Source organism: Bos javanicus, chromosome 10, assembly GCF_032452875.1.
Source record: "Bos javanicus breed banteng chromosome 10, ARS-OSU_banteng_1.0, whole genome shotgun sequence".
NCBI classification, from domain to species: Eukaryota; Metazoa; Chordata; class Mammalia; order Artiodactyla; family Bovidae; genus Bos; species Bos javanicus.
The window spans coordinates 46,437,915-46,510,003 of NC_083877.1; the positions used below are offsets into that span (position 1 = coordinate 46,437,915).

The 72,089-nt window shown below is 40.5% G+C and overlaps 2 protein-coding genes across 4 annotated transcripts; one reads left to right on the plus strand and one right to left on the minus strand.

The window, feature by feature from the left end:
- The first annotated feature begins 245 nt into the window (after positions 1-245).
- On the plus strand, positions 246-3,751 carry RPS27L (ribosomal protein S27 like). 2 transcript variants are annotated; one of them, XM_061431101.1, is made up of 4 exons: positions 246-377; positions 1,292-1,396; positions 2,321-2,431; positions 3,530-3,751. In XM_061431101.1, the coding sequence occupies exons 2-4, from the start codon at positions 1,378-1,380 to the stop codon at positions 3,556-3,558; spliced, it is 159 nt and encodes a 52-aa protein (XP_061287085.1). In that variant the 5' UTR covers positions 246-377; positions 1,292-1,377; the 3' UTR covers positions 3,559-3,751. The 2 variants fall into 2 exon arrangements, with proteins under 2 accessions (XP_061287085.1, XP_061287086.1); XM_061431102.1 differs by having other exon boundaries at positions 294-377; positions 1,288-1,396.
- Positions 3,752-13,488: 9,737 nt separating this feature from the next.
- Positions 13,489-34,302, minus strand: LACTB (lactamase beta). Of its 2 annotated transcripts, XM_061431058.1 has the most exons (6): positions 33,848-34,300; positions 33,337-33,403; positions 29,922-30,112; positions 29,292-29,643; positions 28,237-28,402; positions 13,489-17,218 (listed from the first exon to the last, which is right to left on the minus strand). In XM_061431058.1, the coding sequence occupies exons 1-6, from the start codon at positions 34,208-34,210 to the stop codon at positions 16,687-16,689; spliced, it is 1,671 nt and encodes a 556-aa protein (XP_061287042.1). In that variant the 5' UTR covers positions 34,211-34,300; the 3' UTR covers positions 13,489-16,686. The 2 variants fall into 2 exon arrangements, with proteins under 2 accessions (XP_061287042.1, XP_061287043.1); XM_061431059.1 differs by lacking the exon at positions 13,489-17,218 and having other exon boundaries at positions 28,251-28,398; positions 33,848-34,302.
- Positions 34,303-72,089: the final 37,787 nt, after the last annotated feature.

The following is a 72,089-nucleotide window of genomic DNA, read 5'->3' on the forward strand; positions in this document are numbered from 1 at the left end:
CCCTGGTCCGCTCCCGAAGCCTGAGGCGGCTTCCCAGACGAGAGTGAGCCGTCTGAGCTCGACCCTAAGCACCACTGGGCCCAGAGCAGAGACCTGAGGCCGGGGGCCCTAGCCCGGGAGCGCGTTAGAATCCTGGGCTTTGCGGTGTCGGATGGGCGCGCGCCTCAGCACCTCCCCCCTCCCGGCACTCGCGGATCCCGGCCGGAGCCAGCCCCTACCACCGAGAGGTGCGCCTAGAGGGACGAGCCCGCCGCTTCGCTCCTCCCAGCCTCCTGTATCCCGGAAGTTGACGCCGCGCGCTTCGTCGCGTGCTGCTCGCTGGGGTTGTCGCCTTAGAGATCTGCACGGGCTGGGCTTGCGAAAGGATCAACATGCCTGTGAGTTGTTTACTTTCGGGCTTCGCGTTTGTGTCGGCCTTCTCTGTCGCCCGAGGGGCCCGAGGACAGGCTAGATTCATGGCTCCGTTGGGCCCCGGGGCTCCCTGCAGAACGCCGCTCGGCGCCTCGGATGGCGCGGCTCTTTCGCGCGTGGCGGACTTGTTGGGACTTGCCCGAGCGGCGCGGCGAGCCGGGCCCTGCCAGGGCGTGGAACTGGAAGCCCGGCGCCGCCCTGGGCTGCGGTCTGGAGTTGCTGGTTGGCAGGGAACTGCTCCCTGCGTACCTTACTCAGCCCTCCTGGGTTTCGGTGGGCATCCGCGAGGCTATGATCGTTTACGTCTTCTTGCTTTCCTTTCTTTTTGTGGTTCTTGCCCCCCTCTGCTTCCTCTCGGAAGCGATTTTCTGCTTGTTTCCTTTTTAAAAACTGTCTTCGAAGTTGCCATACAAATTAACTCTATCAGAGACAGTCAAGCGTCAGCCACTTAAGAGTTCTTGTCAGATCAGATGTTGAACCCAGGGGGCAGAAATCACCTCGCTGTTGACATTCTCCGGGTCTACCTCAGCAATTTCTTGTCTCAGCGGGTCCACCAGGGTCAGGATCATTAGCATCACAGTTTTATTTTCTCTGGCGACTGTTATTAGTTACGAACAACCGAGTTAACCTTACCATCTGTTTCCGGATCGTTGTAAAGCCCCTTAACTGGGACTTAGAGAACTCAAGCATTATAAACAGTGTTGATGAAAGTTAACAGGCTTAGAAAACAAAAACTAAAGTGTTGTCTGTGCTGAGTATGACTGTTATTCCTATTTTTGCATGTATATTTTACATATGTTAAATCTGTCAGAGTTGTGGTATCGTTCTAGTACTCATACTGTTGTTTGTTTTGTTTGTTTGTTTGTTTTAATTCAGTTAGCTAGAGATTTACTGCATCCTTCCTTGGACGAGGAAAAGAAAAAACATAAAAAGAAACGGCTGGTTCAAAGTCCAAATTCTTACTTCATGGATGTAAAATGTCCAGGTGAAATTTCAAACTTTAATTCCTTTCCTAAGGAAAATTTCTCTAAAGGACTACTTACAGAATTTCTGTAAGGACTGCTAATAATCTGTTGTGTACATTTAGATATTAGGACCCTCTGTTGGAGTAGAAGTGGGATTAAAGAATTGGAATGTCCTAGGGTTATTTGCATAATACACCACTTCAGAAACATTTGGGTAGGGGGTTGTGAAGATGGGATTTCCACAAGGGACATGGCATTGAACTTATTAAGTCTTTAAGATGCTCAGATGGTAAGTTTTCTTTTTCATGGTTCAATGAAAAGTATATTGATTCTTCATTGTAAAGCTGTGGGATCCAGTATGGTGGCCATTAGGCACATGTAGCTAGTGAGCACTTGACATGTGGCTAGTCAGAATGGAAAAATTCTTTTTCATTCTTTTTTTTCTTGAGGTATAACTGACATAAAAGTAGTTTATGATGTCATGATTCCATATTTGTATATACTGGGAAATGATCACAGTAAGTCTAATTAATACCCATCACCATACATAGTTACAGTTTTTTTTCTTGTGATAACTTTTCAGATATATTCTCTTAGTAGTAACTTTCAAATATTCAGTATGGTATTATTAACTGTAGTCACTACAGTAATTTGCTGTATCTTTAAAGTGTGAAATACACACCAGAAGATATAGGGGAAAAAAGGCTTTGATTACACGTTGCAATGATATAATTTTGGAAATACAGACTTCCATAGATTATATTATTAATTTCATCTTAAAAAAAAAAAACACTTATTTTTAATGTGGCTACTAGAAAAGTTTGTTACGGATGTGGTTGAACAGCACTGAAGTTCCTAATCTTTTACAAAGTCTCTACTAGAAGTACACTGAACAGGTGCTGTGTTTTCTTCTGCTTTTCACTTCTAACACTGCCCTTTTTTAGGTTGCTACAAGATTACCACGGTCTTCAGCCATGCTCAGACAGTAGTGCTTTGCGTAGGCTGTTCAACAGTGCTGTGCCAGCCAACAGGAGGAAAGGCCAGACTCACAGAAGGTAAATCATTTGGCATTTTCTAACCCAGGGATGAGATTTTATGATTTTAGAGTCTTTTTACAAAAATCAGTTTAAAAGAAATCATAGATTCGTAATTACCAAAATAATTTTTATCTTTCATTGTGTGCTCTTTTTAGTAAAGAGTAGTACCCTTTTAAATTAGATAAGTTTGTACTCTTGACCTTGCAAAGAATTCCATAATCTGTTATTGGTCTTAGTTTAGAACATCTAATTTTGTTGTATTATATTTAGTCAATTTGCTTAACTTGGAATATTAGACATAATCAGAATGCAGTAAACGAATAAATACATGTAAATATTTTGTTTCCTATGTATTTGGTACATATAATTTAAGATAGTTTTTATCAATGCTAGCTAAGCAACAGATAACTATATTTAATATGTTAGAGGTTTGATTTCTATGAGCAACTCATGATAAGACAGTCTCATTTTTAATTCTTTCACTTTTGTGCAGTGAGAAGAAATAATACATATGTATATAATTTTCCATAGTAGTACTTAGGGATTTACAATTCAATAATGATATTTAAAATTGGCTTGTGATATTTTTGGTAACATGGTAAATTCCATGTTATTCTCACTGGAAGAGTTATAAGTGAATTGGTAACAAATCCAAGATCTAGTTAGTATGACCTGGTGAGATCTAACTTTGAAGTCAGCACAATATTTAAGTGCAGTATTCTGCTTAAAAATGTACTTGCAAGATTGCCAAAACCTGCATATCATGCCATGATCTTAGAATTTGTGTCCACATGCTGACAGATGATTAAAAGGGTGCATATGTACTAGAGTTTTCCTAAAAGATCTGAGATGAACTCTAACGAAAATTATTTTATGGAGAAAAAAATTTAGAATAGTTCTTAAAAATTAAGTTTGCATCTTCTGACAGCTTGCATTAAAGTTTTAACTCATGGTCTTAAATGAATTTCATTATAACATTTGAGAGGACTTAATGATTATTTAATCTAAAATTTCTAAAAGCTAAGTTTTTATGTAAAAAGTACTTTTTATCCTTACAACTCTATACCAGAGATAGAACAGACTTGTGTTTAATATGCTCTTGTGATTCTTTTGCAGGCTGTTCATTTAGAAGGAAGCAACACTAATGATCCACACAACTTCTTGAATTTGTGTTCTATCGCAGAAAGCCTTATCAGTTCAGTAATTCCAGTTAATCTACCAAGATAATGTAATTACATTTAATTTTGTAAGGTATACAGCAACACTCTCCTATTTTGGTGTCAGTTTTTCAATAAAGTTTTGATTATGGGCAAATTACTTCTTTGCTTTTTTTAAAAATATGTGTGAATATGCTCTACATTTATATATACTGTGTATGTGAGTTTGGTTTAAACATTTTTAAAAGCATATTCTGATTAGTTTGTGTCTCACTTCAGGAATAGAAACTCTATTTATTTTATGTCATTTTTCAAATTACTCTGAAGGGGTTGTGCTGTGCTGTGCTTAGTTGCTCAGTCTTGTCCAACTCTTTTTCACCCCATGGACTGTAGCCCACCAGGCTCCTCTGTCCATGGCAATTTTCCAGGCAAGAATACTAGAGTGGTTTGCCATGCCCTCCTCCAGGGGATTTTCCCAATCCAGGGATGAAACCCAGGTCTCTGGCATTGCAGGCAGATTCTTTACTATCTGAGCCACCAGGGAAGCTTACAAATGGAAAGTTCATTATTTATTAATTCTAAATGTAGTTTGGTTTTGTAACTATGGAAACGTATAGAAGTACATATTTAATGTAGTAACAATCACAGTGTAATGCCTTGGATTTATGTGCCCATAACATACTGCATAATTTAGTACAGTAACTGTACCTGGCATCTGAGTTATACTTAATAGAAAGCTCTTCAGGGGCAGAAAATTTGAGAGGAGGAATCAAGAGTATTGTGATTTTTCCAGGATGTCCTGGCAGGGAGCAGTAGATGGTACTATGTTCTCTGGTCCAGACAAGTGAGCACTGGTGAGTGCAAAACATGTTAAGTGGCTCTGTAATCTCATTGTCATTCTTATGGTTTATAAAGTGACCCTTGGGACTTAGGAAGTAGAGTATATCTCTCCCTTTGTAGCCCTTATATGACTGCCCGTTAGACTGGGAAGATAACTGTTTCTGTTTACCCGTTATCTTTAAGCCAGGCACTTAAGACAGGCATTTTCTACCAAGAGGTGTTCCTATATATACACCCCTAATCCGAGAGACTGATCCATTAACAATACTGATTGTTATATCAGAGGAATGTTGCATGAGAACTGAAGAACTGTGGAAAGTTTGGGGTGTATTGTATGAGAAACAGATAACTCAGGGCTTCTCAAACTTTCTTGGTATATAGCCTTTTTAGTTTCAGTAATTTTTTTCATGGAGTTCCCTGGCCAAAAGAAATAGCTAATGGTTAAATTTATTAAGTAGTTAAATTATAGCAGCTTTAGTACTAAAGTAAAAAAAAACTACATGTAAATTAGAACCAAAGTGATACTTTTTGCTTCATTCTTAAATGACCTGCTAATGAAATGAGTGTGCCTTCTGGGTACTGAATATCTTTCAAAATTTGGATCACATTGGACACTGCCATTTTCATTTTTTCCACATTGATTTTTGCATAGTATTAGATTCTTATCACAGCAATGACCCAAAACCCAGCTTCACAAAGATGTATCACCAAAGGAAATGTGCTATCTAAATGTAACATAATTACCTGGAACTCGAAGTTTGTGTGGTCTCCAAAAGATGTCAGGTGTCAGTGTTTGCTCCAAGGCACCTCAGCGTGCACAGTTTAGGAACTTTGGCAAAACCTGTGATAAACAGGGAGCAAATTCTTGCAAATTTTCTTGGAAATAGCATCAAAAGAAAGTATGGTACTTTAAAGAACCTAAGAGTTAATTTAAAGAGATATTTGGCTCTGGGATTTGAATGGTATATTAAGTTTTATTCCATTATTAAACAGTATGACTTGATTTGAAAAATGCTCAGAAGAGAACATTCAGACTTTTCCAAACTTAAATAATATGTTTTCCAAACATTATTATTTACTGAGTGTTTTTCTTTAATATTATCATTTATATTGTCCTCATTTTTTTTTGGGCCTTGCCACAGGGCATGTGGAACCTTAGTTTCCCTGACCAGGGATGGAATGCCATGCCACCTGCAGTGGAAGTGCAGAGTCTTAACCACTGTCTTCATTTTTTAATGTAAGGAAAGTCTAACCTATCCATAAATTAGAAAAAAAATTAAATAAAAATAACTAAAAATTAAATTCTTGGCTTCTGATCTGATCAGATAACAAATGGTTTCTTATCTGGTTGCCTCTGTAAATCATCTGATACAGTTTAATTTTTCAGATATAATGTATACCATAAAACTCAACACTTTACAATATAAATTTCAGTGGTTTTTATTATATTCACAATGTTGTTCAACCACTGCCAATATCTAATAATTTCAGGCAATTTTCATTATGAGAAAAAGAAACTCCATACTCACTAGCATTCACTCCCCATTGCTTCCTCCTCCCAGATCCTGGCAACCACTAATACATTTTCTATCTCCTTGGATTTGCCTGTCTGGACATTTTATATAAATGGAATTATATAAAACATGGCCTATTATGTCAGGCTTTCATTAACGTAAATACATATCATGGCCATTCATGCATGTACTTCATTCCCTTTTTAACTGAATAATAATATGTAGAATATACATTTTGTTTACCCATTAATCAGTAATGGACATTTATGTTTTTTTCACTTTTTGGCTATGAATAATGCTGCTATGAATTTATGTGTACAAATTTTTGTGTAGCGATATTTTAAATTCTCTCAGACGTATATACCTAGAAGTAGAATTGCTAGATCGGATGGTAATTGTTTAGCTTTTTGAGGAATTGCCTGTTTTCCAAAGTGCCTGCACCATTTTATTCCTACTAGCAACAAAGCACAAAGGTTCCAGTTTCTCTACATCCTTGTCTGTTTTTGTTTGTTTTTTAATTATAGCCATCTCAGTGTTTGTGAAGAGTTACCTCATTAGGGTTTTAATGTGCATTTCCTTTATGACTAATGATGTTGACTATATTTAAATGTCCTTATTGGCTATTTGTATATCTTCTTTGGAAAAATGTCTATTCAGATCCTTTGTCCATTGTTAACTGGGCTGCCTTTTTATTTTTGAGTTGTAAGAGTTCTTACATATTTTAGATACAAATCCCTTATATATGTGGTTTGCAAATATTTTCTCCCATTCTGTAGCTTGTCTCTTCATCTTTTGTCCTTAGAAACACAAACATTTTTAATTTATATGAAGTCTAATTTATCTAAATTTTTTTGTTCTTGTGCTTTTGGTGCTATATCTAAGAAATTATTCCCTATTCCTAGGTCACAGAGATTCATGCCTGTTTTCTTCTAAGAGATTTATAGTCTTCATTCTTACATTTAGGTTTGATCTGCTTTGAATGAATTCTGCATATGGGAAAGGGAAGCAGGGATCCAACTTCATTCTCTAATTCTTTTTAATGACTGCACAACAGTCCATGGTGTGGAAGTACCATAATTTATTCATCATTATCCTATTGGTGGGCAATTTGTTTCTAGTTTTTTCCCACTATAATCAATGCCATAAATATATTTAAGTATTCCTTAATAATAGAGCTTTTATTTCTGTGGGTTAGATTTACAGGAGTAAGACTGCTGGTTAGAAAGATAAATATATTTTTAATCAAGTGATGCCAGACTTCTTTCTATCAGCGATATATGAGAGTATTTTCCCCCTTCCCCATCTTCCATAAATAAACGGAACCCCTTTTTTTTTTTTTTTTTGCCACTTTGGTGATTGTAAGGTTATTTATCATTGTTACTCTAATTTGTGGGCTTCCCTGGTAGCTCAGAGATGGTAGAGAATATGCTTGCAATGCAGGAGAGCTGGGTTCAATCCCTGGGTTGAGAAGATTGCCTGGAGAAGGGAATGGCAACCCACTCCAGTATTCTTGCTTGGAGAATTCCATGGACAAAGGAGCCTGGAAGTCTACAGTCGATGGGTTGCAAAAAGTCAGACACGACTGAGTGACTAACATACTCTATAATTTGGATATCTAGATTACTGATGAGTTTAGAAGTGGAAAGAAGCCAGAATAAGCTACTATCTTCCTAGGGTTCATTTTCTCTCTCTCTTTTTTTTTTTAACAACAATAACAAATTCTTCATATTAGAATTTTGGTTTAAAATAGTAGGAATATAGTTTCCTACTGATGCTATAACAAACTACAACAAACTTGGTGGCTTAAAAAAAAAAAAAAAAACACATGAATTTATTATCCTACAGTTTTGGAGATGAGAAGTCCACAGTGGATCTCTTGAACCTAAGATCAAGGTGTATGTTTCTTCTGGAGGCTCTAAAGGGAGAATGTTTCCTGGTCTTTTCCAGTTTCTAGAGGCTACCTGTATTTCTTGGTTCCTGGCCCCAGATTACTCCATCCTTTACTTCTATCATCACATCTCTGACTCTAACCTCCCACCTTCTTCTTATAAAGACCTTTGTGATTACACTGCATTCACTTGGATAATCCAGGATAATCTACCTATTTCAAGATCCTTGATGTAATTACACCTGCAAAATTTCTTTTGCTATGTAAGGTAACATTTACATATTCTGGAGATAAGGATGTGGACATTTTAGGGGGCCATTATTCTACCTGTCATAGAATACAAAGTTGAAGAATTCTATCCAGATTTGAAAATTGAGATTCTGTCTATAGTAATAATAATAAAAACTCCCTGCAAAAAAAAAGTCCAGCACCAGATGACTTCACTGAGGAATTCTACCAAACATAAAAAGAACTTAAACCAATCCTTCTCAAACTCTTCCAAAGGATTTAAGAGGAGGGAACATTCCTAAAATCATTCTGTGAAGCCACTACCACGCTGATACCAAAATCAGAATAAAGACAATACCAAAAAAGAAGAACATAGGTCAATAATGTTGATTAATATAGATACAAAAATTCTCAACAAAATATTAGTAAATCAAATCTAACAACACATAAAAAAGACCATAAACCATGACCAAGTTGGATTCATCCTAGGGTCACAAAGATGGTTCAACATACACAACCAATATGATAAACCACATCAACAAAGAAAAGACAAAAACTATATCTCAATAGATGCAGAAAAAGCATCTGATAAGATTCAAAATCCACTTATGATTAAAAACTTACTAAAGTAGGTAAAGAGGGAACATATCGCAACATAATAAAAGCTATTTATGATGAACCCACAGCCAACATAATACTCAATGGTGAAACACTGAAAGTCCTCCCACTAAAGTCTGGAATAAGATAAGGATGCCCACTCTTACCACTTCTATTAACATAATATTGGAAGTCCCAGCCATAGCAATCAGACAAAAAAAGAAATGTATCAAGTTGGAAGAGATATAATATGCAGATGACATAATACTATATATAGAAAACCCTAGAGATGCCACACAAAAACTATTAGAACTGATAAATGAGGCCATCAAGGTATACCAAGATACAAGATTAATATACAGAAGTCTATTGCATTTCTTTACATGAACAGTGAAATATTAGGGAAAGCTTAAAAAAATCACCTTTAAAAATGTAGGAATAATCGTGACCAAGGAGATGAAAGACGTATATGCTGAGAACTATATAACAAATTGATAAATAAAACTGAAAATGATTTAAAGAAATGGAAAGAAACCCTATACTTTTGAATTGGAAGAACTAGTATTGTTAAAATGGCAGATTTAATGCAATCCCTATAAAATAACCAATGACATTTTACACAGAACTAGAAGAAAAAATCCTAAAATTTATATGGAACCATAAAAGAGAATTGCCAAAGCAATCCCTGAGGGAAAAGAACAAAGTTGAAGGTATACTGCTCCCATCCTTTAGATAATACTACAAAACTACAATAATCAAAGCAGCATGGTATTGGGACCAAAATAGACATGCATCAATGTAACAGAATAAGGCACTCAGAAATAAACCCACACCAATGGCCAATTAATCTTTGACAAAAGGGGCAAAAATATATGATGGAGAAACGACAGTTTCTTCAGCAAGTGGTGTTGTGAAAGCTGGACAACTGCATGTGAATCAATGAAGCTGGAACACACAAAAATAAACTCAAAATAGCCTAAAGACTAGGAATTCCCCTGTGGCCCAGTGGTTAAGACTCTCTTTAGAGTCTCTCTCTTGATAAGAGAACAACATAGGAAAAATTCTCGACTTGAATTTTTCTTAGGGAAGCAGGTTGGTTTTGATTATTCTATAGGAACATAATATTGGAGCTGCCACTGCCATCTGCACCCAGAGCTCAGGAGACACCAGTTTCAGCCCTGCTCACTGTTTCGTGGTTGTGTTCTTCAGTCCATGAGTATCTTTCTCATTTTCTCATTTCACATTTTATATATAATGCTATGTATATAAGAGAGGTGGTGTTTAAAAGTATGACTCTACTGTGCCATTTTTGTCTTTAATTTGCATAATAACAGAAGTTGTGAATATTCTTTATTCGAAGCCAGATTTACTATGTAAAATCCCAATATATTTTTATTCAATTTATATGACAATTTTTTTTTTTTACTAAATATTTCACCTATAAAGTTGGATGCTACCGAATGTCCTTTTATTGGGCCTGTAAATTTTTAGAGTTTTCTTTTTTAACAGGAAGACAAGATAATTTTAGAACAGCCTTTTGAGTTAGATAAGCCTGGATTTGATATGAGTTCTAATGGTTAATGGTTATGTGACTTTGGGCAAAATGACTATAATACTTTCTACTTAATGGGGTTGTTTTGAAGATAAAATGAGTTAATAAAGTTCTTAGCACAATGCCTGACACATAGTGAGCGCTCTGCTAATAGTATTCTTTTAAATAAAAAAGGATCCTGTCGATTCAAAATCAAGAACTTTCAAGTTCTATTTTTTTCTTTCAAATTATTTACCCACCTCATTACCACACTTGAGCACAGTTGTGCTAACTACTGCTGCAAACCAAGCCACCCCAAAATTTAGTGGCTTAAAATGATGATGACATTCTTTTTCATGATTCTGTGGGTTGATCTTACCTGGGCTCATCATGTGGCTGCCTTCATCTGGAGGCTCAACCGGACTGGAAGGTCCAAGATGACTTCAGTCACATGTCTGGTGCTGGCTGTCAGCTGAGTATGTAGTAAGCTAGTCTGGTTTTCTTACATGGCAGTCTTGGAGGCGGTGTTCTCAGAGGGTAAAGATGGAAGGTTTGAAGACCTCTTGAAGCCTGAACTCTGGAACTTACGCAACATCATTTCCACAATATTCCACAGGTCAAAGAGAGTCACAAGGCCAGCCCAGGTTCAAGGGAGTGGAGAAACAGACACCACTTTTGGCTGAGAAGAGAGGCAAAATCACATTGCAAAGGAGCATGCAAAATGGAATGGGAGGAATTTGTGGCTATTAAAAATTTTACTACATTTTGGGAGACCTCCAATATTTATCAAGACTATTCATTCTCCAACTCCATGAACATGTACGTCCACAATCAATTTTTAAAGAAATGCTTTATTCATTTCCCCTATTCTGGATGGGCACAAATATAGGTAGGAAATTTAGAGGAAATCCAGGTGGCCAATGAATGTGTGAAAATAGGTTTAACTTCACTAACAATAGGTAAATGCAAGTAAAAATAATCAGATATCATTTTCTATCCATTGTTCAGTCAAAAATTAAAAGTCAGTGGTGGTATACAAACAACAGAATTAGGTTCAGCTACATAAAATTGTCTATGTTCAAGCATCTTTTGATTTGGAAAAATAACAATTTCATATGGTTCAACTCAAAGAAAAGGATGTTCCTTACAGCTCTGTATATACTAGTAAAAAAAAAAAAAAATCAGTTAAAAAATGGAGAGTATAATGTGATTATGTTGCTGTTACTTAGTCGCTAAATTGTGTCCAACTCTGCGACCCTAATGGATTGTAGCCCACCAGGCTCCTCTGTCCATGGGATTTCCCAGGCAAGAATACTAGAGTGGGTTGCCATTTCCTTCTCCAAGGGATCTTCCTGAACCATGGATTAAACCTGTGTCTCTTACATCTCTGGCATTGGCAGGCAGATTCTTTACTGCTGAGCCACCAGAGAAGCCCATATAATGTGATATAGTCATACAATATCATATTTTATTGCAGTAAACTGGATTTATATTTATCAACTTGAGCAGATCACAAAAATCAATGTTAAAAAGGGAATGTAGAACATGTTTTATTTACATTTATACAAATAGCACCATAGTATACATAGTATACACACAGTGTATATGTATATACTTGGCTGTGAAAGCATTAAACAAGGGAGTGGATGAATATACACCAACTCCTGACAGCTGGTCCCTGTAGGGCAAAAGTAGTGGGGCTTTGGGTGATGGTTCTAGGGGTCTTCAGTTTTATCTATTAAGTTTTACTCATTATTATTTTAAAATGAAGAAAATTTGACTAAATATTAGCATTTTAAATTCTGGGTACTGGGATTACATGGGTATTTGCAATGTGAAGCTTTTATGCTTTCTAGTATTTTTTTAAAAATAAAAGATCAAGGGAACTCCCTGGTGGTCCAGTGGTTAGGACTCTGCTCTCACTGCCAAGGGCCCAGGTTCAATCTCTGGTTGGGGAACTGAGATCCAAAAGCCTCATGGCACAGCCAAAGCAAAACAAAATATCAAGTAGCTATTCCAGTATCTCCTAAGAATAGAACTGAGACTATTTGAACCTGAATCAATAGCAAATAACAATATAATTCTTTATGCCTATGGTTGTGATAATGTATCTGTAAAACCCTAAAGGTTACAAGTAACTTCTTTCTTAATAAAATACAATAATAAACTCTAACCCATCTAAATGAAGATTTACATTTTTTCTATAAAAACTACAAAGACATATTTCCAGAACCTCAACTATCAAATCTGCAGCAGAATTTTGAAATTTTTTATTCTACCACAGGAAGGTAAAGCAAATCATTTGTAGCCAATAACCACCGTGACAAGTTGTAAATTTCAGAAAAACAAAAACAAAAATGCAAGCAACTTGTGTCAAATTCTCCTGAGTTCTTTTCCCTAAAGGATCAGCCACACCGCAATTACCATTTTGGGAAATGCGGAAATTTATCAAAGCATTTCTAACACTTCTATTTAGCACTTATCAAAGCATTAAGTAAGAAAATAAGTTGTTATGGTCAATACGAATTCTTAATGTGGGGTCAGTGAACCCCTGACGTTTGTATATTGATTCACTTTGAGAAAATCCCCAGCTTTCTCATGGCTTCAATAAGAATCCTAAAAAGTGAAAAAAACTAGTCTAAAGCAAGTACCCTGTTCATAGTACACATTAACCAACTTCACAGATCTCTTCACACTTTGTGGCTGTAACCCCTTGGACAGTTCAGTCACATCGCACTTCTCCCCAACACTCAGACAATGCGCTTTTCTCCTCTGCTAGTGTAAATGTCACCTCCTGGTAGGTCCAAGCGTTTTGCTCTATGGTATGTGTTAAGGTTCAAAGCTCACATTGGTATCACATGATCAAACTGAAAACATGATTAAAAAAATTTTTGTTTTTGTCTATAGTGCACAGCATGTGTGATCTTAGTTCCCAGACAAGGGATTGAAACCACACCCCCTGCATTGAAAAGTGGATTCTTAACTACTGGACCACCAAGGAAGTCCAAAAACATGATATTTTTATCAGAAATATTTTTTTAATTGCTGTTAATTTTATTTCCCTTTTGTCACAATAATTAATGTTTAAAATTTAAAGAATAACATTAAAGGAAGGCATTTTCTATTTATCAAAGAAGTATGGGTTGAAAAATTTGACAAAATGAATAGAAGACCTAGAAGTCAGAAGCCAGAAAGAAACAAGGAGATAAAATGGATCTGTTGTAGGGAGTTGCTCTCTGTATTCTGACCTCTCAGAAATATCCATCTACTTACCTCTATGGATCAAAGCGGAGTGAAGAAACAGGCTGAGAGCTCAGAACTATAGAACAGGCCTCTTTTATTTGAGAATAAAAAAACTTCCATTGCTTTTTGAATTTCCCCAAATTCAGTGTAGTCTCCAATACTGATCATCTATGACTATTACAACAAAATTTCCCAGTATGTCAACACTATAATAAGCCATCCATGGAGCCAGTCTCCCAAGATGGCTCCCAATGAGCCTTACCTTCTGGTATTTATTCAGCTTTTGTGTAGCTCTCTCCTACACTGAATCAGGGTTGGTCTGTGTGATCGGGAGAAATTGGCATAAGTAGTACTGTTACTGTATGGCCTTCAAGGCTAGATTATAAAAAACACTGTGGCTTTTACCTTCTCTCTTTAATCACTCAATCTGAGGGAAGCCATAGGACAGTCAAGCAGACCTATGGAGAAGTCCACGTAGTGAGACGCTGAGACCTCTTCCCAAAAGCCAGCAAGTGACAGAAGCTTCTTGCTGATAGCCACGTGGCTAAACTATCTTGGAATTAGATCCTCTAGCCTCATTCTCAGAGAAGGCAATGGCACCCCACTCCAGTACTCTTGCCTGTAAAATCCCATGGACAGAGGAGCCTGGTAGGCTGCAGTCCATGGGGTCGGTAAGAGTCGGACACGACTGAGCGACTTCCTTTTCTCTTTTCACTTTCATGCATTGGAGAAGGAAATGGCAACTCACTCCAGTGTTCTTGCCTGGAGAATCCCAGGGACAGAGGAGCCTGGTAGGAGGCCGTCTATGGGGTCGCACAGAGTCAGACACAACTGAAGCGACTTAGCAGCAGCCTCATTTTAGCCTTCAGGTGACTGAAAGTCCTGCTGACATCTTGTCTGCAGCCACAGGAGAGACCCCGAGCCAGAACTGCTCAGCTAAAATGCTCCCAAACTTATAAAACAGAGAATTTTTGAGATATACTAGTTTGTTATGCAGCAATAGATAATTAATGCACATTATAGTTAAAGAAGCCAGACACAGAAGGCCACATATTATAATTCCACTTATATGAAATACCCATAATAGGCAAATCCAAAGAGACCGAGACTAGATCGGTGGTTGTCAGGGCCTGGGAGTAGAGAGGAATGCACCGCAAATGTTAATGGGTTTAAGATTCCTTTTTAGGGTGAAGATATTCTGGAATTGAATGGGCACACAATCTTGTGAATATACTAAAAACACTAAATTGTACACTTTAAAGGTTGATTTTTAAGGTATATGAATTGTGAATTATATCTGAAATACTCATTTTTTACATTGTAGATTTTTTACCTGGAAGCAGAGTGCAGCTATAACAAAAGCCCAAAATGGGGGAGTAAATTTAGAACAGTGAATAGAAGCTGAAAGGATTTTGAAAAGAGTGTCAGTGAATGCCTGAGGAGCCTTGAAGAAACTGTTTAGAAGTATGATGGCCTTTGAGGAGGCTGCAGGTGTGGACTTAAAGGAGAGTAAGAAAATGTTACTGTTAATTGGAAGAAAGAGGACTACTGCTGTGAAGTGGCAGGAAGTTTTGCAATATTATTGCCTGCAAGACCACAGAAAGTAGAAAATGTGCCTAATGAACTAGGTAATCTAGCTGAGATTTCCAGACCCAGTACTGACTCTTGGCTTCTTCTTGTTGCTCACACTACAAAGCTGGAGAGAGACAAGCTAAAGGAAGGGCTACTAAACCAAAAAATGCATCAATAACTGACGGTTTAGAAATTTCCCAGACTCTCCAAGTGACAAAAGATGCTAAAATTAAGAAAGGGCTTCAAGGCAAAGATAAAATTTAGGGCACTTCCAGAAAACAAAACAAAAAACAGTCTAAAGATGAAATTGAGGGTATGATATATAAAATCCTTTATGACCATGGAAAGAAACAAGATGGTATCTTGAGAGCTGTTTTAACAACAGGTCTTAATAAAAGCTGAACAGTGTTTTCTCCAATTGTCTTAGCAGAATCCCAAGTTTGAGAGGGGTCTAGTTTGAAGAGATTTGGGGGCACAGCTTCTGTTTATTAGCATGATCCCCAGTGAGATTTTTAAGGGACTCACAGAGTTTTAAAAAATTACATTAACAGGAAAACTGTTAAGTTAGACTGAAAGGAGAATATAAGAGAGGCCTTTGGACCCTCAAACTTGTACAAGTAGGAAAGCAGGTTGTAGGACTTCCCTGGTGGTCCAGTAGTTAAGAATCTCTGCTTCCTCTGAGGGAGCATGGGTTGGATCCCTGGTCAGGAGCTAAGATTCCACATGTGACTTGGTGTGGCCAAAAATGAAAGCAGGCTGAGAAAGCCACTTGGATGCAAACACATGTTGCCTTTCATGAAAAGAGTAATTCAGAGGGCACAGCCAAGAGTTTAGAGAACACAGCCAAGAGCCAAGAACTATTCTTAGGCCTTGAGCACTAATCAAGCAGCTACCAACCTGTGTCTGGCTGGGGAGCAAATAATATCTTTAGTTCACAAATCTTAAAATCTGTGAGTGAATGAGCATTTGCGAAACATTTCCTCTAGGACCAGAAAAGCCTTTAGATAACTACAACATATTGTCTGCACCCTCATTAGAGACTCTGGTGCCAGATCCATCCAGTCAAGCTACTCCTGAATTCTTGAGCTTCAGAAACCATGGGATAATAAATGTATGTTGTTTTAAGCTGCAATAGAGAACTAATACACCATTTCTCACAATCTTGTTTCTGCCGTCATTTTTTTTTTCTTTTTAAAACATATTTATTTATTTGGTTGTGGCAGGTCTTGGTTGTGGCATGCAGGATCTTAAGTTGCAGCATGTGGGATCTACTTCCCTGACCAGGGAGTGAACCTGGATCTCCTGCATTGGGAGCATGGAATCTTAGCCACTGGACCACAAGGGAAGTACCATCTGCTGTCATATTAAAAGAACAATATTTTGAGTCTGCTGTTGAATGAAATTTCCTCTATATTACACATTCAGAAAGTCCACTTTTATCAGAATATTTTATTTCAAGAGTTAACACTTTTTTCAAAAAGTAAAAATATAGTTACTTCCCTGAGTATAAAGAACTCATCCTCCAATAAAAGACAATTACAAAAGTAAGCAATTAGAGGTACATAATTCTCTGCATTCAGTTATACTCTATTACAAATTTATTCTTTAAAATTGCATGTATTTTGGGACTTCAATGTTTCAAAACAAAACAAAAACCAACAAACAAAAACAAAACCATAACAGCTTGTTTTGCACCTGTGATGTTAAGGTATGTCTGATCTGTCTTTATCAAATTCCAGAGCAATCTTTAAAGCAGTGCTGTTGAGGCCAACAGACTGCATGTTACATATGATAGAAACAACTATTCCTCTTGGGGGGACCTTGTTATTTAGCGCTTCTGCATCCAGTTCTTCAGGAAGGACCAGCAGGACACTACTGGCACCCACTGCACCTCCAGTGTGTGAGGCATAATGCCGCTGCTTCCTGCAAGAACCGTATGTCTGCTTCTTTTCCACCACGCCCCAGGCCATTGCATATTTACCCTCTTTATCCCAAGACATCTCTGTGTTAGGGACTGGTGTCCAAATCATCAGCATTGTTTCCGGTTTAAGATATCCAGGTAAAAGATTTTCATTTGCGTTCTTAAACAGCCCGACTTGGTAACCATACAGCATCGCATTCCCAAATTTCAGAAGGTCACCCACTGTAGACAGAAATCCACCACCAGCCCATTTATAGGAGTTATCCACGTAAGGTGTGTTGACAAGGCGTTTCTTTTTATTGTAAACATAAAATCTAAAATGAAATAAGAATAGTCATTAAAAATGTGATAGTCTAGTATTGACTCCATACATGAAGATGAATAGAAAAATGTATACATGAGACAGACTGTATTTCATTGTAGTGAATATATTTTCTCAGAAAGTAACCACTACTTTTCAGTATGATTCAAATAAAATGAAACACAAGCTACTGAGTAAAGTATAGAAAGCTGATTGTTTTTTCTATTGCAAGCCTTGCCCATGCTGAGTGTATGAAACTTCTAATACTGTTAAAAGATGTACTGATTAGTACACATGATATATATTTGCCCTGTGCATATGCAGAAACACCTAATGTTTGGTAGATATTTTCAGTTCCTGGGTTCAGTGAACCATGTGCTACATGTAAATTTTATAACTAAAAACATATAATTGGGATGTTCAGGAATAAGGTTAATATTTATAAGAAGACTACATCTCCTGATTAAAAATAACATAGAAATACTATGTATAATGATGGGATGGGGTACTTTCTTGGTGTAGTGGAACAGCTGCTGCTAAGTCACTTCAGTAGTATCCGACTCTGTGCGACTCCATAGACGTCTGGCAGCCCACCAGGCTCCCCCGTCCCTGGGATTCTCCAGGCAAGAACACTGGAGTGGGTTGCCATTTCCTTCTCCAGTGCATGAAAGTGAAAAGTGAAAGTGAAGTCGCTCAGTCGTGTTCGACTCTCAGCGACCCCATGGACTGCAGCCTTCCAGGTTCCTCCATCCATGGGATTTTCCAGGCAAGAGTACTGGAGTCGGGTGCCATTGCCTCAGCAGGAGTTAGCAAATCTCAGCCTGAATCCCAACTCTCACCCTTAATAACTATGTTTATTTTATTTGATTAATAAACATGTATATACTTCTTACTATGTTCCAGGTATTGTTCTAAGAACTATATACATATGAACTAATTTATTCCTGTAACAATGTTAGGAGATAGATACTACTACAATTCCTAAGGCACAGAGAACATATATAACTTGTCCAAAGCCACACAGTTTATAAGTGGCAGAATTGGATTAAAATCTAGGCAATCTGTTGCCTCTCTGCTTCCATCTTAATTTGTAAAATGGGGACAAAAACATCTACTTTGCAGAGTTAGAAATAAATGTATAAAGCACTCTGCATATTTCTAATAGGTACTTAATAAAGGTTTACTCGCTTAAGTATTCAACAATTATTGATGGAACATGTACTACATGCCAGGCACTGTTTGGATGCTGGGATAAAGTGTAAAACAAAAGAGACTGACCTCATGAAGTTTCCATTCTAATATGAGGAGACTGTACCATACATTAGGTACATAAAATGAAATCACAAAATAAATAATAAAGGACACAACTCTTGAGGCTTCTGCCTTTCAAGATTCATAATAAAATGGTACTCTTGGGTTTTCAGTTTGCTGACAGTCTCACCTGTAATGACTCTCATCTTCATCTATCCTTGGCTATTCATAAGCACAGTTAGACCTGAATCTTACCATCACTTTTTTATCTGTTTTAACACTAGGGTCTCAAACTCAGAAATTTCTTCCTATGACTATGACTTCCAATCCTTCCAGCTCTCCAAATGAACCTGCTCTCTGTCCTTAATGGAACCTTCATCCATGCCCGTTGAGTCTTCTCAATTTTCCCAGGTCTTTTAGTTTCTAGTGGTTTCCTCTGATTTTCTCTTCTGCTGTTGCTGCTGCTATTCTAGGCTGAACTATATCATCAGTCGTTTCACCTATTTTGGTTGTGGTCTTTAGTGAGACCACATCTTTTGGTTCCTTACTGTTCTGAACTTACACTATACCAATCCATTAATTCTGAATAAACCTAGGTATCCCGTATATACCAAGAAAGGCTGCAGGAATTCATATAACAAAGCTGACTGCTATAAATTCATACTCTTGCTAAGGGTCTTTGCTGTTGTTCTCAAATCCTTTTATTCTTCTCCTGGGTACTCCCTGATATGTTGTTGCTGTTGTAGTCACTAAGTTGTGTCCGACTCTTTGCAACCCCATGGGCTATAGGCTACCAGGCTCCTCTGTCCATGAAATTTCCCAGGCAAGAATATTGGAGTGGGTTGCCATTTCCTTCTCCAGGGCATCTTCCCAACCCAGGGATCGAACTTATGTCTCTTGCATTGGCAGGCAGATTCTTTACCACTGAGCCAGCAGGGACGCCCCACTCCCTGGTGTACTCTTCACAGTTGTGATTCCTGATCTCACCCTCAGCCCCCTATCCTACTTTAGGCTTAGTCAGCAGATAACTATATTCTTTGTTTTACTGAGAAGATTGAGACCATCCAAAGTGAGCTAGAAACTCCCATCTTCATCTTAAAATGCATTTACATCATCATGCAATCTATACAAAAAATTTCCTATTGTTTTCAAGAGTAATTCTACTACCTGCATCTTCGACCACCTCCTATCACCTCTACAACCTTGTTTCACCAGTTATACTTCCTAGACTGTAGTACCTCCTTGCAGTTTGCCCTGCAAGCAGAAGCCACAGATTGTGCCTCCTCCTTTTCCCAGCCATAAAAAACCCTCCAATGGTTATGAATGTAATGAGAATAAAACCCAAATTTCTCACAATGGTCTATGATACCGTCAATGGCCTTCAGTACAGGCAGGACTAACTCCCCAAGGGAAATTGTGAGAGGCATTTTTTTTTAGCTGTCACAATTATTGGAGGGCTATTACTGAGACTTAAGGGGTAGGGGCCTAAGGGTCCTAAATGTCCTGTAGTGTATAGGAAAGCCCCACACCATGGTGCATTCTCCTGTATCTATATCCTGTGAGGTCAACCATCCTACCAGATGTTCATGTAAGCAAAAATAAAATCTGTTTGTAACTAGTTGAGCCTACAACCTCCTCCATTTTATATGTAAATACAAACTACTTTTGGCACATTTTTACTCTAAGATGAATTCTTGAGTGCAGCCTTAGTGAAAATTGAAGACCACACTGTATTTTGCTTAAAACTTTAGCCAGAGTTTTAAGGACATGGGTTGAAGCACCAAATGCAATAAACCTGTACTGGTCTGCATTTACTTGTCACATTTAAAATAATTTTACATATTAAGTTGCAGTTAACTTTGTTATATCTTCACATGTTGTGGTAAGTAAATTTTATCATATTGAGACATCTATTATATACCATATTTTTCTATTATATAATATTCCTTTTATTTCTTTTTTTTTACATTTTAGTTAAGAGTATTGAATATAGGTTATATGATTTCCTATTTTCATTTCACATAATAAGGGAAGTGTTAAAACATATTGTTAAAGTAAGGAGCAGTGCGTCTAATGGCACTGATCCTCACTGTCCAATATAATTTAGCCCTTGCTTACCTCTGGGACCTCATCAATTATAACCTCTGTCTTCCTTCATAGCTTTCCTTATTATTCATATTTCAATTCAACTGACATGGCCTAAAACCAATATATTTTAAATAGACCTTCCCTTAACAACCTCTTCCTGTATATCCCACTGCTCTGTTCTATTTTCTTCATGTCAATATAGGAGATTCTTCGTTTACACTCCCATAGAATGTAAGTTTCATAAGGGCAGAAATCTTATCTACCTGGTTCATTGGTATTTCCCCCATCGAGAACAGTACTGGACACCCACTGAGTACTGTGAAATATGTTGAACATGTGAAAGCATCATTTGTTGGCCAAGCATGTAATGGAGACTCCTTGCAAGGCATGGACAGAAAAGAAAAACCATACACTGTGGCTGCTCTCAAGGGCAAACAGTCTTGTTGGACAGTTCTTAAATTTTAGAGCACCATATGAATTGCCTGGAGATTTTGTTAAAATGCAGATTCTGCTTCAGCAGGTCTGGGGGGGGCCTCAAATCTTGCACTTCTAACAAGCTCCCAAGTGATGCCAACATTGCTTTGAGTGACAGGTTATGGGATGACTAGAAAGATGGATGTGAGGAATCCTGAGCACTAGTGAGAGCAAGACTTGTTGAAATGGTTCCTCACTCTGCTGGGGAACAAAAGAGTTCAGTCTGACTGAAGCAGAGAGTGCTTCACAAGGTGATGCCAGAGGAGTAGACATGGGACAGGGTACATGTCATAAAGGCTTTCCTTGCCATGATAGGAATTTCGACGCCTTCACCTTTAGTTCACAAAATGCTCTAGTTTTCTATATGCTAAGGGAAAACACACACACACACACTTTTTTTTTTTTTCTTATCCTCGTTACAGCTTCCAGTTTCCAGTCTTTTCACTCTCGGTTCAGTTCAGTCACTCAGTCGTGCCCGATTCTTTGCGACCCCATGAATCGCAGCATGCCAGGCCTCCCTGTCCATCACCAACTCCTGGAGTTCACCATGTCCATCGAGTTGGTGATGCCATCCAGCCATCTCATCCTCTGTTGTCCCCTTCTCCTCCTGCCCCAATCCCTCCCAGCATCAGGGTCTTTTCCAATGAGTCAACTCTTCACATGAGGTGGCCTAAGTATTGGAGTTTCAGCTTCAACATCAGTCCTTCCAATGAATACTCAGGACTGATCTTTAGGATGGACTGGTTGGATCTCCTTGCAGTCCAAGGGACTCTCAAGAGTCTTCTCCAACACCACAGTTCAAAAGCATCAATTCTTCAGCGCTCAGCTTTCTTTATAGTCCAACTCTCACATCCATACATGACTACTGGAAAAATCATAGCCTTGACTAGATGGACCTTTGTTGGCAAAGTAATGTCTCTGCTTTTGAATATGCTGTCTAGGTTGGTTATGACTTTCCTTCCAAGGAGTAAGCGTCTTTTAATTTCATGGCTGCAATCAACATCTGCAGTAATTTTGGAGCCCAGAAAAATAAAGTCTGACACTGTTTCCCCATCTATTTCCCATGAAGTGATGGGACCGGAGGCCATGATCTTAGTTTTCTGAATGTTGAGCTTTAAAGCCAATTTTTTCACTCTCCGCTTTCACTTTCATCAAGAGGCTTTTTAGTTCCTCTTCACTTTCTGCCATAAGGGTGGTGTCATCTGCATATCTGAGGTTATTGATATTTCTCCTGGTAATCTTGATTCCAGCTTGTGCTTCTTCCAGCCCAGCATTTCTCATGCATAGAAGTTAAATAAACAGGGTGACAATATACAGCCTTGACATACTCCTTTTCCTATTTGGAACCAGTCTGTTGTTTCCTGTCCAGTTCTAACTGTTGCTTCCTGACCTGCATATAGGTTTCTCAAGAGGCAGGTCAGGTGGTCTGGTATTCCCATCTCTTTCAGAATTTTCCACAGTTTATTGTGATCCACACAGTCAAAGGCTTTGGCATAGTCCATAAAGCAGAAATTGATGTTTTTCTGGAACTCTATTGCTTTTTCGATGATCCAGCAGATCTTGGCAATTTGATCTCTGGCTCCTCTGCCTTTTCAAAACCAGCTTGAATATCTGGAAGTTCATGGTTCATGTATTGCTGAAGCCTGGCTTGGAGAATTTTGAGCATTACTTTCCTAACGTGTGAGATGAGTGCAATTGTGCGGTAGTTTGAGCATTCTTTGGCATTGCCTTTCTTTGGGATTGGAATGAAAACTGACCTTTTCCAGTCCTGTGGCCACTGCTGAGTTTTCCAAATTTACTGGCATATTGAGTGCAGCACTTTCACAGCATCATCTTTCAGTATTTGCAATAGCTCAACTGGAATTCCATCACCTCCACTAGCTTTGTTGGTAGTGATGCTTTCCTAAGGCCCACTTGACTTCACATTCCAGGATGTCTGGCACTCTCATATATTGCCAAACTACACAAAACAGTCCACACCTGCTGTTTTCATGCACTCACCCTCTCCATTCATTCAGTTCCTTAGAAGGCTTCTGTTCCTTCATCTCTACTAAACAGCTCTCTTGCGTGTTATCAAGGATCTTCTAATTCCCCTCATTCTAGCTTCCCCTGTAGATCTGTGACCCAACACATCACTGACACTCCCCACAGGCCACTTTGCTCTGTGCTCTCTCTTCTAGCTCTCAGTCCCGTGATTCCCCAGATCCCTCCCATCACCAGGGGTTCCAGGGTCCCAGGTCTTCTTTTCTATAGGAATTAACTACAAAACTGCAGCTGTACCACAATCCCTGTTCCAAATTTACCACCGGTTTTTCTATTAGCATCAATGAGTCTCAAATTTGTTTCTCAATGTTGTTTACCAGATTGAGTAGTGGGCCTCACCCTTTCCTTCAAAATTCATAACACTGAAGGATAGTGGGCACATAATTTGCAAAATGACTCCTCTTTCTTCTGTCATGATTCTTATATGTCTCCCAAAAGTCCAAGTCATAGTATTGAGTGAAGCAAGAGTGACCACAGGTATATGCTCTGAAGATTAAAAAAGTCTACAGAGGATCTAAATATGCTCCCCTATGAGCCAATGATTTGATACATCGTCTTCTCATTTTGCAAAATGAACGTGTCCAGAAGTGATCTCGTCTGAACTTTCTCATATTTCTCCTCTCCATTAAGATCTTTCTTGCCTCTCTTGCCCTCAACTCTCTCACATTCAGTAATGACAAATCTCATCATCCAACCTTAGCTTTCTGTCTAATCTTTCTCCCTTCCTTTCATTTCTATAGCCACTCTTGTATTTAAGGTCCTCGTTACTTTTTGCCTGAATGCTGATTACACTTGTATTTCCAGTCAATCAAATTTCAAAAAAATCTCACATGATAGAATAATTAAAAATAGGTTTCTCAATGAAAAATATATTTGTTAGAGTGATCGCCAAGTTTGTAAACTAGGAGAGACCTACAAACCTATTTTGGTTAATAATCAGCTTTGCATTATACAACTTTTAATGAAGTGTTTCAAAGCACTTACATCAAGGCTGGAAATTAGGATGACTCCTCTTTTAAAATAAATTCTAAGCTTTAATCTTTTGATTCCTTTTTACAGAGGACAAATTAATGACTTCTCATGCTGAATAACTTCACTATTTCAAATTCTTAAAGGATTTCTGCACTAAAAGAATGGAATTATGGACACAAGTTCTTAAATTACTGGAATATCTTTGTAACTGAATAATTGATGGAATGATGCCAGATGACAAAACAGTCATCCTGAAGAATCTCTATAGTTTCTGCACAACATTATAGTACTATAGAAATCTACATCTAGAAGCTTATAAATGCAAAATAATTTTAAATCCTTTTTAAATGCCTTTACAAATAATTATGCATCACTTTGTATTTTATTGCTTTAAGAAGTTAAAAAACCTATAGAATTTAACATGCATATTATACAAACCAATCTCACTCTAACATTTAGCATTAACATGGGCTGAACCTACTACCAGATAGGCTAAAGGCATAAAAGAAAGCTTCACAAGGAACAATGCTTAATCTTAGAAGATACTTGAAAAAATAAAAATAATTAATAATAAAGACAATAAGAGAAGGAAAAGACCATACTTATACTGTCAAACTACAGCAAACACTTCAGAAAACATTTTATTTGATTTTGGTCTTATCCAATTATGAAAGAGATCTTTGTTGCAAGTATTACGCCAAACACAGAGAAAATATGAATGGTATCTAATAATAAGCTAATGCATTGACTAAGGATTCCCCCATCAACAGTGTCCTTCAGTGGCAAGAACATTCACTCCATTCCCCTATGGGTTTTTGCTTAAAGGGTTATTTAGTTTACTTGCTTATACAGAGTACACTTGAAATACAGAATAAATGTATCTATTTGCATATACAGAATCAATGTTCCTATTCTTCAAGAAACCCCAGTTTTATTCAGGACAACAATGCACCCAGCTAAAAACGGATTTCTCTGCATTCCTTACAGCTGAATGTGGCCTGACACTAAAATTCTGGCCAAAGAAAAGTAGGTAGTATTTCGGGGTGGGATTCTGGGAAAATATCTCAAACAGGTGACAGATACTGTGAGACACTATTTTAAAGACACACACACATTCACACAGAGAAGTGATAGAGATGATAAATATTTACTTCTGGGACACAGTAACTCTAAAAAGCCTAGGTCAAGATAATACAAACATATGTATGATTATACCAAGGGGTCAGTAGACTAGATAACAAAGCTGCAAATTTTTGCTCAAAATTTTATTTCTTGTAAAATTGTACCATAAAACAAATAGAAACATATGCAATTACTAAGTTTTACTTTAAGGTTTTTTGTTGTTTTTTTTTAAACATACATCTTTGAGAAGATTTCTTTTACTCCCTGCACTTCCACTCGAACCTGATGCCTCTAAGCCCTTTTGAAATAACTGTTACAAAAATAAGAATCAGAGTTGAGCTTTTAGAGGCCCCAGTAGAAATTCTATCAAGTAAAATAAAAACAAGAAAATGGACAGAACATTTTCCTCTGTAACAACATTTCCTTCTTCTTTTAGTGTCCTACTTTATTTCTGTAGCCCATTTAATTTACCTAAACAGAATCACTTACTCCTTTAGCACCACTGGGCACAAGCAAAATCTAAAGAAAAACCCAGAGCTGATGGAAACCTTTAATGGTAGAAACAGAAACCCACTGCCTTTTCTCAAAGAATGGGCGATAAGATGAAACTAACTCACTGTCACATGCCATGTTTTGGTATTTGTGCATTACTTACTAAGAAAACAACAAACAACAGCTGACTTGCAGTCTGCACATTCATGGAGACTTAATTTTCAGTTGAGAAAAGAGGCTCAGTGATTCCCCCTTTTATAGAAGAGCAGGTATTTGTTATCAAATGCCTAGATTTAACTCAAAATAAGGTTATGCATCTATTCCAACACTACTAGAGAATCTTTTCTAGATTCAACTGACAACTTCAGGTGTTATTTTTTCCTATGTTTCCAGTAGAATATAATGTGGACCTAGACATAATAAGCACTGTCTGAAAACTAAGGTCATTTCCATCATTAAACTGTCTACAAATAACAAATGCTGGAGAGGGTATGGAGAAAAGGGAACCCTCCTACACTGTTGGTGGGAATGTAAGTTAGTGTAGCCGCTATGGAGAAGAGTAAGGAGGTTCCTCAAAAGATTAAAAATAGAATTGCCATATGATCCAGTAATACCACTCTTTGGCATATACTTGGACTAAACCGTAATTCAAAAAGATACATGCACCTCTATGTTCACAGAAGCACTGTTTGCAATAGCCAAGACATGGAAACAATCTATATGTCCAGTGACGAATAAATAAATATGTGGTGTGTATACACACACACACACATACACACACACATGATGTATACTCAGCCACAAAAAAAGAAATAATGTCATTTGTAGCAACATGGATGTAACTAGAGATTATCATACTAAGTAAGTCAGGAAGAGAAAGACAAATACCATATGATATCACTCATATATGGAATCTAAAATACTGCACACATGAACCTACCTACAAATCAGAAACAGACTCACAGACATAGAGAATGGGCCGTGGTTGCCAAAGGGGAGGTGAGGAGGCAGAGGGATGAACTGGGAGCCTGGGGTTAGCTGATGCAAACTGTTACATTTAGAACGGATAAACAACAAGGTCCTACTAATACAGCACAGAGAAATATATCCAACCTCCTGGGATACACCATAATAGAAAATAATATTAAATAAAGAATGTGTATATGTGTATAACTGAGCCTCTTTGCTATACAGCAGAAATTAGCACAACATTGTAAATCAACTACACTTCAATTAAAAAAAAAAAAAGAACAAAACAACAACAGAAAAAACCCTACAGGTCACTTAAACTTATAATTCACTGCTTGCTGCTAACCTAATTTCTTTTAGGTTCAAAAAATCTCTTTCAGGCTGATTTGCAATGCATATGTGATCCTTTTAAATAAGCTGATAATTTTAAAATGGTAGTTTAACTAAATACAACAGAAAACTGAACAAAGCTAGTATGGGGAGATAAACCTACAAACCTCTACCATTTCATCCAGTCAAGTATCATTAAGTCATTTGTAAAGTGTGTCCTCTAATGGAAACTTAAAAGGTAAAAGTAACAGTTGATTTGTTAAATGTGTTGTTACCTTTCTAACCAACCAAATAATAAGAGTAAAATGGAAAACACTATAACTGTAAAACTCGAATTAGTCTTTAGTCACAAGATTTTCTTTCACTGCCTTTTTTATACATTACTACTAAAAATTATGACAAAATTTTAGCTTGATTATTTCCATAAAATGATTTTCAAAGTTTTACAGGGGAGAAAACTGGTATATACCACTTCAAATTATCATCACCAGTAAAGGAATACAATGAATTCATGTGACTTCTGAGAGACCTGACGATTAAATGTAACGTGCGATCCTAGATTAGATCCTGCACCAGAAAGAAAAATGTTTTTCCTTGTGTTATAAAGGACATTATTGGGGCAACTGATAAAATCTGAATACTGTGTGTAGATTTGATACAAGCATTATGTTGATGTTAATTTCCTGAATGCCCTTAGTTTTAGAAAATACATATTTAACTATTTATGGGTACCACTTAAGTATAAGGGGTAGCATATTACCAACTGATTTCCAAATGGCTGAGAAAAAAATAACAGAGACAGACAGATAAAGCAAATGTAGTAAAATAACTAACGTGGGGAATCTGGTTGAAGAGTATATGAAAATTCTTTGTACCAGTTTGTGTAACTTTTCTATAAGTGTAAGATAATTTCTAAATTTAAAAAATAATTAAAAATAATAAAAGGTAAATAAAAGATTAACTAAAATATAAGGGATGATGGAAGATCAAATTATAGATAGCCATGATGGGTAAAATTTTAGTTTAATTATTCATGTGCTAAAATTATTATTGCTAACTTTTATCTAAGGAACTTGGACTACTTCATATATATATATATATACAAATATATATGAAAAATAAAATACATTTTATTTTACTTACATTTTAGGTGGAAATAGAGACATGAAGAAAAGCTCCCAAAATGTGGCAGGTTGATTATGGAATGGAGACAAGCAAAGCGTGACTTTAAATTGATAACATAGTATGAAGATGCAATATAGCTAGACGTACCAGAAGGTAATCATTTACCTTGCTCTATTGTAAATCACTGGCTCATTTTCCTCCTGCACAGTTGTCAGCATATCCAAGTCATGGAATATTTTCTGCATATAGTCCAAATATTTATATCCTGAAGCTCTTTCTACTATGGCTGCCAGTAGGGTATAGCCAAAAGTTGAATACAAAAACTGACTACCTTGAGACATCATTGCAAAGGGGGAAAAAAAAAAAAGTGCTTCATTATTATTCAAAAACATGCAAAATATTTTTCTACTGAAAACTGGCATATTTTTAAAACTAGAATATTTTACTAACCATTTAGGTGAAGATCATGAATGATATATTAACAAATTTAGTCAACTTTGCAATGGCCCTGCTTATTTCGTGTCTCAAACACAAGCATGTTAATAAAATGATCGATATATTTATTAGTTTTTTTGTTTGTTTTTTGTTTTCTTCGCCATGCCCCAGTTGGGATTTGAACCCCTTGCCCCTTGCCATGGAAGGGTGGAGTCCTAACCACTGGATGTCTAGGGAATTTCCACAAACCACTTTTAAAATGAAAATGGACTACAAGGACATAAACCTACAATAAATTTAAAGATAAAGTGGTTTTGGCAGGCATCATACCAAAAAATACACAAAAAATTATTTTTATAGAGCAGCTTTTTGGGAAATAAAATTAAGCTGGGGTATGCTAATTTCTTTAAGAAATGAATGCATAAAACAAATTGAACAATTTAATTAAATACTAACAAAATACAAAAAATCAGCAATGCTTCATCATGCAAACTTTGGTCCAAATTTTATTTGGAGGGCTATTCCAACACCTTATTTTTTCCATGAATATCCTGATACTGAGAATCCATTAAATGTCTAGGTAGCCTCCAGTGAAGTTAAAGCAAACAACTAACTGCCTGAATGCTAGGCTTTGTTGAGAACTATAGACAACAAAGGCAAGCATGTAACAAAACCATACCATCATCAACCACATTGAATGCACTCAGGATGGTATCATTTTGGAGTTTCTGAAAATTAATCATTCAATAATGATGATTTTGTAAAAAGAAGAAATTAACACTCACCAGGTTTGAAGAACAAAGGGTCATTTTTAAATAATCTTAGAGATTCAATTGAATTTTCAAATTTTTCTTTCAAATATAATTCACCTTGTTCAAAATCATTCTTTTTCTTGCAAGGTTTTGAATTTCGGCCTTTGGTTTCATTATCTTGCTCTACCTTAGCTTTCGCAAAGTCATTCTTTTCGTTACTTTTGCCTCCTTTTTCTTTTAACTCTTTTTCTTGGTCAGATTCCATCATCCCTTTCATCATCTTTAAGGCTTTATAAGCTTTCTCTTCTTTCACCTTTTTCATGTCCTTTTCATAATGACGAATTCCACTTAAATGGGAAATCAATAATCTTGTTGTGACAGACACCTAACAGTAAAAACATGAAAATTCAACTACAGTATTAAACTGCATAATAAAAAGTCAGTAGCCTTGGAATAATGTTCCAGCAATATTTTCCATTTTAAACTGCTGCTATCATGTACGCATCTTTAGCCTCAAATTTTAGAAAAATATCCAATCAGTTATTACCAGGAGAAAATAAAACTTTAATCCATTAACAAAATTTAAAAACAAATCAAAGAATCTTATGAAAGCTTTTAAACCACTTAGACGTCATTAGAAAAAGGAACTATGAGCTTCATTACCTTTTCACCTTCATATTCTTTTTCTGGGAATTCAGGAACATAATGTTGTACTGGAATATCAAGATCCAGTTTCCCTGCTTCCCACAGTTTGGCAATAGCAACCATAGTGAGGCTTTTGCTGATACTGGCAATTCTCATAACTGTCTCTGGCTTGCATGGTACACGGTTCTCAACGTCAGCATAACCTAAACCTTTGGGAGAAAAAAGCAAAAAGTCATAATAGGTCTCATGGTCAAAGGAGTCTTCAAAAACTGAAATAATACTATCTTAAAACATTCCATGTGCTTATCAAAAGAAAAAGCTATTCCGCTTGCATAACTAATCAAAACTGAACATATAAGGGATGAGTCTTAGCAATACTGACAACTGTAGGCCTAACAATTTAACCTTATAACAAGACTGAAATTGTACCTTGTGCAAAACAGTAATGTTATGATTCAGTTACTAATGCTTAGCTTATCTAAACAATTTGTTTATTCCATATTTTAAATAAATTACATTCTTTAAGGAAAACATCATTGTTCTTCAGATTATATTTATTCTTGATTTTTTAGTGAGTTTATACAAAATCCCTAAAAATGATTAATAAAACAAATGTGAAAAGATGCCCCAGAAAACCAATCAAGCTAATCATCAATTAAATTCAGCTGCAGGTCAGAAGAAAACTAATGTACTCATGGGGTCACAAAGAGTCAGACACGACTGAACAACAACTAGTTTAAATAAAGCTCCTTCTAACCTCTGAGCCACCAGGGAAGCCCAGAAAATATTTTACGTTTGGTTTCATCTTCTGTAGGATAAAAGTGTGGCAATCTAAGATATATAAAGAACTTAGATCTGAAAAGAATGAAAAGGTATAATTATTTTCACCTGTAAATGTAGATTATGCAGAAAAATACCTGCATAAAAACAAAGCCCTCACCTACAGAGCTGACATTTATATAATTTTTATTATAATATCTTTCATAAATGTTGATTGGGCTATGCTTAAACTTGGATAAAGAATCACTTTTTCTTTAAATTCAAAACCTTACTGCTCCTATCAACTTCTAAAAGTACTCCTTCCTTTAAATGATGTCTGAAACAACACTTCCTAAAAGCTGGGTTTCTAAAAACCTGCTGTGATGAGTTGGACCAATTTGTGCACAATGGAAAAGTAAATCAAATTACAAAATTCTTTGATAGAAGTATCACAGAATGACTAGGAATCTATCTTCCCAAGTCGCTAGCTTTTTTCTGAAAATATAGCTGACACCCCTGTATAGTCAAAAACAAAAACAAATAAAGTAGATTGTAAACTCATTGAAGAAAAAGAATCATGTATATCCCCAGTTCTTAGTACTGTGCATTTTACACAACAGAGGACTCAATAAATCGACTGAATAAAAAAAGAAAACCACTACAGTCTGATGTTTTATTTAATCATAAGGGTTATCTACAAACGTGCAGTTAACAGACTGTTTTATACACAACTTTGAAAGCAATATCACTGATGAACATAGATGCAAAAATCCTTAACAAAATTCTAGCAATCAGAATCCAACAACACATTAAAAAGATCATACACCATGACCAAGTGGGCTTTATCCCAGGGATGCAAGGATTCTTCAATATCCGCAAATCTATCAATGTTATACACCACATTAACAAATTGAAAAACAAAAACCATATGATTATCTCAATAGATGCAGAGAAAGCCTTTGACAAAATTCAACATCCATTTATGATAAAAACTCTCCAGAAAGCAGGAATAGAAGGAACATACCTCAACATAATAAAAGCTATATATGACAAACCCACAGCAAACATTATCCTCAATGGTGAAAAATTGAAAGCATTTCCTCTAAAGTCAGGAACAAGACAAGGGTGCCCACTTTCACCATTACTATTCAACATAGTTTTGGAAGTTTTGGCCACAGCAATCAGAGCAGAAAAAGAAATAAAAGGAATCCAAATTGGAAAAGAAGAAGTAAAACTCTCACTGTTTGCAGATGACATGATCCTTTACATAGAAAACCCTAAAGACTCCACCAGAAAATTACTAGGACTAATCAATGATTACAGTAAAGTTGCAGGATATAAAATCAACACACAGAAATCCCTTGCATTCCTATACACTAATAATGAGAAAACTGAAAGAGAAATTAAGGAAACAATTCCATTCACCATTGCAACGGAAAGAATAAAATACTTAGGAATATATCTACCTAAAGAAACTAAAGACCTATATATAGAAAACTATAAAACACTGGTGAAAGAAATCAAAGAGGACACTAATAGATGGAGAAATATACCATGTTCATGGATTGGAAGAATCAATATAGTGAAAATGAGTATACTACCCAAAGCAATTTATAGATTCAATGCAATCCCTATCAAGCTACCAACGGTATTCTTCCCAGAGCTAGAACAAATAATTTCACAATTTGTATGGAAATACAAAAAAACCTCGAATAGCCAAAGCTATCTTGAGAAAGAAGAATGGAACTGGAGGAATCAACCTGCCTGACTTCAGGCTTTATTACAAAGCCACAGTTATCAAGACAGTATGGTACTGGCACAAAGACAGAAATATTGATCAATGGAACAAAATAGAAAGCCCAGAGATAAATCCACGCACATATGGACACCTTATCTTTGACAAAGGAGGCAAGAATATACAATGGATTAAAGACAATCTCTTTAACAAGTGGTGCTGGGAAAACTGGTCAACCACTTGTAAAAGAATGAAACTAGAACACTTTCTAACACCATACACAAAAATAAACTCAAAATGGATTAAAGATCTCAACGTAAGACCAGAAACTATAAAACTCCTAGAGGAGAACATAGGCAAAACACTCTCCGACGTACATCACAGCAGAATCCTCTATGACCCACCTCCCAGAATATTGGAAATAAAAGCAAAAATAAACAAATGGGACCTAATTAAACTTAAAAGCTTCTGCACAACTAAGGAAACTATTAGCAAGGTTAAAAGGCAGCCTTCAGAATGGGAGAAAATAATAGCAAATGAAGCAACTGACAAACAACTAATCTCAAAAATATACAAGCAACTCCTACAGCTCAACTCCAGAAAAATAAATGACCCAATCAAAAAATGGGCCAAAGAACTAAATAGACATTTCTCCAAAGAAGACATACAGATGGCTAACAAACACACACACACAAAAAAAGAAAGCAATAAATTCAGTCTTTTAAGAAAGTGGGGGTAGAAACAAGCCATCTTTAAGACTCCAATTTATTCATCAGAATCATATTTTAAACCTTGCTATTCTATTCCAACACAGAATAAAGTCCAATTCTTTATTCTGTTAGACACTTTTCTCTAAAGTATGTATTCCACTTCATGGGCAAGATTTTATTCACCGACTGGCAGAAAACAAGCCAATAAATAAAGCTATTCTGAGCCTACCTTCTGACCAGACTTCTTTTCCATCTACAGAGACTCCAACTACGATGCCCGGTGCGCCCACCTCATCCTAAAAGCCAAGGGGAAAACACAGTTCAAGAGCACAGCTCAAAGACAGGCCGAAATCCGCCGCAGGTCCGCCAGCGCCTTACTCGAGGGCTTCTCTCGGCCCCGCCCCACCACGCCCCCTCAGCCCGGGCCCCGCCCACCTCGGCTCCGGCCGGCCGGGCGCTAACGGTGAGGGGGTGTGCCTGCTGGGCACCCTGAGGGGGAAGGGGCGGTCCCCGAGGCGGACCTTGACCTCCGCCCCGACTGGGGCAACCTCCCAACAGCTTCTGACCACGGCCGGGAGAACGGGAAACGGGAAGTCTTTCTCGCCACCAGCCGGCATCCCGCCGCCCGGGATGGGGTCCGCTCGCCCCGAAGGATAACCACCAAGGGGCCTCATTATTCCAGGGTTACGCCGGGGGTGGGGCGCCGCGTTCCCGGCTGTCTACGCCCCCGATCGCTCCACCTTGATCCTGTGCAGGAGGTCGCGGCTGCTGTCGATGGCTCTGGCGAAGTGCCTGGCGTGCGGCGGCGCCGGGGTCTGCGGAGACCACGGGGCGAGGGGCTGTTCCTGTGCCTGCAGCGGCTCGGCCTGAGGCAGCGCCTCAGGGTCGGGGGCCGCGGCAGGTGGCGCGGGGGATGCGCCCCTCAGCCCGCCGGCCAGCTTAACCCCAAGTGCCAGCCCCAGCCCCAGTCCGAGGCCCCCGACCCACCCGGGGCCGAGTGGCGGCAGCCCGGCGCGCTGATGAGCCGCACGCCGCCCACAGCCCCAGGCGCAGCCCCCGGTGGTCGCGGCTCTGGCCATCACGGCTGACAGAAGCCGGTACATGGTGTCTCTGGTGAGCCGGCGGCTTCAGAGATCCCACAGGCCGGGCTGGCGGCTGAGGCTCAAGGAAGGGATGGGAGGGAGGGGAAGGGAGGGGGGCGGTGACTGCGCTCAGACCCTAGCAGTCAAGGCACGATGGGCAGAGCGCCGATAGCATCGAGTCCTTCCTCTTTTCCTTTTTTAACTTTGTCCTGTGTCTTTCTCGATGTTTCTTCATCTTTCTCCGTCCCCTCCAGTTTCCCCACGTCTGCCTCCTCTTAGATCCGGTGTCGCCTCCTTAGAGAAGCGTTCGTAGGCCCCGTCCCTAGGAGCTCTCTCCACACCTGGAGCCCCAATGCGCACATCTCTTCAGTTCTGTTCAGTCGCTCAGTCACCGCCAGGCCTCCCTGTCCATCACCAACTCCCGGAGTTCACCCAAATTCATGTCCATCTAGTCGGTGATCCCATCCAGCCATCTCATCCTCTGTCATCTCCTTCTCCTCCTGCCCCCAATCCCTCCCAGCATCAGAGTCTTTTCCAATGAGTCAACTCTTTGCATGAGGTAGCAAAGTACTGGAGTTTCAGCTTTAGCATCATTCCTTCCAAAGAACACCCAGGGCTGCTCTCCTTTACAATGGACTGGTTGGATCTCCTTGCAGTCCAAGGGACTCTCAAGAGTCTTCTCCAACACCACAGTTCAAAAGCATCAATTCTTCGGCACTCAGCTTTCTTCACAGTCCAACTCTCACATCCATACAGGACTACTGGAAAAACCATAGCCTTGACTAGATGGACCTTTGTTGGCAAAGTAATGTCTCTGCTTTTGAATATGCTATCTAGGTTGGTCATAACTTTCAGTAACACTTAACACTTTGTTTTACTCAACTAATCTGATTTCTTACCAGGCCAACTTACTTTAGATCTTCAGCTCCTGCAACAGCACTGGGCACACAGCAGCAGCTCAGTAGGCAGCTCCTTTCCCCAGGACCCTTTTCCTCTCTTGTCATGTCTATTCTTTATGTCTCATTTCAGCTTCTTCCATTTCTCTGAGGCTCTTTAAAATCTCTTACTTCTGAAAGTCTAGCTTCACACCACATCAAGCATATAACAATATTGTTGTATCTAGGCCTCCACTCCAGTACTCTTGCCTGGAAAATCCCATGGATGGAGGAGCCTGGTGGGCTGCAGTCCATGGGGTCGCTAGGAGTTGGACACGACTGAGCGACTTCACTTTCACTCATTGGAGAAGAAAATGGCAACCCACTCCAGTGTTCTTGCCTGGAGAATCCCAGGGACGGGGGAGCCTGGTGGGCTGCTCTCTACAGGGTCACACAGAGTCGGACACGACTGAAGTGACTTAGCAGCAGCAGCAGGCCTAATATTAAAAAATACATATGCTGTTAAAAATTCTGTGAATAAAATTTGCACTTAAAACTTTTAATCCAAAAGTACCATGTAATTTGTAGTTAGCTATGATCTCTGACAGCTGTAGATGATCAGAGGTTCTTGTGAAGTAAGAAACCTAACCTCAGGTTACCATAATATGTAAAAGGTGTATAATCCTAACTGAACAGTTAATGAGATGTTAATTTTGAAGATATTTAAGCATTCATTACTTCGGGATATATAATTATCTTTCATATATTACATATTATATATAGTATATTTAAAATATTGTATTTTTAAGATAAAAATATTTAATATTATGTATTAAATCAAATTATTTAAATAATAAATATATATTTCCCAAGGATTTCTGAACGCTTGTAAACCTTAGCACTGGGGCAGCCTACACAATGTATAAAATGAGCCCGTCTTTCCTTACACGTGGAATTTGTAGAGAGAATTCACAGACTTGACAAGCTATTGTTAAGAGAAAAAGTTGTGAACATCTTGAAAAAGTGAAAGTGTTAGTCGCTCAGTCATGTCTGACTCTGTGACCCCATGAACTGCAGCCTGGTAGGCTCCTTTGTCCATGGAATTCTCCAGTTAAGAATACTGGAGTGGGTTGCCATTTCCTTCTCCATGGAGCTTCCTGACCCAGGGATCAAACCTGGGTCTCCTGCATTGCAGGCAGATTCTTCACCATCTGAGCCACCAGGGAAGCCCAAACATCTAGAGCTATTATTTAATTTTAAGGAAAAGGCAATAATGGTAACCACATCTAGTCAGAAGATCCTGGAGCTAAATAATTATACAGTGATGGGCTGTTTATAAAGCCTACAACCCTGAAGAGACCAGGTTATCCTAGGACCCAAAGGTTTTTGCAGTGAAATTCACTGAGGACCCTGGAGCACCACCTGCTGTTAGAGTGGACAGGGTGTACTCTGGCACCATGGTATTGGAGGTTCCTGTTATAGGGGACTCCACTACTCCAAGCACATCTCAGTGAGAGAGAAAAGTATAAAGAATGTAAAAGACAGACAATAGTGGTTACAATAAATTCTCATTTTATCATTCTTTTAAAAACTATACTATATATGTTATACACTCTTCACCTCTCCTTGAATCAGAAGCACAGAGCCATATAGAGAGCAAAAGCCAAGATCCTCATGGACTTCTACCGTTTTAGAAGTAGGGAGAGGCCACTCAAAGTATGGCTTCTGTGAAGGTAATGAAGAATAGATGTTCTCCATGGAAATCAAGGGCATGGGGTCCTTAAGAGTCGGACACGACTGAGTGACTTCACTTTCACTTTTTACTTTTATGCATTGGAGAAGGAAATGGCAACCCACTCCAGTGTTCTTCCCTGGAGAATCCCAGGGACAGAGGAGCCTGTTGGGCTGCCGTCTATGGGGTCGCACAGAGTTGGACACGACTGACGAGACTTAGCAGCAGCAGCAGCAGAAGGCAACTTAATCAAGCAGCTGGCAGACATGGTGGCAGGATTTTTACTATCACTGTGAGCCAGGAGCCTAGAGCTCCAATAGTTCAGCTGTCTCTGGATTGGGAGCAGAAAAAACCAAATAGAAGAAAAGTAAACCAGGAGACGGAAAAGGAGTGGGATGACAGGAAAAGGAGAGGACGGCAAAAGAAGAAGGAAATTTTTCCACTAAAAGTAAACCTGCAAACCAAATTTCTGAAACACATAAGGAAAATATTTTTAAGAAAGACTGGCACCAAAATCAGTGATTAAGGAGTGAAACCAGCTCAGGCAAATGAAAGCATTAAAATAATCTACAGGAAAAGAGAAAAAAGGGGAGACCTCTTTGGTGGTCCAGTGGATAAGAATTTGCCTTCCAATGCAGGAGACACAGGTTTGATCCCTAGTCAGGGAACTAAGGAGAAGGCAATGGCAACCCACTCCAGTACTCTTGCCTGGGAAATCCCATGGATGAAGGAGCCTGGTAGGCTGCAGTGCAGGGGGTTGTGAAGAGTCGGACACGACTGAGCGACTTCATTTTCACTTTTCACTTTCATTCACTGGAGAAGGAAATGGCAACCCACTCCAGTGTTCTTGCCTGGAGAATCCCAGGGACAGGAGCCTGGTGGGCTACCATCTATGGGGTTGCACAGAGTTGGACACGACTGACGTGACTTAGCAGCAGCAGCAGCAGGGAACTAAGATCCCACATGCTGTGGGGCAACTAACCCACTGACCGCAACTACTGAGCCCACACGCCGAAACTAGAGGGAAGCCCGATGCTACAAGGGAAGCTCCTGCATGCTGCAACTAAGACCTGACACAGCCAAGTAAAGATACTTAAATTGAAAGAAAGAAAAGAAGCCATTCACTGGTTAAACATGGATTAATAGAAAACAAAAGTTCTTTTCAAAGAATTCTCAGAGAAATGAATTATAATATTCACAAACAAACAAGGAATTATGAAATAAGAAGTGAAACAAGAACATAAGATGAAAAAGAACTTATCAGAAATCATAAAAATAAAAAATCATGAGAGCTTCAGAAAGAGTATCTCTTCCTGAGCTGGAGGTACACATTTGGTGAGCTGTCTCTATCCGAGGTCAATTTTTGTTTTTCCTCTAGTGTTTATTTTTGCAGGCTAATTGTCTCCAGATGCTATTCTTCCTATCTCAAGGTTTCCAGGCCTCAAACTGGCTCTAAGAACTGGATATAGTACTCAAGAATCTACCAGTAAAGTGAGACCATCAGTTCCCATTCTCTGGACATTCTTACCAGTTGTCTCACAGCATTTGTTCATTATGAATTTGTTGTCAGCAATCAAGTCTTTATATAATCCAGGTAGTCAAACCCAGCTTCTCTTCCATAATCAGGTACTTGCAAGATTGACTTAATATGTATCTTTATTGACCTTTATTTTATTGGTTTTGACTTTGTAGTTCTGGGTATTATTTTTCATCTAAATTATGGCAAAATAAACCTTTTGGCTCTCATGTTATCTGCAAACATGGTATAGGCAAACTTTCTAATTCAAAAATACTGAAAAAGGCTCGACCTTAGAATCCACTAGTACACCAATGGAAACTTCTCTCCAGGGGATCAGAGGTCCACTAGCCAGTACTCTTTTGATGTGGCTGTTCAAACAAATGGGAGCTCATCATTGCTATTCTGTGACCCACTATTGTGTGGTATCCTGAAGATAATGCTTCTGTTTCCTCCTCTTTTTTCCCCTCTTCTGAATGTTTCTCATTGTACTCTTGACCTCAGTTTCACTAAAAGCTTTTTGCAAGCCCTATTTTACTCATGCAACACATATTTATGGGTATCTGCTCTTTGCCAAAGTTGATACTGAGATTACAATGGTGATGAGAAGAGACACAGTCTCAGCCCTCCTGAAACTCACAGGCTGGAGGGTAAGGCAGTCATCAGTCATATAAACACAAAAATAAAGGTAAAATCCCAGCTACATTAAGTGCTATGTAGGAGAAATGCAGTGTGTTGAAAGTTTATAAGGGTGAAATTTCATCTAGTCTGGGAGATGTGGCTTTCCCGATTAAGTGAAATTAGATCTAAAACGTTAAAGTTAAATAGAAATTAACTTGGTTGAATACGGGCAGAAAGAAAGAGGAAGTGTTCCATGCACAGGAATCAGTAAGTGCGAAGGCCCTGTGGTGGGAGAGAGGACGTTTCATGAAAGGAAGTAAAAGACAACCATGGAAACTGGCATGGAGAACTAAGGAAAGTGAGGTGAGGGATGAGGCTGCAGAATGACCACTCAGGATCTTCTCTCTCTCCCCCCGTCACTTCCTTCGAAAAAGGAATACTCTTCTAGAGCAGCTTCTAGTCCTGCTCTAGCACATACTCTAATAAATAGTATTATGAGATACTATTTATTTTCTTGGTTTAACATTTCATCATTCATATTCTGTGCTTTGGTCATAAGTTTTGTTATTAATCAGCTTCCTGTTCCATCTTCCAATCCCAAGAATTACTGAGTTACTTCCTCCTTCACACTGATACTTTGTTTTTCACATTTGTTCCTGATACTATCTGGTTTAAAAGTTTTGTTTCAGTGGCTTTTTCTTTTACCCCTTAAATTTTCTATAAGGATACACTTTGTTTTTTTTTAAGTGTTTTAAAAAAAATTTATTTATTTATCTATGGCTGTGCTGGGTCTTCGTTGCTGTGCGTGGGCCCCCTTCAGTTGCGGCGAGCGGGGCTACTCTCCAGTTGCAGTGTGCAGGCTTCTCATTGCAGTGGTTTCTCTGGTTGCAGAGCATGGGCTCTAAGTGTGTGGGCTCAGTAGTTGTGTCACATGGGCTCAGTAGTTGTGGTGCACAGACTTAGTTGTCCCTCGGTATGTGGGAATCTTCCCAGACCAGGGATCGAACCCGAGTCCCCTGCATTGGCAGGCAGATTGTTTACCAGTAAGCCACCAGGGACGCCCTGAGCATATATCCACTTTGGATGGATATATGCTCCATCTTGGGAGTACCTATTAGCTATTAATCATGCTTATAATTCATGACCCAGCAACACCATTTTTAGGTTATATATTCTAGAGCAGTGACTTCCCAAGTATGGCCCTATAATTATTAGCATTGCCTGAGAACTTGTTAGAAATGCAAACGCTCAAGTCCCACTCAGATCAGTTTAAAATCCCACCAGCTGATACTGATACAAGCTAAAGTTTGAAAAAAAAACCTACTCTAAAGAAATATCTGCACACATTGTATCAGATAACTTTCACTGTTAGAGCAAGTATTTATTTAGCTCACAGGTCTCCAGGTTGGCAACGTGCACTGGACTCAGCTAGGCAGGTTCTGATTTCCTCTGGCTCAGTCCGGTGCTGAGATAGCTGGGGGCTGGCTGGTGTAGGATGCTCTAGGCTGACACAGCTCAACTCTGTTCCATGTGGTCTCTCTTTCACCAACATGCTGGTCTGGGTTTGTGCATTCACCTGGTGCTTGGACAAAGCTCCAAGAGATAGAAAGCAGAAGCATTCAAGACCTCTTGAGGTCTAGGCTTACAATTGGCACACTGACATGCCTTCCACTGGCTGAATTAAGTCCAAGGTCATCCTAGTTTCAAGTGGAGGAGAAAAGGACTTTATCTTTTAGGAAAAGCTGCAAAATCACATTGCAAAGTGTGTGGATACAAGGAAGGTGGAGATTGTGACTTTTTTTTTTTTTTTGCCATTTTCTACATGTGTGCATATAGAAACAACATAAGGCTGTTTATTACAGCATTTTTTATGATAACAAAATAATGAAAACAATCTAAGTATCCTTCAGTAAGGAGGTGGGCAAATTGTGGCACATACATACCAAAGCATCCTATGTATTCACTGAAAGGAATGAGCTAGGTCCCTTTCTAGGTCAACAAGAAAAAATAAAAAAACTTTTTTCTTTTTTAATGAAAAAAGGAAACTGAAGAGCAATTTGTAAGACTAATATCATTCATATATTTTTTTTAAACCTATACAATATTACATATTTCTGGTGGGGTACACATGTTTGTGGAAATATTAGCAAGGTATATACATCTAACTTATACCAGTAACTATTCTTGGAGAGTGAAAAAGGAGGCAGTAATTCAAAGTGGTAGTCAGAGAGGATATTAGTTTTATCTGTTAGGTTCTCATGTAAAAAATACATTTATATGTATTCTGTGAAATTAAAAAACTTAAATTTCACTAGAAGCTCATTTCTGGATGAGTCTCTTCTTGACAATGTTCTTTCAGGTCGTTATGAAGATTCTGTTATTCACTCAATCACATTTAGTGAAGCCTGGAAGGCAATGGCACCCCACTCCAGTACTCTTGTCTGGAAAATCCCATGGACGGAGGAGCCTGGAAGGCTGCAGTCCATGGGGTCGCTAAGGATCAGACATGACTGAGCAACTTCACTTTCACTTTTCACTTTCATGCATTGGAGAAGGAAATGGCAACCCACTCCAGTGTTCTTGCCTGGAGAATCCCAGGGACAGGGGAGCCTGGTGGGCTGCCATCTATGGGGTGGCACAGAGTCGGACACGACTGAAGCGACTTAGCAGCAGCAGCTGTGTTCTATGCACTGTACTAGTTGCTAAGAGTGCTCAATCCTTTACCAAGTTCCCATCATTTTAGTCTCTAAGTCCTACAGTTTCTGACCCATATCTTCAAAGTCTCTAGCAAGAAATTCCAGGCTGTTTTTTCTTACTGCATCATGGAGTTCCTTGTTTACCAGAGAAAAGGGCAGTGGTTGGTGGGACTTAACCAATTTGGATCCCAGAATATGCACACCTCCCAGTGGACCTCCTCATGATCCAACAGGTGGATGCAGGGCCCACATACTGTGTCAGCATTGTCATTCATGTTCATCCCATCCCTATACTCTCTCACAAAACCTGTTCTCAGAGAGCTTGCTTCAGAAACTTTTACTGAGCAGAAGACAGAAGTCCATGTGCCTGTGTACTTGTTACAAGTGATGGGATGACAGGTAAATCCTTACCCAAGGTAGGCCAGATCAGATTTTTTGTACCAGAACTGTGTAACTGTGGTACAGAAATTCTGGTCAGTCTTTCTTGAGTAGTTGGGCTGGCAGATTCAGGAGGACCAGATAGCTACCTTTTCCCTCATGCACTGAGAAATAGAGAAAACTTGTCTGCAAAGAGGAGTTTCTTTGTTAGTTAGACAATTGAGAATAGGAGCTGCTTTAATTTGATGGCTCAGCTTCCAGCTTACCATGACTCTCAGTGTTTGGGGGGATGTCTACAGGAATTCCTTTAAAATTTCCAATAATCTCCCCAATTCTTTCTTTGATTTTCCTTTTTCCCCAAAATTAGTCTGATGGGTTTCTGTTAACTTTTAATCAAAGAATCCTTTACTACAGCACCAACCATCACAAAGCATGTCTCCTACATGAGGTGGCAACCTATTCCTTCATGCCAGGACCTGCAAATCTATCTTTGGAATCAAGATACATACCATTCTTCTGAATGTCTGGAACAACACCCTGTATGGAGAAAGTCTTATACAAGGGAATTGCTTTGACAGTTTAGAATTTCATATTAGCTTCCTCTGTTTTGATATTTTTCTACTTCTAAATAATATATTGGCCAAAGATGAGCCTCAAAAAAAATTTAAAAAAATACATTCAGTGAACAAAAGTGAAATACAATATATCAAAATTTTTGGAACAGAGATAAAGTTGTGCTGACTGGGAAATTTACAGAACTACTCCCTATAAATCAGGAGCTGCTATACTTAAAGAAAGAGTCAATGTATCAAATCAATAATGTAAGCGCCTACCTAGAAAAAGAAGAGCAAAAGAAGCCCAAATCATCAGAAGAAAGGGAATAATAAAGAATATATATCAATGAGATTCAAAATTAAAAATGAGAGAGAGAAAATAAATTTAAAAAGGCCTGGCTCTTTGAAAACATCAACAAAGTTGACACAATTTACCCAAAGCATAATTTGAATAAAGATCCCTGGAGAAGGGAATGGCTACCCACTCCAGTATTCTTGCCTGGGAAATCCCATGGAAGAGCAGCCTGATGGGCTACAAAGAGTCAGACGCACCTGAATGACTAACGAACTACTGTTAGGATAATAGTTATAGTGTAGTATTTTATAATTTTATAAGGTAGTATTTAACTTATAATTTAAATACTCTCCCAAGCAAAATCTCCAAGCCCAGATAGTTTCACTGGAGAGTTCTACTGAGTGTTTAAATAAGAATTAGCCCTAATTCTATAGAATCCTTTTCAGAAAATAGAAGAGAAGGGAATTCATTTTATATAGTAGTACAACCTTGACCAACCTAGACAGCATATTAAAAAGCAGAGACATTACATTGCCAACAAAGGTCCATCTAGTCAAAGCTCTGGTTTTTCCAGTAGTCCTGTATGGATGTGAGAGTTGGACTATAAAGAAAGCTGAGCACAGAAGAATTTATGTTTCTGAACTGTGGCATTGGAGAAGACTCTTGAGAGTCCCTTGGACTGCAAGGAGATCCAACCAGTCCATCCTAAAGGAAATCAGTCCTGAATATTCACTGGAAGGACTGATGTTGAAGCTGAAACTCCAATACTTCGGCCACCTGATGCGAAGAGCCGACTCATTGGAAAAGACCCTGATGCTGCGAAAGATTGAAGGTGGGAGGAGAAGGGGATGACAAAGGACGAGATGGTTGGATGGCATCACCGACTCAATGGACATGAGTTTGAGTAAGCTCTGGGAGTTGGTGATGGATACAGAAGCTTGGCATGCTGCAGTTCATGGGGTCGCAAAGAGTCAGACACAACTGAGTGAACTGAACAACCTTGATATCAAAACTAGACAAAAGTACTATGGAAATTATAGAGCACAATATCCCTTAGGAAAATGGATACAAAAACTTCTAAAACATATCAAATAAAATTCAGCAATATGTAAAAGGAAATATACTCCATGACCAAATGAGATTTATTCCAAGGATACAAGGTTATTTAAAAAAACTAAACATGCAACTATCATATGACCTAGTATTTGCAATTTTGAGCATTTAGCTCAGAGAAATAGGACTTATATTCAGACAAAAGCCTGTACATGAATATTTATACCACCTATATTCATAATAGTCCAAATGTCCTTCAAACGGGTGACTAGTTAAAAATATATATACAAACAAAAAAACCTTGGGTACATCCATACCATGGATTACTACTCAGCCAAAAAAGGAACAAACTATTGATACACACAACAATCTGGATGACTCTCCAGAGAATTTTGCAGAGTGATAACAGCAATTCCCTAAGGCACAGGTCTGTATGATTCCATTTATATAACATCCTTGAAATGACGAAAGTAGAGAAATGGAGAACGGATTAGAGTTTGCCAAAGGTTAAGGAGGGGGTAGAAGTGAGAGGGAAGTAGATGTTGCTTTAAAAAGGCAACATGAGAGATCCTTGCAGTGAAGGAGCTTTTCTATTTTTTCAATGCATCAATTGTCAGTATCCTGGTTGTGATTAATGTAGTACAGTTTTGCAAGACTGTTACCAAGCGGAAATTGAGAAAGAAGTACATAAGACCTTTCTGTCTTATTTTTCAGAATTGCATGTGAATCTACAGTTATCTCAAAAGAAAAAAATACAAAATTTTTTCTAAAACAGTAAAAGGTGTGTTAGGAACCAGGATGAATATTTTGAAACTCAATCATATCTATCCCCCATGTGAAATGCTTTAAACCTCCCTTTACCAACAGGAGAAAGTCCAGACTCCTGTGGTTAGGCATGTGGATAACTATGGAGAAAAACTTTTTTTTTCCTTGGGGGGAAAAATTCCACAAGAGTACCACATTTTCTCCCCAGCCAAGATGGTAGCCAGACCTCTGGGTCCTGAAGGTCTGGGCTTTCCTTACACCACCAGGAGGTAGTTAACAACTATAACTGGTCCTTTGAGAGGTCTCAAACCAACGCAGTATAAACAGAGAAGGGTTTGTCTTTACTAGCTATCTAATTTGCTCAGCCAAATCCTTTCCTATTGGGTATCAGGGAACTTTAATGACATCTTTTCTTGGTCCAAAACCTTCTAAGCCTTACCTAGCTATAAAAGTAGTGTGTTTCCTAGGGAATATTCAGTTGCATTAGATACTTTTTCCTCTGCCAAGTCCATTTTAATGCCCTCTCTCCTGGAGTTGGACAGGGTACCTCTTGCACGGAGGCCCTGGCAGGGCGTGAATAGCAGTTGTGCAGTTTGTTGTTTTTTAACCAAGTTGTCTGCTTGCTTTCTTTCATCTCCGGGTTCCTTTCCTTCTAGTCCTTCAGACCCACACCCAGTGTCAGGAGCAGGTGTGGGGAAAGGGAGTAGACTGGAGAATGCTGGTTGGTACAGGTTCCCAGTTGCTGGGCCATGCAGCTGGCAGAGCCTTGGAGAACCGGCTCTAGAGGGTATGGCTGCCTGTGTACCTTGAGCAGGAACCACCGAAGACTGGCTTTGCAAAGCTCAGCAAGGCCAGGAGAAGCTAAGTGGCTCATGGAAATAAAGTTAAATGGCATAATCAAAATTTTAATTAGGGTTAACTCCATAGCCGGCCCACTTCCTTGCCTAGTCTTCCTGGGAATCTGTGCAAAGTAATTCAGGCAAGGGAGTGTGCATTCATATGAAAATTTGCATAGGAAGGTCATAGCCTCCTACAGCTTCCAACCCCCGGTCCAGCACTCTGTGTACTGTCTTTTCAGCCTGTTTCTTTATCTCTATCTTCAAATGGAGACAAAATAGCCAGTGACATTACTATAGGATTTCAAAGCTGGTAGGCACAGTAGATGTTACCTAGTGTGGTTTTTGTGGGATAGGGCATTTGGAAACGCACCTAATTACTTTTGCATAATGTGGTGGTGGGGATGATTTTTAAAGTCCTCAATCTGTGGGAGAGTTGTACGGACAAAGATTCTCTCTTTGACCAAACTCTAGCCAGCCTCCTCTGAGCCCTCTTCTTTATTTACTATTTTTAAAAGCAGCTGTGTGCCTTCTTTTTTATTTATTTGACTACCCTGGGTCTCAGTTGCAACACGTGGGATCTTTGAATTTTGTTTTGGCATATGGGATCTTTAGTGGATCTTTAGCTGGCTTAAAACTCAACATTCAAAAAATGAAGATCATGGCATCTGGTCCCATCACCTCACGGCAAATAAATGGGGAAACAATGAAAATAGTGACAGACTTTATTTTTTGGGGCTCCAAAATCACTGCAGATGGTGACTGCAGTCAAGAAATTAAAAGACACTTGCTCCTTGAAAGAAAAGCTATGACAAACCTAGACTGCCTATTACAAAGCAGAGACACTACTTTGCCAACAAAAGTCCATCTAGTCAAAGCTATAGTTTTTCCAGTAGTTATGTATGGATGTGAGAGTTGGACCATAAAGAAAGCTGAGCACCGAAGAACTGATGCTTTTGAACTGCAGTGTTGGAGAAGACTCTTGAAGAGTCCCTTGAACTGCAAAGAGATCCAACCAGTCCATCTTAAAGGAAATCAATCCTGAATATTCATTGGAAGGACTGATGCTGAAGCTGAAGCTCCTTTGGCCACCTGATGTGAACTGACTCATTAGAAAAGACCCTGATGCTGGGAAAGACTGAAGGCAGAAGAAGGGGAAGACAGGATGAGACGGTTGAATGGTATCACTGACTTGATGGACATCAGTTTGAGTAAGCTCCGGGAGTTGGTGATGGACAGGGAAGCCTGGAGTGCTGCAGTTCGTGGGCATTCAAAGAGTCAGATATGACTGAGCAACTGAACTATCTTTAGCTGTGGCACATGAACTCTTTCTTAGCTTCGGCATGCGGGATCTGGTTCCAACACCAGGGATTGAACCCAGCCTCCTGCATAGGGAATGTGGAGTCTTAGCTACTGGACCACCAGAGAAATCCCTGAGTCCTTTTCTTGATGCAAGGCCTCAATTTTGACTATGAAGTCTTGAACTAATACTAACAGTTTCCAACAGTTCAAGGGCAACTTAAAGTATCTGCCTGATAAAAACCCAAGGCTGCCAGAATCATTTACTGTTTGCTTCAGCAACACCAGATGATAGGGCCCCTGTCTCTTTGTGGGAGGGTAGGGGCCTAACTTTCAATTAATAATTAATAAGCTTCAGTCAATAAGCCAGTTAGCAAATCTAGATGGCTTTCAAGTGGACTAACGCCTTTGTCCAGTTTTTCGTAGTTTTTCCTTGCTCACTGCCTCCTTCCTTCTCCTCCATTCCCTCTGTACAAACAGAACTGGTGCTCAGCTTTCCTTCTACTGTCAGTTTCTGAATAAATCTGTTTTCACAAATTTAACTAATGTCCAGCTGTGTTTATCTATGACAGTTCACAAAAAAATTGTTCTGCCCAAAATACCACCCTTGAGAAACAGGAATCTTTTTTCTAAAACAAGGTCTCATAAATGTTTTCACTTTGTGAAAATTTGTACACTTATGAACTGTGTACTTTTCTGTCTATATCTTATACTTCTTATATTATAGATCAATGGAACAGAATAGAAAGCCCAGAAATAAACCCATGTGCCTATGGTCAATTAATCTACGATGAAGGAGGAAAGAATACACAACAGAGACATAGTGCTGGGTAAACCGGACAGCTAATGTAAAAGAATGAAACTAGAACATTCTCTAACACCATAGAGAAAAATAAACTTAAAATGGATTAAAGACCTAAATGTATAACTGGACACTATAAAACTCTTAGAGGAGGGAAGAAGACTTCCCCAGTGGCTAAGATTCGGTGCTTCCAATGAAAGGGCCCCAGGTTTGATCCTGGTCAGGGAACTAGATTCCACATGCTGCAACTAAGTCTGCATGCTGTAGTAAAGACTGAAGATTCCAGATGCACCTGGCACAGAGCTGTGGCACGTATATATAATGGAATATTACTCAGCCATAAGGAGGAACGCATCTGACTCAGTTCTGATGAGGTAGATGAACTTAGAGCCTATCATACAGAGTTAGGTAAGTCAGAAAGAGAAAAACAAATATCATATATTAATGTATACATGTAGAATCTAGAAAGATGGTACTGATGAACCGATTTGCAGGGCAGCAATGGAGATGCAGACATACAGAACAGACTTGTGAACATGGGTTACCAGGAGGAAGCAGACGGTGGGACGAATGGAGAGAGCAGCATGGAAACATACACGCTGCCATATGTGAAACAGATAGCCAAGGGGAAGTCGCTGTGTGACTCCGGGAACTCAAACCGGGGCTCTGTGACAACCTAGAAGGGTGGGATAGCGTGGGAGGTGAGAGGGAGGTTCAAGAGGGAGGGGACATATGTGTACCTATGGCTGAATCATGTTGCTATATGTCAGAAACCAACACACTATTGTAAAGCAATTATCCTTCAATTAAAAATAAATAAATAAAAAGACCTGGAGTAGCCAAATAAATAAATATTAGGGAAAAAAAAAAAAAACAAACAACCTCAGAGAAAGAACATGGGCGGAAGACTCTGACATAAATTGCAGCAATATCTTTTTGGATCCATCTCCTATAGTAATGAAAATAAAAACAAAAATAAGCAAATGGAATCTAGTTAAACTTAACAACTTATGCACAGCAAAGGAAACTATACACAAAACAAAAAACACAATCCACAGAATGGGAGAAAATATTTACAAGTGATGTGACCAACAAGGAATGAATCTCCAAAATATACAAATAGCTCATCAAGTTCAGTATCAAAAACAAAGCAAAAAGACATACAGATGGCCAAAAAGCACATGCAAAGGTGCTCAATATCTCTAATTATTAGAGAAATATAAACCAAAACTATAATGATGTATTACCTCACACTAGTCAGAATGGCCATCATCAAAAAGTCTACAAGCAATAAATGCTAGAGAGGGGTGTGGGGAAAAAGGAACCCTCCTACACTGTTGGTGGGAATATAAACTGGTACACCCACTATGGAGAACAGGATGGAGGTTCTTTAAAAAACTAAAAATAGAGCTGTCACATGATCCAACAATGCCACTCCACTCCTGGGAATGTATTTGGAGAAAACCATAATTTGAAAAGATACCTGCACCTCAGTGTTCACTGCAGCAATATTTACAATAGCCAAGACATAGAAAGCAACCTAAATGTCCATCAACAGATAAATGAATAAAGAAAATGTATATGTGTACAATAGAATTGTACTCAGACATGACAAAGAATGAAACAATGCCATTTTCAATGACAGGGATGGACCTAGAAATTATACTAAGTAAAGTACAATAAGCCAGAAACAGAAAGTGCCATATCATATCACTTATATGTGGAATTTAAAAAAATGATTGAAATTAACTTCAATTAACTTTTTTAAAAAATGGACTTACTTACAAAACAGAAACAGACTCACAGACTTAAAAATAAACTTATGGTTACCAAAGAGGAAAGGTGGGGAGGGGAGAAATAAATTAGGAGATTGGGATTAACATATACACACTATTATATAAAAATGGATAACCAATAAGGACCTACTGTTTAGCACAGAGAACTCTATATTCTGTAATAACCTATATGGGAAAAGAACTTGAAAAAGGATACTGAGTATATGTCTAACTGAATCACTTTTCTGTACACCTGAAACTAACACAGCATTGTAAATCAATTATATTCCAATATAAAATAAAAATGTTTAAACGAATAAAGACTGCAGAAATAGACCCACATAATTATAGTCAACTGCACTTTGACAAGGAAAAGGCAGCACAATGGAGTAGAGATAGTCTTTTCAATAAATGGTGCTGTAACAACTGAACATTTACATACATATGTACATACTTAGGCCTTACACTCTTTACAAATATTAACTCAAAATTATCTAAATGCAAAACTATAAACCTATAGAAGAAAACATAGGAGAAAACCTAGATGACCTTGGGTATGGCAATGCCTTTTTAGGAACAACACCAATGATATGATTAAATATGAAAGAGTTTATTGATATGCTGGACTTCCTAAAAATTAAAAGCTGTTCGGTGAAAGACAGCATCAAGATAATGAGGAGACCAACCACAGACTGGGAGAAAATACTTGTATAAGAAATATCTGATAAAGGACTACTATTCAAAATATAATAGAATCGAATCTGCCTGCAATGTGGGAGACCTGGGTTCAATCCCTAGGTTGGGAAGATCCCCTGGAGAAGGCAACAGCTGCCCACCCCAGTATTCTGGCCTGGAGAATTCCATGGACTGTATAGTCCATGGGGTCGCAAAGAGTCAGACACAAATGAGCAACTTTCACTTCCACTTTTCATTCAAAATATATATGGGTGTTTGTTTTTTTTTTCAGGTCCACAAAATAAAGAATGAGCTAACAGACTGCTTTAGGCATCTGTTTTAGTCTCACAGCTCTAAACAATTTCCAGTTGTAGATGTTCAAATATCCAGAATCCACGGAGAACAGAACAGACGACATAACTCATCCAGCCTCTGCTGCTCCGAGGGCCTTCTGTAATTCACAGCATTTGATGACATGTGGGCAGTCAGTTTGGCTGTGTTCATGGGCTGCCTTCAATTCACTGCAGTTCATAAAACCTTTCACAGAGAGTCATTACAGGGCCAGACATCTACGCTGGGGACGTACAAGCATGAACAAGTGCCAGGGCCTTCAGGAGCTCTTTGTTAGCAGAGAGGACAGGTGGAGAGTCTCTGCACACAGTCGACAGGCTCTGTCCTGCACAAGGGAGTCTGTGGAGGGGTGAGGGAGTAGATGCAGCCTGTGCGCCTGCGTCTGGCTCTGAAGGAAGGGTGACTCTTTCTAATATGCACAAATGAGCAAGGTGTGCTCCCTGCAGCTCTGGACTGAGGTGCAGCCTTAGAGCTCATTAATATAAAAAGAAAAGTGGGACTTCCCTGGTGGTCCACTGCTTAGGAATCTGCCTTGCAATGCAGGAGATGTGGGTCTGATCCCTGGTCGAGGAACATGCGAGAAGCAGCTAAGCCTGCACACAGCGACTACTAAGCCCCTGTGCTCCGGGGCTCATGTGCTGCTACAACTAGATAATCCACGCACCACAACAAAAGATACCCAACTAAGACCCAACACAGCCAAATAAATACATAAATATTAAAAATATATGTAAAATAAGAAAAGTGCTGTCCTAGAGGCAGATATCAATAGCTGTGAGGCAGGAGGAGGGAGCAGGAGAGTCTTCTGGGGGAAGAAGTTAAAGGGAGTGACAGAGATTGAGGGACATTTCACGAGGGCTTTGGAAGAGGAACAGGAATTTGCTCCTTTAGTGAAAGAAAAGCAAACAAGGCAGGGGAAATAGAGTGAGCAAAGATTCAGAGGTTTGACTTTACAAAATCTGTTTCTAGAACAGGGAGCAGTTCAACCTGGCTGATGGAGGTAAGGTCAGAGGGTAGCCACAGCCAGATGGTGCCGGCCTTCTAAGCCACACTGAGCGCACTGGGCTGCTGCCCCCAGGCGAGTGGTTCTCAGATTCTGGTGTGGTCTGAAACACATGGAAAGCCTGTTTACAAGTGTGGTTTCTTTGGCTGGAGCCCCAAGGACGAGTTCTGATTCAGGGGGTTTGGGAAAGGGCTCAAGAATGAACATTTAAAATGATTTTCCTATAGGATCTGGGTATAGTGGTCAGCTGGTAAAGAATCTGCCTGCAATGTAGGAGACCTGCGTTCAATCCCTGGGTTAGGAAGACCCCCTGGAGAAGAGAAAGGCTACCCACTCCAGTATTCTGGCCTGGAGAATTCCATGGACTGCATAGTCCACGGGGTCGCAAAGACTCGGACAGGACTGAGCGGCTTTCACTTTCACATGGTGGTCAGAGAAGAAGCAGCGCTGAGACAGAAGGGTGTTCAGAGGAGTTAGGCAGCACAGGGCCTGCGGGCTCACTGGGGCAGAGCTTGCCAGCTACCAAGTGGAAAGAGGTACAGCTGCGGGAATCCACTTTGCCTGTACGTGCTCTTAGAAGCTATCTCAGAGGCCAACTCTCAATTAATTCCCCCTACCCCCAAATGCAAAGGTCTGGCAACAGCTTAAAATGTGAAGGAAGCAGACACTGGGGACAAAGATTTCAGGACTAGCTGTACCACCTGTGGGTTGGGTCACTCCCAGCTAATAATTACTTCCTTTCTGAGTCTCTGTCTGTACACCAGCAGGACCTCAGGGCCCCTCTCAGCCACATGATATACGACGTTTCAGTCCCTCCTAGAGAGAGGTTCTTTGTATAAGGGGATGCTGAATAAGGCCAGGAAAAAAAAAAGACTCTAACAGTGGAAGCTGGAACAGACTCAGAGTTGTTTTAGGGAAGGAAAATTCTTTTTTTGCCCAAAACCTTCTCAAGCCGCCCTGAGTGCCTCCCAGCACCCAGCCCAGTGCCTTACACCCTGCAGGCATCTGATACATATCACGTAATGATGCACGGCATCAGGGTGTCAGTGTTGGCTTTTCAGGGCTGAGCACATCTGAAATGCCTCCTCTGTACTTTATTCAGGCAATGATCAGCCTACATTTCATATGGTGACCCTACTAGTATCCAGACTTATTAAATTAGGGTTCTCAATTATCTGGATATTTGAAAATATTCTCAGGTAACGATAACAGTAACCGTGGGAGGCTGTAACCTTTAGGTGATGGAATGGGGGAAAGAAGTAAAGATTTTAGAGGTGATGAAAAGTTTTTCTTGGGCTTAAAAAACCTTTAATATATGCAGATTTGGGCTTTGAAACTTGCCAAATGGAGGTAGTTTTGTAGGATATTTGAAAGTATAATAGAAAGCCTATGCCAGACAAAGCAGCCTTTGGTTTGCTGGGGAAATGGTATTTCTTCCCAGCACAAATCAAAAGACAAGTATACATTTCCTCCACTGGTATTTTCTGGGACCATCTCCCAGACAAACCACCACTGCTGGAATCCTTGTCTCAGGTAGCATTTCTGGGGAAACTCCAACTAGACATCAAGTCACAGGGAGGGTGACACTGAGGGCATTGATCTGTAGTTGGGGTGCTAGCAAAAGACAGGGCTATCACTGGGTTTGCAAAGCTGCAGAGAAAGTAGCTGGAGGGACCTACATTAAAAACGCTGAGGACAGCAAAGACTCATGGTAGAGCTGGCACATGTGGGAAGAGAGGGGTAACCTTGAATGGGTGCCTACTCTGGTGCTGACCCTGTGTTTGGTGTTGGACACACATCACCTCTCTCAATCCATACAACCCCAGTATAAATCAGGAAGATGTCATCTCAGGCCTGGAGGAGGGATTTAAACTCGGGCCTCTCTGGTGCCATAGGCTGTGCTTTGTTCCCAGAGCTCACCTAACAGCCCACACAAATGAGTAATTATCCGTGGCCAGCATGGTCTTTACAAAGAAGAGACAGGGGTGCCTTAGGCCAGGTGAGGTAAGGCATCCCAGGGTGGAAGGAAGGACCTTTAGGGAAGTTGAGGTCAGCCATACCGGTTCTCAGCAGATTCAGAAATTTGGTCTATGCCTCTAGCAGGGGTCTGGCCCAGGAGAACTGAAGGAAAACAGTTAAACTCTCCAGAGACTTATGCATGATCGAGGAACTAATCTGTTGGCCAGATATTCATATCACCGTGTATTAGTTTCCTACTCCTGCTGTAACAAATTGCCACAAGCTTTAGTGGCTTCAAGCAACACACACTGGGACCTAGAGATTATCAGACTAAGTGAAGTAAACCAGAAAAAGAAAGAAGACTATAATATGACATAGCTTATATATGGAATCTAAAAAAGAATAAGATACAAATGAACTGACATACAAAACAGAAATAGAGCCACAGACACAGAAAACAAACTTATGGCAACCAAAGGGGAAAAGAGGCTGGGAGGAGGGATAAATTAGAATGCTGAGATTAACAAATACATACCACACTATTACATACCAAATAGATAACCAAGGGGACTTTCCTGGTGGTTCAGTGGTTAAGAAACCACCATGCAATGCCGGGCACTGAGTTCGATCCCCTGGTTGGGGAACTAAGATCCCACATGCCTCAGAGCAACTAAGCCCACATTCCAAAACTAGAGAGTCCGTGTGTCACAACAAAAGAGCCCACAACTTAATGATGCAATGAAGACCCGAGTGCCACAGTTAAGACCCAATACAGACAAATAAATACTTAAAAAAATTTTTAAAAATAGGTAACCAACAAGGACCTACTGTATAGCATCAGTCAGTCAGTTGAGTTCAGTCGCTCAGTCATGTCCGACTCTTTGCGACCCCATGAATTGCAGTGCGCCAGGCCTCCCTGTCCATCACCATCTCCGCATAGGGAACTATAATCATTATTTTGTAATAACCTATAAGAGGAAAGAATATGAAAAGATGTATATGTAGAGCTAACTCACTTTGTTGTATACCTGAAACTAACAACATTGTAAATCAACTATGTTTCAATACAATAATAACAACAACAAAACCCCCTACAGATGTATTATCTTGCAGTTCTGGAATTAAAAATCTGAAATTTGTTTCACTGGTCTAAAATCAAGGTGTGGGCATGCCTGCGTTTCTTCTGGAAGCTCTAGAAGAGAATATTTCTTTGAGTTATCCAGCTTCTAGAGACGCCCTTCGTTCATTCTTTGGCCCTTTCATCTATCTTCAAAGCCATCAGCACTGCCATCTCCCCATCTCTCTCTGATCCTGCTCCTGCCTCCCCCTTGGGATTATGTTTGGTTTATCTAGATAATGCAGCACAATGTCCCCACCTCAAAATCCTTACTAATCACATCTGCAAAATCCCTTTTACCACATAAGGTAACACAGAGACAGGTTCCAGGGATTAAGATGTGAATATCTTTGGGGGTCAACCAATGATATTCAATCAATCCACCAATCCTTTGGTCATTACTCAACTAACCGCAGTGGGTCTGTTTTTGTTTCCACTGTAGCAGGAAGGCTCCGTATAGTCTATGATCAGGGACTGCTTGGGGAACCTGAGACTAGAGCCTTGTGGTGTGGATGATCTGCATGGTCAGAGTTATCAGTCAAGCATGAGCCAGCTGAGCAACAATCCTCCATCCAACAAACAGGGAGTGGGAACCTCTGCTACTCAGGCCTTTCTCCTTGTTGATGCCGTGCATTTTCATCACGCAGACCACATGCCACTGGTCAGTTGCTACTCTCTAGTTATAGATCTGGGTGGATCCCAACTCCCCAACATGGCACGTTAACAAATCATTTCTTCTGGTGGTTTGATGGGACCTGACCTGTCTCATCCTCGGTCCCCATTAATTGTGCCTATTAACATGGTCTGACAGACCATGTTACAAACCGGTCTCCAGAGACTGTGTTTAACCCAGGTCAGCCCAGGACCTCAGTGCTCCCTGCTCTCTCTCTCCCTCTCTCTTATGCATGCGTGCTAAGTTGCTTCATTTGTGTCCTACTCTTTTTGACGCCATGGACTGTAGCTCATCAGGTTCCTCTGTCCATGGGATTCTCCAGGCAAGACTACTGGAGTAGGTTGCCATGCCCTCCTCCAGGGGATCTTACCAACCCAGAGACTGAACCCACGTCTCTTATGTCTCCTGCATTGGCAGGCGGGTTCTTTACCACTAGCACCACCTGACTTTTGATCATATACTCCAGGCAGTCCTCTGTGGTTTTGACAAGCTGTTAGGAATTTTCTCTCTCCTGGATTCTGTGCACAGATAATCTCATCTATTATGTGTTTCAGGTTTAAAAAAAAAATTTTTTTTATTTATTTATTTATTTGGCTACGCCAGGTCTTAGTTGCTGCAACACAGGATCTTCGAACTTCACTGTAGCATATGAACTCTTAGTTGTGGCATCTGGGATCTAGGTCCTTGACCAGGGACTGAACCTGGGCCCCCTGCATTGGCAGTGTGGAGTCTTAGCCATTGGAAGTCCCTCATTCACTATGTGTCCATTTTTATGAGTAACCTTGTCTCGAAGTTTTGAGAATAATTTACCTTACCTTCAAAAGTACTGACCTTTTAAAACAACAACTCTGACTCATAGTTGTCTGTTTCCCACTCAGTGTCTACCTCTGAAATGCACCCAAAGAATGTCCCATGGGAATCTGTTTATTTGCCAGGCACTGGGGTAAGGGCCCAGGGATATGACAGTGAGCAGTTGTGCTCCTGGTCTCACAAAGCCTAGAGACCAATAGGGAGATGAATCTTTATCAAATAATCACACTCATGAATGTGTAATTAAAAATGGAGGTAATTACTCCTTTAAAAAATGGAGGTAATTACTCTTAAGAAAAGAAACATGGTTAGTGAAAATTTAAAGAGACCGGCCCTAAATACGGGGTGTCATGGGAAACTTCCCTATGAAGTGCCATTTGAACTGTGATCATTGGGTGAGTGGAGGAGAAAGGTGGGGGAAGCCGTGAGGTTAATGTGGCTGCAGGCAGAGAGGGCTGGATAGAAAAAGGGTCAAGATGAGGTGGCAGAGGCAGGGAGAGACCAGGGAAGGGTTCTGGGTTTTAGCCTAAGAGCAAAAGGTTTTTAGCAAGGGGAGGGTGTTGACACACTCAGATTTGGGTTAGAGCATGGCCAACAGATTTTGTTGGGGAGGGGAGTGCAGAACTGGAGCAGAGAGGGTAGTAAGGAGGCTCTCACAGTAACAGAGGAGACATGAAGGTGACTTGGTCAGCATGATGGCAATGGAGAACAGAAGTGGCTGGTTCATAGGATTCCCTGGTGGTCCAGTGGCTAAGACTCTGCGCTCCCAATGCAGGGGGTCTGGGTTCAATCCCTGGTCAGGGAACTAGATCCCACAGGCTGCAGTTAAGAGTTCACATGCCAAAACTAAAAAGAAAAGATCCCACATGCCATAACTGAGATCTCATGCAGTCAAATAAATAATAAAATAAAATTAAATTAAAAAAAAGAAGAAATGGCTGGTTCCTTGTGGTAATTTGGAGGCAAAACCCATTCAGTTCAGTTCAGTTCAGTCGCTCAGTCGTGTCCGACTCTTTGTGACCCCATGAATTGCAGCACGCCAGGCCTCCCTGTCCATCACCAGCTCCCGGAGTTCACCCAGACACATGTCCATCGAGTCAGTGATGCCATCCAGCCATCTCATCCTCTGTCGTCCCCTTCTCCTCCTGCCCTCAATCCCTCCCAGCATCAGAGTCTTTTCCAATGAGTCAACTCTTCGCATGAGGTGGCCAAAGTACTGGAGTTTCAGCTTCAGCATCATTCCCTCCAAAGAAATCCCAGGGCTGATCTCCTCAGAATGGATTGGTTGGATCTCCTTGCTGTCCAAGGAACTCTCAAGAGTCTTCTCCAACACCACAGTTCAAAAGCATCAATTCTTCGGTGCTCAGCCTTCTTCACAGTCCAACTCTCATATCCATACATGACCACAGGAAAAACCATAGCCTTGACTAGATGGACTTTTGTTGGCAAAGTAATGTCTCTGCTTTTGAATATGCTATCTAGGTTGCTCGTAACTTTCCTTGCAAGGAGTAAGCTTCTTTTAATCTCATGGCTGCAGTCACCATCTGCAGTGATTTTGGAGCCCAAAAAACCCATTAGGGCATGTTTAACATGCAGGGCAAAAGAATGAAAGGCTTCGAAGACAAAACAAGTTTAATGGCTAACATAAATTCCTATTAACTGAATGTGTGTTTACATTCAATTGCAATCAAACACTTGAATGAAATGCTCGCTCTTGTGTATATTCTGACAGGCCTAATGAGAACAGACGCATTCAGTGTAAGAGAGCTGCCCATCCTTATGAACCTGAGACATGACCACGGTGGTGGCATGACCATGGTGGTGGCTTCTGGAAGAAAATGACATACCCAAGATCAGGTCCTTGTGTGGACAATATGGTTGCTGATTTTACCATCAGAATCTCTCTCACAGTCTTCATAGTAGAGGGAAGGGCTGTCTCTAAAACCAAACCACTAGCAGAGTGGGCTGACCTTAGAAGGAGAGGCTTACAATTAATGGGAGAATTCTGGGAATCCAACCCCAAGAATGCTGGCCTCTTTCCCCATTTGTGACTGCCTTTTGAACTTGAGGATTTGGCAGTCATTCAAACCAAATAACTCTGGGGTGCAAAAGCAACAGAGTCCAGAGCAATCTCTGGCTCATTGTTTCAGATTAGATGTCTTTATTGGGCAGGTCTCTGAATCCTTGCCCTTTTCACTTACAACAGATTTTCTGGTCTAATGAGAATCTGCACGGATATATTTTTCTTGATATGCTTTTTCTATAACACGGAATTTGGTTGCTTCACTGGGAGAGAAATTCTAAGACTTTAAACTTGAGTCTCTGGTCCTAAGTATCTTGCTGGCATCACCTGGATGTTTCTCATTAAAATCACTTGTTAAAGTGAGTGGGCCCTTATGGAACATCCTGGAAGATTCTGTTCACCCAAGGGTCAGAGATCTGAGACCTCCGAGCTCAGCAGAGGAGCAGTGGGGAGAGAAGTGGGTATCCTGGAATGAACACTGAAGGCCCCCAAATGGGAAGTAGGGTCAGTGAGCTCCAAACTTGGCCATTACATTCAATTATACATTACGAAAGGGGAAGGGATAATGAGAACAAATTTGCACTTAATAATTATTGCATCCAGGACTTCCCTGGTGGTCCAGTGGTTAAGAATCTGCCTGCCAATACATGGGACGTGGGTTCAATTCCTGGTCCAGGATGATTCTATATGCCTCGGGGAACTAAACCGTTGTACCACTACTGAGCCCACACTCTGGAGCCCATGATCCACAACAAAAAAAAACCACTGTGATAAGCCCAGCACCGCAACTAGATAAAGTCCACATGTGGGAAGAAAAACCCAGCACAGCCAAAAATAAATTAAAAAACCCAACCAAAACAAACCAAAACTATCGCATCCAGTCCAATGCACATGTAAGGCTCTGAAATCTCACAGTTGAGATCCATGCACATCTGAACCCTGACCTTCATCAAACCGCTACTTCATTATTAATATCTGTGATTCTCAACCTGCACTCTGAATCATGGGGGTGGAGGTATGGGAGTTGGGGGTTTTAGTAAACAAACATATGCCTTTGTTATGCTGTCAATGATTTCCACATGATAGGTGAGTCACCCAACTCACTCCATTTGTACCTTACCTGATCCTATAAGGCAAGCTATGGCCACTGCAGTTCTGTTCTGTTATCTGTCTACCTGTCCAGCACATTTGCCCCTGAAACAAGGCATTCACCTGTGTTTCCTGTTTGAGTCCAGCTCGTATTCCCTGTCTTAGCATTTGAACCTTGTGTGGTTTAAGAACATGGATACTCACCTCTATGACACTCTCCTTTCTGGTCTCTGCTAATTCCTGCCTCCAGGAAAATGACTTGGCTCTGACCTGCTTAGTTAGTGCCTACACCCCCCATTAGGGACTGTGGGCAGCTGCTAAGATCTTCGTAAGCCATCTGTGAAGTAGGAGAAATTGGAGAAATTAATGCTCAGATAAGGTAAGTGCTCCGTATAAGACCACCCAGCTGTGGACTTTACTGCTTTTTGATTCTATAATACAAAGAATTCATTGTTCTAATTTCAGTTGTTAAAACATAAAAAATTATTACCCACTTTCTTAGAGAGTGAGGATTAAATTGATACAGATAAAGAGGAGCTATCCCACATTGAGGTCAGGAAGGGCAGCGGTGAGGAGATACCCCTCGTCCAAGGTAAGGAGTTGCAGTGGTTGCACCTTGCTGGAGCAGCTGTGAAGAGATACCTCACGCCCAAGATAAGAGAAACCCAAGTAAGATGGACGATAGGTGTTGCAAGAGGGCATCAGAGGGCAGACACACTGAAACCATACTCACAGAAAACTAGTCAATCCAATCACACTAGGACCACAGCCTTGTCTAACTCAATGAAACTAAGCCATGCCCGTGGGGCAACCCAAGACAGGCGGGTAATGGTGGAGAGGTCTGACAGAATATGGTCCACTGGAGAAGGGAATGGCAAACCACTTCAGTATTCTTGCCTTGAGAACCCCATGAACAGTATGAAAAGGCAAAATGATAGGATACTGAAAGAGGAACTCCCCAGGACAGTAGGTGCCCAATATGCTACTGGAGATCAGTGGAGAAATAACTCCAGAAAGAATGAAGGGATGGAGCCAAAGCAGAAACAATACCCAGCTGTGGATGTGACTGGTGACAGCAGCAAGGTCTGATGCTGTAAAGAGCAATATTGCATAGGATCCTGGAATGTCAGGTCCATCAGTTCAGTTCAGTTCAGTCGCTCAGTCGTGTCCGACTCTTTGCGACCCCATGAATCGCAGCATGCCAGGCCTCCCTGTCCATCACCAACTCCCGGAGTTCACCCAGACTCACATCCATCGAGTCAGTGACCATTCCAGCCATCTCATCCTCTATCGTCCCCTTATTCTCCTGCCCCCAATCCCTCCCAGCATCAGAGTCTTTCCCAATGAGTCAACTCTTCGCATGAGGTGGCCAAAGTACTGGAGTTTCAGCTTCAGCATCATTCCTTCCAAAGAAATCCCAGGGCTGATCTCCTGCAGAATGGACTGGTTGGATCTCCTTGCAGTCCAAGGGACTCTCAAGAGTCTTCTCCAACACCACAGTTCAAAAGCATCAATTCTTTGGTGCTCAGCCTTCTTCACAGTCCAACTCGCACATCCATACATGACCACAGGAAAAACCATAGCCTTGACTAGATGGACTTTTGTTGGCAAAGTAATGTCTCTGCTTTTGAATATGCTATCTAGGTTGGTCATAACTTTCCTTGCAAGGAGTAAGCGTCTTTTAATTTCATGGCTGCAGGTCCATGAATCAAGGCAAATTGGAAGTGGTCAAACAAGAGATGGCAAGAGTGAATGTCAATATTCTAGGAATCAGCGAACTAAAATGGACTGGAATGGGTGAATTTAACTCAGATGACCATTATATTTACTACTGCAGGCAGGAATCCCTTAGAAGAAATGGAGTAGCCATGATGGTCAACAAAAGAGTCCAAAATGCAGTACTTCGATGCAATCTCAAAAATAGCAGAATGATCTCTGTTCATTTCCAAGGCAAACCATTCAATATCACAGTAATCCAAGTCTATGCCCCAATCAGTAATGCTGAAGAAGCTGAAGTTGAATGGTTCTATGAAGACCTACAAGACCTTTTAGAACTAACAGCCAAAAAAGATGTCCTTTTCATTATAGGGGACTGGAATGCAAAGTAGGAAGTCAAGAAACACCTGGAGTAACAGGCAAATTTGGCCTTGGAATACGGAATGAAGCAGGGCAAAGACTAATAGAGTTTTGCCAGGAAAATGCACTGGTCATAGAAAACACCCTCTTCCAACAACACAAGAGAAGACTCTACACGTGGACATCACCAGATGGTCAACACCAAAATTAGATTGATTATATTCTTTGCAGCCAAAGATGGAGAAGCTCTATATGGTCAACAAAAACAAGACCAGGAGCTGAATGTGGCTCAGATCATGAATTCCTTATTATCAAATTCAGACTGAAATTGAAGAAAGTAGGGAAAACCACTAGACCATTCAGGTATGACCTAAATCAAATCCCTTATGATTATACAGTGGAAGGGACAAATAGATTTAAGGGCCTAGATCTGATAGATAGAGTGCCTGATGAACTATGGAATGAGGTTCGTGACATTGTACAGGAGATAGGGATCAAGACCATCCCCATGGAAAAGAAATGCAAAAAAGCAAAATGGCTGTCTGGGGAGGCCTTACAAATAGCTGTGAAAAGAAGAGAAGCAAAAAGCAAAGGAGAAAAGGAAAGATATAAGTATCTGAATGCAGAGTTCCAAAGAATAGCAAGAAGAGATAAGAAAGCCTTCTTCAGCAATCAATGCAAAGAAATAGAGGAAAACAACAGAATGGGAAAGACTAGAGATCTCTCCGAGAAAATTAGAGATACCAAGGGAACATTTCATGCAAAGATGGGCTCAATAAAGGACAGAAATGGTATGGACCTAACAGAAGCAGAAGATATTAAGAAGAGGTGGCAAGAATACACAGAAGAACTATACAAAAAAGATCTTCATGACCCAGATAATCACGGTGGTGTGATCACTGACCTAGAGCCAGACATCCTGGAATGTGAAGTCAAGTGGGCCTTAGAAAGCATCATTACGAACAAAGCTAGTGGAGGTGATAGAATTCCAGTTGAGCTATTTCAAATCCTGAGAGATGATGCTGTGAAAGTGCTGCACTCAATATGCCAGTAAATTTGGAAAACTCATCAGTGGCCACAGGACTGGAAAAGGTCAGTTTTCATTCCAGTGCCAAAGAAAGGCAATGCCAAAGAATGCTCAAACTACTGCACAATTGCACTCATCTCACATGCTAGTAAAGTAATGCTCAAAATTCTCCAGGCCAGGCTTCAGCAATACATGAACCGTGAACTTCCATATGTTCAAGCTGGTTTTAGAAAAGGCAGAGGAACCAGAGATCAAATTGCCAACATCCACTGGATCATGGAAAAAGCAAGAGAGTTCCTGAAAAACATCTATTTCTGCTTTATTGACTATGCCAAAGCCTTTGACTGTGCGGATCACAATAAACTGTGGAAAATTCTGAAAGAGATGGGAATACCAGACCACCTGACCTGCCTCTTGAGAAATCTGTATGCAAGTCAGGAAGCAACAGTTAGAACTGGACATGGAACAACAGACTGGTTCCAAATAGGAAAAGGAGTATGTCAAGGCTGTATATTGTCACCCTGCTTATTTAACTTATATGCAGAGGACATCATGAGAAATTCTGGGCTGGAAGAAACACAAGCTGGAATCAAGATTGCCGGGAGAAATATCAATAACCTCAGATATGCAAATGACAGCACCCTTATGGCAGAAAGTGAAGAGGAACTTAAAAGCCTCTTGATGAAAGTGAAAGAGGAGAGTGAAAAAGTTGGCTTAAAGCTCAACATTCAGAAAATGAAGATCATGGCCTCTGGTCCCATCACTTCATGGGAAATAGATGGGGAACAGTGGAAACAGTGTCAGACTTTATTTTGGGGGCTCCAAAATCACTGCAGATGGTTGACTGCAGCCATGAAATTAAAAGACGCTTAGTCCTTGGAAGGAAAGTTATGACCAACCTAGATAGCATATTCAAAAGCAGAGACATTACTTTGCCGACAAAGGTCTGTCTAGTCAAGGCTATGGTTTTTCCAGTGGTCACGTATGGATGTGAGAGTTGGACTGTGAAGAAAGCCAAGTGCCAAAGAATTGATGCCTTTGAACTGTGGTGTTGGAGAAGACTCTTGAGAGTGCCTTGAACTGCAAGGAGATCCAACCAGTCCATTCTGAAGGAGATCAGCCCTGGGATTTCTTTGGAGGGAATGATGCTAAAGCAGAAACTCCAGAACTTTGGCCACCTCATGCGAAGAGTTGACTCATTGGGAAAGACTCTGATGATGGGAGGGATTGGGGGCAGGAGGAGAAGGGGACGACAGAGGATGAGATGGCTGGATGGCATCACTGACTCGATGGACGTGTGTCTGAGTGAACTCCGGGAGTTGGTGATGGACAGGGAGGTCTGGCGTGCTGCAATTCATGGGGTCACAAAGAGTTGGACACGACTGAGCGACTGAACTGAACTGAACATAAACAAGGTTGGGTCAATGGGAGATACTGACTAAATGGTGTGCATATTACTCCCAAGTGTTGCTTTTTGTATCTAGTCAACTCTGGTTGTCATGACAAAATATTGTAGATTGAGTGACTTAAACAATAGATATTTATTTACTCAGTTTTGGAGGTTGCAAGTCTGAGATCATGGTGCCAGCAAGGTCGGGTTCAGGTGAGACTTTCGTTTTGGTTAGAGCACACAGCGGACCTCATATGTCTCTTAAAAGGATACTAATCTTTATGGCATCAGGGCCCTGGACCCTTATGATCTGAGGTAATCTTAATTATCTCCTAATGGGTTCTACCTCCAAGTATTAGCGATTAGAGCTTCACTTTAGGAATCTGGGACTTCCCTGGTGGCTCAGAAGGTAAAGAATCTGCCTGCAATGCAGGGTTCGATTCCTGGGTTGGGAAGATCCTTTGTAGAAGGGAATGGCTACCCACTCCAGTATTCTTGCCCGGGAAATCCCATGGACAGAGGAGCCTGGCCTGCTACAGTCATGAGGTTGCAAAGAGTCAGACATGACTGAGCAACTAACACACTTTTAGGAATTTAGGGGGACACAAGTTAGTCTTGAGAGTCCCTTGGACAGCAAGGAGACCAAACCAGTCAATCCTAAAGGAAATCAGTCCTGAATATTCATTGGAAGGACTGATGCTGAAGCTCCAATACTTTAGCCACCTGATGGGAAGAGCTGACTCACTGGAAAAGACCCTGATGCTGTGAAAGATTGAAGGCAGGAGGAAAAGGGGAAGACAGAGGATGAGATTGTTGGATGGCATCACAGACTTGATGGACATGAGTTTGAGCAAGCTCCAGGAGTTGATGATGGACAGGGAAGCCTGGCATGATGCAGTCCATGGGGTCGGAAAGAGTCGGACACAGTTGAGCCACTGAAGTAAGCGTATAACATGTGTCTAGAGAAATCACTAAATCTTGAACCAAAGGTCATCTTTGTTTGCGCATTCCTTCCCAACAGCTTTCTCTGCAGTTTCCTTTCCAGAGGCACAAAGGAGGGAGGGGAACCTCACTCCCCTCAGGCTCCAGGGAAGTTTATCCAAACAGACTTTAATTGTTCCAGGGTTTCTCCTGCCCTTGGGTTGGTTATTCACACAAAAGCCTCAAGGATTCCCAGAGAAAGTGCCTCAAATTCTAAGACTCAGGCTTCTACCCTGGATTCAACACTGTGTTCACTGGGCCAATCTTCCCATCTTAAGGGAAACACTAAAGTACAGGGCTGCTTTTCATCCCCTGGGGAAGGAAATGACAACCCACTCCAGTATTCTTGCCTGGAAATCCCATGGACTGATTGGGCTAAAGTACACGGAGTCTCAAAGTCAGACATGACTTGAGACTAGACCAGACAGCCATTTTACACAGGAAGTAAAGAGGATATTGGAAAACAACCCTAACTGTAGGCCTGAAGAACTCATCTCAGTGACAGCCATGGCCTCCAGCAGCATCCTCCACGGTGAGAGGTCAGAGGGTTAGCTTCCCTCAGGAGAGGTCAGAACGTCTAGTTTTGTCCTAAGAGGCTTCTCTTATTAAGTTGTTAGAAGTTGTTAAAAGCTGGGCTCACTGAGAAAAATCTTAAGAGGCCCTTACTAAAATACTTTCAAGAAGCTTAAAGTGTAGCCATGTCAGCAGGGCTCTCCTGTGAAAGGAGAGTTAGGACATTTTAGATGGTCAGGGACCCGAATCACTTTCTACAATGAGCTGGGCAGTTTTTCAGAGCTCTGTACCATCAGAATGGGGTGAAGGGGTGAGAACTCATGATAAGGAAGCCCTGTAGTTCGTCCTCTTCAAGGTGTCCACTTTGGCTTCAGCCAGCAGTGTGCGCTCACTCACTTCAGTCGTGTCTGACTCTTTGCAACCCTATGGACTGTAGCCCACCAGGCTCCTCTGTCCATGGGAATGCCATGCCCTCCTCCAGGGGATCTTCTTGGCACAGGGATTGAACCCTAATCTCTGAAGTCTCCTGCATTGGCAGATGGATTCTTTACCACTAGTGCCACCTGGTCAGCCGGCAGACCAGAAGTTAATTCCCGCCTCTCTTGCTTATCTCTCTGTTACCAAGCTATCTCATTTGAGCTCATTTTCCTCAGCACAACCCTGAGAGGGAGTGTGGGGTCCAGCTGCTGACCCCGCAAAAGCCAATTACATGGCAAGGTTGGTGGAAAGGAAAATTTGCTTTATTTTGGAAAAGTGAGAGATTAAATAATTTAAGATCTATCGCTAGAGAAGGGTAGAACTTTGGAACCAGAGCCAGGCCCAAGAACAAACTTAAAAAGATAGTTCTTGAAAGTGGAGAGAGGAGAATGAAAGAGCAAAATGCTTTCTTAACCTAATTTGGCAAAAACAGTTGCATACTTTTACCTCCCAAGTGAATCTCTGTATTATCCTGTGGAACTGCTGGACGTACTCTTTTATTTATTATTATTTTTTCCACTCAGCTTGAGAGTTCCCTGACCAGGGATTGAACCCAGGCCCCCGGCAGTGAAAGTGTGGAGTTCTAACCACTAGACTGCCAGGGAATTCCCAATTTCTTTTGTTTTTAATAATTAATTAATTAGGCTGGGCTTCCCTGGTATCTCACATGGTAAATAATCTGCCTACAATGCAGGAGACCTGGGTTCAATTCCTGGGTGGGGAAGATTCCCTGGAGAAGGTAATGGCAACCCACTCCAATATTCTTGTCTGGAAAATCCCATAGACTCCTCCCATAGAGGAGTCTGGCTAGCTGTAGTCTGTGGGATCGCAAAGAGTCGGACACGACTGACTGACTAACACATTCAGGTTTTAGCTGTGGCATGACAGATCTTTAGTTGCAGCATGTGAACTCTTAGTTGTGGCATGGGATCTAGTTCCCCGACTAGGGATTGAACCCGGGCCCGCTGATGTGGAAATGTGGAGTCCTAAGCGCTGGGCAGTGGCTGCATGGCGCTGGAATGGCATGCAGCTGAGAGAAGATATCCCATATCCAAGGTCAGGAGCAAAGGCTGTGAGAAGATACCCCATGTCCAAAGTAAGGAGCAGCCGTGAAGAGATACCCCATGTCCAAGGTAAGAGAAACCCCAATAAGATAGCAGGTGCTGAGAGAGGGCATCAGAGGGCAGACAGACTGAAACCACAATCACAGAAAACTAGCCAATCTGATCACACAGACCACAGCCTTGTCTAACTCAGTGAAACTAAGCCATGCTGTGTAGGGCCACCCAAGACAAACGGGTCATGGTGGAGAGGTCTGACAAAATGTGGTCCACTGGAGAAGGGAATGGCAAACCACTTCAGTATTCTTGCCTTGAGAACCCCATGAACAGTATGAAAAGGCAAAAAGATAGGACACTAAAAGGGGAACTCCCCAGGTTGGTAGGTGCCCAATATGCTACTGGAGATCAGTGGAGAAATAACTCCAGAAAGAACGAAGAGATGGAGCCAAAGCAAAAACAACAGCCAGCTGTGGATGGGACTGGTGATAGAAGCAAGGTCCGATGTGGTAAAGACCAATTCTGCAGAGGAACCTGGAATGTTAGGTTCATGAATCAAGCCAAATTGGAAGTGGTCAAACAGGAGATGGCAATAGCGAACATCAACATTCTAAGATGTTGCAAACTAAAATGGACTGGAATGGGTGAATTTAACTCAGATGACCATTATATCTACTACTGCAGGCAGGAATCCCTTAGAAGAAATGGAGTAGCCATGATGGTCAACAAAAGAGTCTGAAATGCAGTACTTGGGTGCAATCTCAAAAACGACAGAATGATCTCTGTTCGTTTCCAAAGCAAACCATTCAATATCATAGTAATCCAAGTCTATGCCCCAATCAGTAACGCTGAAGAAGCTGAAGTTGAATGGTTCTATGAAGACCTACAAGACCTTTTAGAACTAACAGCCAAAAAAGATGTCCTTTTCATTATAGGGGACTGGAATGCAGAAGTAGGAAGTCAAGAAACACCTGGAGTAACAGGCAAATTTGGCCTTGGAATATGGAATGAAGCAGGGCAAAGGCTAATAGAGTTCTGCCAAGAGAACGCACTGGTCATAGTAAACACCCTCTTCCAACAACACAAGAGAAGACTCTACACGTGGACATCACCAGATGGCCGACATTGAAATCAGATTGATTATATTCTTTGTAGCCAAAAATGGAGAAGCTCTATACAGTCAGCAAAAACAAGACCGGGAACTGACTGTGGCTCAGATCATGAACTCCTTCTTGCCAAATTCAGACTGAAATTGAAGAAAGTAGGAAAAACCACTAGACCATTTAGGTGTGACCTAAATCAAATCCCTTATGACTACACAGTGGAAGTGAGAAGTAGATTTAAGGGCCTAGATCTGATAGAGTCCCTGATGAACAACTATGGATGGAGGTTCGTGACATTGTACAGGAGACAGGAATCAAGACCATCCCCAAGAAAAGAAAATGCAAAAAGGCAAAATGGTTGTCTGAGGAGGCCTTACAAATAGCTTAGAGAAGAAGAGAAGCGAAAAGCAAAGGAGGAAAGGAAAGATATACCCATTTGAATGCAGAGTTCCAAAGAATAGCAAGGAGAGATAAGAAAGCCTTCCTCAGTGATCAGTGCAAAGAAATAGAGGAAAACAACAGAATGGGATAGACTAGAAATCTCTTCAAGAAAGTAGAGATACCAAGGGAACATTTCATGCAAAGATGGGCTCAATAAAGGACAGAAATGGTATGGACCTAACAGAAACAGATGATATTAAGAAGAGGTGGCAAGAATACACAGAAGAACTGTACAAAAAAGATCTTCACAACCAAGATAATCATGAAGGTGTGATCACTCACCTAGAGCCAGACATCCTGGAATGCAAAGTCAAGTGGGCCTTAGGAAGCATCACTACAAACAAAGCTAGTGGAGGTGATGGAATTCCAGTTGAGCTATTTCAAATCCTGAAAGATGATGCTGTGAAAGTGCTGCACTCAATATGGCAGCAAATTTGGAAAACTCATCAGTGGCCACAGGACTGGAAAAGGTCAGTTTTCATTCCAATCCCAAAGAGAGGCAATGCCAAAGAATGCTCAGGTTCAGTTCAGTTCAGTCGCTCAGTCGTGTCCGACTCTTTGCGACCCCATGAATCGCAGCACGCCAGGCCTCCCTGTCCATCACCAATTCCCAGAGTTCACCCAGACTCACATCCATCAAGTCAGTGATGCCATCCAGCCATCTCATCCTCTGTCGTCCCCTTCTCCTCCTGCCCCCAATCCCTCCCAGCATCAGAGTCTTTTCCAATGAGTCAACTCCGCATGAGGTGGCCAAAGTACTGGAGTTTCAGCTTTAGCATCAGTCCTTACAAAGAACACCCAGGACTGATCTCCTATAAAATGGATTGGTTGGATCTCCTTGCAGTCCAAGGGATTCTCAAGAGTCTTCTCCAACACCACAGTTCAAAAGCATCAATTCTTCGGTGCTCAGCCTTCTTCACAGTCCAACTCTCACATCCATACATGACCACAGGAAAAATCATAGCCTTGACTAGACGGACCTTTGTTGGCAAAGTAATGTCTCTGCTTTTCAATATGCTTTCTAGGTTGGTCATAACTTTTCTTGCAAGGAGTAAGCGTCTTTTAATTTCATGGCTACAATCACCATCTGCAGTGATTTTGGAGCCCCAAAAAATAAAGTCTGACACTGTTTCCACTGTTTCCCCATCTATCTCCCATGAAGTGATGGGACCAGATGCCATGATCTTAGTTTTCTTTTTTTTTTTACCTTAGTTTTCTGAATGTTGAGCTTTAAGCCAACTTTTTCACTCTCCTCTTTCACTTTCCTCAAGAGGCTTTTTAGTTCCTCTTCACTTTCTGCCATAAGGGTGGTGTCATCTGCATATCTGAGGTTATTGATATTTCTCCCAGCAATCTTGAATCCAGCTTGTGCTTCTTCCAGCCCAGCATTTCTCATGATGTACTCTGCATATAAGTTAAATAAGCAGGATGACGATATACAGCCTTGACATACTCCTTTTCCTATTTGGAACAAGTCTGTTGTTCAAACTACCGCACAATTGCGCTTATCTCACATGCTAGTAAAGTAATGCTCAAAATTCTCCAAGCCAGGCTTCAGCAATACATGAACCATGAACTTCCAGATGTTCAAGCTGGATTTAGAAAAGGCAGAGGAACCAGAGATCAAATTGCCAACATTCGCTGGATCATCGAAAAAGCAAGAGAGTTCCAGAAAAACATCTATTTCTGTTTTATTGACTATGCCAAAGCCTTTGACTGTGTGGATCACAATAAACTGTGGAAAATTCTGAAAGAGATGGGAATACCAGACCATCTGACCTGCCTCTTGAGAAACCTATATGCAGGTCAGGCAGCAACAGTTAGAACTGGACATGGAACAACAGACTGGTTCCAAATAGGAAAAGGAGTATGTCAAGGCTGTATGTTGTCACCCTGCTTATTTAACTTATATGCAGAGTACATCACAGGAAATTCTGGGCTGGAGGAAGCACAAGCTGGAATCAAGATTGCTGGGAGAAATATCAATAACCTCAGATATGCAGATGACACCACCCTTATGGCAGAAAGTGAAGAGGAACTAAAAAGCCTCTTGAGGAACGTAAAAGAGGAGAGTGAAAAAGTTGGCTTAAAGCTCAACATTCAGAAAACTAGGATCATGGCATCTGGTCCCATTGCTTCATGGCAAATAGATGGGGAAACAGTGTCAGACTTTATTTTGGGGGCTCCAAAATCACTGCAGATGGTGACTGCAGACATGGAATTAAAAGACGCTTACTCCTTGGAAGGAAAGTTATGACTAACCTAGATAGCATATTCAAAAGCAGAGACATTACTTTGCCACCAAAGTCCGTCTAGTCAAGGATATGGTTTTTCCAGTAGTCATGTTTGGATGTAAGAGTTGGACTATAAAGAAAGCTGAGCGCAGAAGAATTGATGCTTTTGAACTGTGGTGTTGGAGAAGACTCTTGAGAGTCCCTTGGACTGCAAGGAGATCCAACCAGTCCATCCTAAAGGAGATCAGTTCTGGGTATTCACTGGAAGGACTGATGTTGAAGCTGAAACTCCAATACTTTGACCACCTGATGTGAAGAGCTGACTCAGTTGAAAAGACCCTGATCCTGGGAAAGATTGAGGGCAGGAGGAGAAGGGGACGACAGAGGATGAGATAGTTGGATGACATCACCAACTCAGTGGACATGAGTTTGGGTAAACTCCGTGAGTTGGTGATGGTCAGGGAGGCCTGGCGTGCTGCAGTCCAGGGGGTCGCAAAGTCGGACATGACTGAGCTACTGAACTGAACTGAACCACTGGATTGCTAGGGAATTCCCTATCTCCATTCTTTGTTCCTCTAGTCCTGACAATTCAAATAGCATTACTTGGTCCCAGTCCTATTCAAACACAGTGCCCACGCAGACACTGAAAATGTGTTAGGGTATTCAGAGGCTGGACATATGACCCAGAATGTGCAACCATTAATCTTATCTCACACAGGCATCAAGTGAAAAGACAGAAGGTGGAAGTCCTCATTCAGGGACCAGAGGGTGGGTCAGCAGGGCCAGAGCTCCACGCGAATGAACCACAGAGCCACTGGGAAACCTGTTGTATGGGTTACTGAGCAGCTTCTTAAGAGCTGTATTTAAATACCATCTTAAGAGTTATTCTTCTTATTTCTATGTTGCGGGTCTCAGTTGGAAGTGTTTTCTTTTCAGTCTCCTTCATCTCTGAGGGTCAAAGATCAAAGCCCAGGTCCACCTTTGTTCTTCTTCCCAGAGTCTCCACCAGGCTGTCTTCATAACCCTCGTCTCCCTCCCAAAGATGCCTCCTTGCTCTGGGTGCACAGGTCCTAGGTCATCTCCCTTCAGCTGTCCCACGCTCTGCCTTAACCACCTTGCCATCAGGCTCTCCAACAGGGCATTACATGCTTTTCCCAGGTACTCAAAACACTTGTGTCTCACAGGAGAAATCCAGGCAGCAGAGAGTATTAATATCTTCATCTAGTACTCTGTCCACACCAAGAAGGTGAGAGAGTTAATTGGTACCCAAACTTCCTTTTAGAAGAGGAGAGTAGCCAGCCCTGCCCCTGGAATGCACATCACAGCCAGGCCTGTAGTGTGTAGTGGAGTGGACAGACCTGAAATCGTTGACAGATATTGGCTGGAAATCACCCATCAAGAATTTCAGTTTTGCTATTAAACCAGCTATACAAATTCCAGATATTCTGAGAAGAAATATTAGATTGGCAACATGAAAATTAATTGGTATCCAACTGCGAGCATCTAGACCCAGTTGGAAGAAATGTTCAGGCAAACAGAATCTGGTGTGATGTTTTTAGCTGCTGAGAGGGAGCCAGGCCTCTTAGCTTTGCTGTTTGTGTCGGTTCCCAGGGGAATGTGAGTGGAAAAAGCCCCCTCCAGTTTTCTCAGTTTTTCATTGCCCGTTTGCTAGATGCCTTGCCTGAAAGAAATGGTGTGAATCT

What these genes read in the sequence shown, in the direction of transcription:
- LACTB (XM_061431058.1), bottom strand. Translation starts at nt 34,210, where the DNA reads ATGTACCGGCTTCTGTCAGCCGTGATGGCCAGAGCCGCGACCACCGGG. An exon ending in ACCTCCTGCACAGGATCAAG is followed by an intron (nt 33,404 to 33,847) that starts GTGGAGCGATCG and finishes CTTGGCTTTTAG; the next exon opens with GATGAGGTGGGCGCACCGGG. An exon ending in AAAAGAAGTCTGGTCAGAAG is followed by an intron (nt 30,113 to 33,336) that starts GTAGGCTCAGAA and finishes TTTCTCCCAAAG; the next exon opens with GTTTAGGTTATGCTGACGTT.
- RPS27L (XM_061431102.1), top strand. An exon ending in CATGGATGTAAAATGTCCAG is followed by an intron (nt 1,397 to 2,320) that starts GTGAAATTTCAA and finishes GCCCTTTTTTAG; the next exon opens with GTTGCTACAAGATTACCACG. An exon ending in AAAGGCCAGACTCACAGAAG is followed by an intron (nt 2,432 to 3,529) that starts GTAAATCATTTG and finishes ATTCTTTTGCAG; the next exon opens with GCTGTTCATTTAGAAGGAAG.